Here is a 70,761-nt window from a genome sequence, read left to right on the forward strand (position 1 = left end):
TTTAAATTTCTCCCCAAAACCATTAGCTTCCTTTTTCCATCCACCGATTTCAAAGCTTTCATGATTTTATGACTGTTCATATGATTTGAAAATTGAAAATTTTTAATGTATCTTAGCTAATTAATTTTGGTTAATATGGAGAATAATAGAAAGAAGACAGTCAAGTTAAGTAGACATTTATTGAAAAAATGGAGCAAGAAATTGATGGTTCAAAGAGGTATTTTGTTTGAAGGTTTCATAAATCTTATATACAATGTTGTAAAAATTAATAAGGATTGTTGCATCCTGGAATATTCGCGGCGGCAAAGAGATATAAAATTTAGTGTTTTGGCTTTATACGAAGATCCAGTATATAGACATATAAATGAGTAGGAGTGCAGCATTCATAAGCGACAATAGAGTTTTTATGTAAAAACTCCTAAAGGGGGGACCATGGGGTCTTGCCCATCCCAGTTTAAATGAATCCAGTAGGGTTTGCAGTTGATTACAAATGAGGCATTTCTTTGGGGAAGGCCTTAGCTCGATGTAACAAATATACATCATATAGAATGTATTACATGTTGGGAGTTGGAAGAATCAATGTTGGCCAGTTTGTTTGGTTGGCTGGTTCATAGTCAACGGGCAATGTTGGTCGGAGGGATTGTAATCAGTGGACGATAGAGATCGAAAGGATCACAATCGGTTATGACAGTAGTCAGAGTGAATGTAGTAGGCGGATGACGAAGGTCGGAGAGACTGCAGTCGGTGGGTGACGGAGATTGGAAGGATCGTTATTGGTGGACGACGATGGTCAGAGTTAATGTAGTAGGTGGATAACGGAGGTTGGAGGGACCATAGTCGAGCAACGATGGTCGGAGAGACTGTACTAGGGTGATGGTGGTCGATAGGACTGTAGTTAGCGAGTTATGGAGGTTTAAAGGATCATTGTCGGGCGAGGGTGGTTAGAGAGGCTGTAGTCTGGCAACATTATGGAGAGATAGTAGTCAGGAAGCAACGATGGTAGAAAGAATCGTAGACGGCGGGTGATGGATGTTAGAAAGATCGTAGTCGACAAGCGACTGTATTTGGGAGGAGATCCATAGTTGATATCATCCAGGAAGAGTTTTGACGATAGTCGGAGAACTAACAGAAGTCCGACGACAACTGGTGGTCAGGAAGAGATCTGGAGGTACTCGAGGAATAGGCAGAAGTCCAACGATAATCGGTGGTCGGGGAGAGATCCAACGATGGTCAACGACAAGGGAGCTCCCCAAAATTTCTCCTTTTTTCCTCCCCCCATGTGAAAAATGAGAGGCTATTTATAATTTTTTGGGAGTGGCATGCCCTAGTAAATATGAAGAAGATCAATGACAAGAGTGTTCCATCGGACGACTCATAGTAATTCTCTTGATCATGGAGCGTTTATCAAATATTTAGAGATGTCAGAATTGAGTGATCTTCGGCTCGTTATATTCTTCTCGTCGATATGCTCATTTCGACTGTAAGCATGTCATATTTAAATATCATTTGGCCATCCAACTAATGATTTTTTGTAACATATCAAGAATTAAATTAGGTTGAAGTTAGAGATGCCTAACTTTACCAACAGAAATGACAACAAAATTTGATCTTACTATTTTTTGGAATGAGACATCCATATCTACATAATGTAGATGAAAGCGATGATGTGGATATACATGATATAGATGAAGGTGATGATATGGATATATTGGATATAAATGAAGGTGTTGTTGTGGATATATAGGATGTAGGTGATAATGACTTTATGGATGCTTCAATACTAAACAAAGCAATAAATATTATAAATCCAATTTATGATAAACCTAAAACTAATAAATGTGTGAGGTCTTTTGATTCTTCATATTTCATGAGATTAAATAAAAATTTATAATATGGAGAACATAGATAACTCCCATCCCCTTAGGATCAACTCCTTAAACTCCTACTCAATGATTTTTATATAATGATCTTATGCTAGAGTTTGTCCTCATTGCATTAAAAAGTTGGATAATTTTTATAGTGACTTAAGCAATCTATCACATATGTAAGAGGATCCATTGAAGGTTCCATTCAAAAGTTAAATATAATAGTTGTCATGAGAAATATCACTTAGCTTTTAATGCTTATAGAAGAGTTGAATTCTTATGACACTTTGAAAAACTATGGATGAAGAACGTAGTCATAGTTGCTTGCCTAAATAATAAAGTTGAGTTAAAAAGGTGTGCTTATTTTTTCCTTGAGAACTAATACAACTTGATGACAATCGGTATTTCAAAGAACTCTAAAAATGTTATCAAAGGTGCACATTTTATCTAGTGATCATGATATCTTTGTTTGAGTTCTCAAGGCACACATTATAGAACTGGTTTTCTGATAGATGCACAATTATTCTAATTATTTATTTGATCAGTTACCTGAAATTACATGTTCTTAATGGGGATCTTAACAGTGACGTTAGTTTATATAAGGGGGCATACACTTATAGAAAGTTATATGTTATAGGCCTCCTATATTAATATACAATGACTATAACCTGAGATCGGGGCATTAGTTACTATAGCTTATACACAAAATTTTATGTGCAAGAATTATGATTAAGCGCGTATATAAATTATATATCCAATTAGAAATGAGAACATCCAAGTGATTTCATATCAAAAAGAGTTGTAATGCTATCTCTAATGATGAAATCGACAAATAGGCATTCAAAAAAGAACGAAAGTTCTTCAAAGGGAAGGAATGTTGTGTTGCAAAATAACTGTGAAAGGCTATAACATAATTATTAGTAGAGCTAAGTGTTTGCCACCTTCATAATAGTGTTTACTTTCTTTTCTTTATCATAATTGCAACATCATAATTATTTTTCATGTTAGAAGGATCCAATTGTCTTCTCCTTTTTCATTAAAATCATGCACCATGAAGTTTTCTTGACCAAGTGTTGAACATTAAGGGAGAGAACACCTTAATGCTCGCAAGCTCATCAGATTCACTGAATCCACTCCTCCTTTACATCATGCATTCTACTTCGAATGTTCAGGCACTAAACCTCAAATGTCATTGAGTCTCATTTTCATCCCCTATGAAATGAGCAGGCATGGTGAAATTTACAATTCAGAGGTAGGACAGGAGCTGTCCTTTGCTCCTTGCTCGCGAGCTGACAAAGTCAAACAGACTAAAGCAGTAAGAAAGAGGCTCGGGCGCTAAAGAAGAAGGAACTCTAATAGTGAGAAAGGCTCTTTTCTTTAAATTTTTTTATGATCTACGTAGAATCCTTATATAATATGATTTCTTGAGTGATTTCATTTAATACAATTCATGGAGAAACCTTACTGATTAGCTCTACTTAATATTGTAATACTTATTATTATGATGATATTTACTTAACTAAAACAAAAATAAAAATTCAAATATATTTCTTAAATAAAACAAATAACATGATTATTTCTTCCATTACAATAACCCTTTTAACCTCACCTATAAATTAAGCTAAATAAAGTAAGCCTCAATCTCAATCTTTATATAAATTTATTGATATGTGAAGCTTCCAATTTAATCTATGTCACATTTAAATATTTAATTTTATAACAATATTTCTTAATTAATCCCGAAAAAAAAATTTGTTTGATCTAAGCTTGCGCCGCATGGAATGGAAATTTGTCTTTACATCCGACATAAAAGCGCAACACGTGGCACTCACATGCGCACTAACAAACAATTATTATTTTTTCTGCCATTATTTATTATTTACATTATTATTATTATTTTTTGCAAGTCTGGCAATCTTAATTGTTGATAATGAAGTAAAGCCTAACTATCAAAACTCTAATTTTGTTTTATTTGCAATTAGATTAATTAATTATTATATTGATTTTTAATAGTATCATTTGCTCTTTAAAAAATAATTAACTCACGCTAAAATTAGCAAATAAATATATAAACATCTGATTAAGATAGAAGAAAAACAAAATAGGTAATTTAGAAAATTGGATGCTATAAAACAAAATCCTTTGAAGTATTTGATGGTTTTTAAATATATGCATTTTAAAAATGTTGGAGTTATTTGACTAAATGCAAGAAAAATATATTTTAAAGATATTAAAATCTCACATCTTAGTTTTCATTTGGAACAACTTTTTTATTTCTTTCTGAACTATCTTTTAAGTATAAATTTTTTTACTAAAGAAAATCATCTCAAATAAAACCTAATGTTTTATTCAGCTTTATAGTAATTGATAATTCCATCACATTCTTTATTGTGCAAATGCCTCAGAGTACATTATCTTTGAAATGGTCAGATTAAGGTTTTGTTTGGGACGACTTTCTTACTGTTTCTTAAAGCAGCTTTCTAGTACAATTTTTTGTACTAGAAAGCTGCTTTAAGAAGCATTAATTTTTTGTACTAAAAAGTTAAAGTCGTCCAGACACAAGTTAAGAGAGGTAGCAAACAAACACCAACAATGAAGACTAATCTTCCTTTTTTTTTTCTTTTCTTTTTTTTGAAGTTAAAAGAAACATTAAAAGGAAACAAATCCTTAAGAGCTATAAAAAAGATATTCCTGAGAGGAAATGAATAGTAGAAGATTAGAACTATTTACAAGCATGGAATGGAAACTAAATACTGAGCTAACTTTAGAAGCTCAAAATAACATCAATGCCCAAAGAACAGATTTATGGTATCTCCTACTAAAGATAACTTACTACAAACTTGGAAGAAACTGCTTCTTCAGCTGTCCTTCTAACAAGAGATTTCTCCTATTACTTGCCAATGTTGTTGCACCTCGCATCCATTGATATTGTGAGTCTCCTTGCAACCTTCATGAATTTTCTACGCATGAACAAAAGAAATCAGGATTGGAATGAACTCTGGACTCATTTATTTGCTTGAAATTTTCAAAAACAATTAGTTTACTGAATTCTGTTCTTCATTTGCTTTGATATTTGATGTAGTTAGAAATTACTTTACAAATAGCCTCAACTCTCAAGAACAATACATAAAGAAGTAAAATATTGAGTTTTTAACAATCATTTAAATTCAGTAGAACTTATTCATGGCAGCTTAAGAGCAACTTACGCAAAAGGTTCATCTTCTGGGTGTTTAACTGCGCCGGCTGTATCTCTGTAAATAATACGGCTGGTTAGCTCTGAAATCTCGATTCCAAACATGTTTGTCAATCTCCTGTACATCTCCTCATATGAATCGAAAGCGGAGAGATCGAGGGTGCGGCCGATATTTTCGGACTCCATGAACACCTTGCACTGAACAATCTCTGGACTAATATCATTTGCTTTTAAATCCCAATGCCATGGAAGTCTATCATCAGAAGGTGAACCATCCCCCTTGCCGTTTCGACGAATGCCTGAATCAGATCTATCTGAGTTCATATCCAATGAGCTGTTTAAGCTGAGAGAGAGCTGTGGTTCAGTGAAGATCTGTTTTCCAAAGAGTATGATGTGAGGTTTGTTTGCTTTGGATTCTTTGTTACATTCATTCCCCACACTTTGAGGAGGACAACCAATTTTTAACAAGTTAGAGTCATCTTCATAGATAGGAGATTTAGGAGGAATGAGGCCTGTGGGGATTATGGGAGGCCGTGCGAAGCAATGAATTCCAGAATAGAACAGCCCAGGCTGCAACTTTCTGAAGTGGAGTTCTGGTAGAGATGTGCCATGTTGAATATGCCTGGCTCCCTGTATGCTAGCTGCAGGGGTAGTGCCATCTAGGAGACTGGGAATGAGAGGGCTTCCGACAAACGATTGGCTTGAAATTTGAAGATCGAATGGGGAATCCAGATGCTGGGCGATCCGATGCTTTTTTCGTGGAGGTGAGAATGGTTCTAAATGGATGGCAGACATGGTTGATACAAGTTCCACCAACCAAGGGTTCACACGTTTTACATTCTGCAAAAGATCAGGCTCATCCCATGTCACCTGCAAAGCCATTTTCAAGAAAGAATAACTTATGGCTTAGATGGTTGGTCAACAACAAAAACACTTTGTGCAAGTATAATCTACTAATGATGTAGATGTCACAAAATGTCATTCACATTATGCATTTAGGGAATACTATAGAGGGTTTTATGTTGTGGAACCTAATTTGTTACGCCATGAAGAAAACACGCTAGGCAGATTTAGGCTTCGTTTGGGACAACTTTTTTAGTGCTTCTTAAAGCAGTTTTCATGTATAAAAATTTACATGAAAGTTGCTTTATGAAGCAGTAAGAAAACTGTCTCAAACAAAGCCTTAGTAGTGAGCAAGGAACTGGGGCTGTAAAACTCCTCGATCAAATCATAGTGAAATATGTAGCGGCAGTAATAGGATATAGTCATCAATTGGGTGAATCTATATAAAATTCTTTCCTCTTCAATTTCTAATTTTTGTCACTCTTGATGACTGACTTAGGTTTCATCTATTTCCCAATAGGAGGAATAACATTCATACATTACATCCCATGACTAATGCAATTCAGACATAATTTGTAACTCACCAAAATTAACAAAGCAAAAATGTCACCAGTGAAGCACCAAGAAATGATGAATAAGTTAATTGTTACACTACCAATAGCCTAATTTGTAAATCCTCAGTGTAATTAACAAAGGAAAACCAAGTTAAAAAGAAAAAGAGGGCCGAAGAAGCAACAATACCATACACTAAACTATAAACAGATATTGTGAAAACAAGACAGTAAATAAGTAAATATATACAATCAAATGCACTAGTAGATCCATAATAAGAACAGAAAATTTGTGTATTATAATGCAGGCAACAAACCTCTAGTAATCTCCAAGGAGACCCAGGCCATCTTATAGGATCAGCAACCTGAACTGATGATATTGTCCCCATGAACCAACTTATTCTTGAGGAGTCCTCAGTTTCAAAAGCCATCTTAAACCTCATTCCTGAACACCATTGGACTCTCATGGCAGCTCTCACTACTGATGCTTTTACGACGAACTCCGGTGCAGCAGCCCTCGGATAGTAAACAACCTCGAAAGGAAGCCCACTAGCTGCAAGAGTTGCTGCATCCATAACAGAATCTACCTTCAATTTCCCCTTTCCCTTACTGTTTGGATCAGAATTGATACCACTTATGTTATCATTGTCCCTAAGTAACCTTTTATCTCCATCCATCATGTAAACACCAAATCCCCCAAAGGTACAATTTTTATGATTCCATCCTTCAGATAAATCATGACCAACTTTTGCTCGTCTAATCCCCACACAAAGATCACCATTATCAGTTCTCAAGAACACAACTGAATCACCAGCCACAAGCTTCTTCGCACCCACAAAATTGCTCCAACCAGTTGTGAGCAAATGTCTCCGAGGTGTCCCTCTATAAATATGCCTAAATTTCCAAATCTTTCCATGTAAATCCTTTACTAGAACAATTTGAACAGGTGGAGTGGCCGAGTAATCCAATCTTGGGAATATAGTCTCAGCACAATATCTTGGAACAGAGAAACCACCACCATTATTAGCATCAGATTGGGTTAATGTCTTTACAAAATATAGAGGTTTTTCCTGTATCTCTGACCGGTTGATCCCTAATGAAATTCCTTCATCTTCATCATAATCCAACTCATGAGGCTTTAAAGGAACCAATTTTATCTCAGTGAATACCTCATCAGTGACAGAATCAGCCTTGTATTTTACAGATTTTACACGGCAAAGAATCATAGGGGGAATTTGCATAGAATTATCAAATTCCACAGAGCTTTTTGCATGCTCAGAATGACCTTGAGGTGAGTAATAGACTAAAGAATTTACCAGCGGCATCTGCACCATACCTCCAGCGCAAGCATGCCATAATTGGGAATCCAAGCAATTTTCAATGTTCTTCATTCTTTCTTCTGCAAATCCTGTCAATAATAGAAATAAATACATAAAACTCATGAATTTAATCATTTAGGGGATATTTACTTGCAAGATACAACCAAGATTTAGCCAAGATTTATGATAAACCTTAAATCTTACTGATAGCTAAATCCCATTTCCTCCCGTTTGGTTTTTAAGTCTGCAATTTGATGAATCCTACCAGTCGGATTTTTCCGATTTAAAGACGATCGCTGCCTCTTCTCCTTCTCGCCATGATCTCCTTTTGCGCTTAGTTCAGAACATAGATTGCGTCTTCTGCGCTCACGGCGATTGAATCTCCTTTCGCAGCGGTTTCCGTCCTCCTCCCGGCCTCCTCCGACGAGCTCAACTGTGCGGTGGCTGGAGAAGAAGTGAGGAAGGAGGAGAATGCTGAGAGTGATCAAGAGGACTGAAGAGGAAGCCAGGAGAGAAAGAGAACGCCAAGAAAGAGAGAGAGAGAGAGAAAAGACGGTATTAGTGTTTTTAAAAGTAAGAATTAATATAATTTTTTTGAGAAAGATAATTAATTATTTATATAAATAATTATAATTTAATTTATGTAAAAATGATTTCTAATAATAATTAAAAATTTTAGTTGGCTCATTATTTATTAGTTAATAACTATTAAAATTAAAGTAAGATGCTTACTTGTTGATGGAATTAAGAAAATTATTTCAGCGCAATTATCTGAAACAGCGCAGAAATAAATAAAATAAAAATACAAAATATAGCTCTGACTCTTTGTTTTTCTCTCTCTTCTATGAATTTTTTTTTATATAAAAAAAGATATTGAATAAATGGAAAAAAATCAATAATGTATTTTTATTTGTTTATAAATAATAATAATAATATTTTTAAATGACACAATCATAATAATTATGCAACTTATCTTGATATATTGGTTAAGGAGATTTGGCTACCAATTTAAAGGACTTGAGTTCAAGTCTTGTGTACATAATGTGTGTATGAATTTATTTTAATTGACCTAAATATATATATAAAAAAGAATATAGTTAAAGTTTATGATAATAAATTTTAAGGGGATAAATATATAAAGTTGTGTTCGGAGGGGAATAGAGTAGATCAGCCCTATTAAGCTCAATGATAATAAATTAATAACAATAATATTGAAGGCAATTTTTTTTTCTTCATGTATTTTTATCATCTCATGTTTGCATTTATGTTATTGTTATGTGATAGATAATTCATGACAGTGTAGATTTTTATGTCTTAACTTTGCATGAAAAGACAACATGCATGCACATATAAAGAAAAATACATAAGACTAAGAGTTTTATGTGAAAATTCAGGAAAGAAAAATCATAGGGAATATTCTAGTTGAAATAATCTATTGTGTACTTGAACTTATAGAAGTTCACTCATCTACATGACTTGAGATAATGAGATAATAAAATTGGGAACATTTGATTGATCTTTTGTAGTTATAGTAGTGATTGTTAGAGTAATTGATGGATGATAGTTGAACTATATAGGTTAGATGACATCAATCGAATGACATTGATTAAGTGATGGTGGTTGGACGACAATAGTCAGATCATGATAATTGAATGAGGGTGAATGGACTATGACAATCAGGCATTGGCGGTCAGACAAAGATAATTGGGTGATAGTGGTTTGACAATGATTAACATACCATAATATTGGCTATTAGTGATTGTTGTTGTTAAACATATGATAGAGATTACTAGGGTTCTATAGATATACAAGCTATATCCAATCTCAAGTCTCTCAACTTTGTAACAATATCTTTTATAAAAGTGCAGTTGAGTATACTTTTGTAAGTTCAGGTACATAGTTGATTTTTTTTTCTTGGGTTTCCGAATAAAAACTTTTGTATATTGTACATTCTTCTTTTTTATTTGTGAATGTATTGAATTTTCATGGAGAACTAAGATGCAAGACTCTCTCTCTCTCTCTCTCTCTCTCTCTCTCTCTCTCTCTCTCAATTGTCGTAATTTTTTTGGCGCATAATAGTTTGGAGTTATCTATGAAAAACTTTCTCAACATACTATAAATACTTTTTAATGGCTATAAAAATCAATCCCTCAATTATGAAAATCATAATCAATTTTGTAAAGGCCACTAAGGCCTCAATTTAAATGGTCATATGCATAGCATGGAAGAATTCCAAGTTCAAATCTTTCAACTCATAAAAAGGATATTGGATAAGAAAGAGCATAATTACATCATTATATAGTTCTATCACAAAACTACAATAATTTAATGACACTATTGCAGTGCCTCATCATTATGTGTCAGCTCCTCAGTCTTTCCCTCATTAAGTTTTCTTAGACTATGCTAGTTCAACTCATCATTTCCACGTTGCTTGACCAACATGTAATTTTTTGGTTGTCTTAAAAGACTTAAATCAACCTTATCTTATTGATTTCTTTTTTGATGTTATAAAACATGAACTTTTATGCCTTACTTAGAAGAAATTCCCTTTGAAGGAAAGAAAATTACCATATCTTCAAAAGATCTTGACCTTTAATTGATGCAATTCTCCAACATTTATAAACGCGGGGTTCAAGTTACATGCAATTTTTCCTTGTAATGGGACCTCAAATCCTTATGAGCATATCGACCACCATAAGACCACATGCACATTCAATAAACTTCTGATATAGCCATTTGTCGGGTCTTTCTCAGAACCCTCAAGGGACAAATTCGCTCCTAGTTATTCTCTTTCTTCTAGTAATTTTCATACTCTATCAATCTAGTCAAGCTTTTTTTTTTTTGAATAATTTATTATTAATTAGAAGATCATAAGGAAATCCTTATATCTATTTAAGATTTACTTAAATGATGAAGAGATCTTTAAAGAGCATTTTCAAAGATTTTTTTTTTAAGTACATAAAATTTTAAGAGTGGATTCAGAGTTATTATGAAGTAAATTTATTAGAAGTCTCCACCCTAAACCTTTTTGCTCCTCATTGATGTGAAAAATAATATACTCCTATATTGATCTTATTCATTGAATTGAAGCATACAAAATTATTAATGAGGCCATGAGTATTCTTCAGAAGTAATTTGAATAATATTCATGTAAATATAAAAATTTATAGTGAAATAATATTCCTTGTACCATATTGGGGTTATGCTTGGTTATAGCTGTACATCATGTTTATGTTTATCATATGCATTATATCATTATCATGTAAACTAGTGTTATGTATCTTATGAAATAAACATATATGTGCATCAAGTATATGCAAGAAAGAATGAATGCAAAAATCATGTATGATCATAGAGAGTGTTTTTTATATTATTATATCAATTTAGATCATATCAGAATCATATCAATGCATGTTGTATCAAAAGTTATATCACTATGTATTAATTGTAAGTCATAATTCTAGCTAATTATATTATACCAACCATATGATTTTATAGTATCACATACTATACAATATCATTCTTATTTCACTCAAGACCAATGTGCTCCCAAGGATTTTCTATCTCTATAAATTTTTATAACAACAGACCTTAGTGTCGAAGCACTCCAAAACACATTCATCAAATAGAGAAGACAATGTTTTAGTGCCGCATTGCCACCTAATTAATATCCTTGATTTTCTTATGTTGTACAGAGGGCTTGGTGTCACAATGCTCCTCATGGGCAATTCTATCCTGATCAAAATTTCAAACTAATTTTAATTTATATATCTCTTTTTAAACATTCCAAAAATCAAATAAGCCCATCATATTTAGAATTTTTATGGGGCCCTATTTAGGCCAATAGGTATTCGAATTACTGTACATGTGTGTATTACACTTTACCTCATTGGAATTTTTAAAATAATGTATAGCATATCAAAAATATATTGAATATTTATCTTTCAAGTAAGTTTCTATTTAAATTATGAACAAATTTTTTTATATAAATAATGTTGCATTTAATAAAAATATTTAGAAGCCATGTCCATGAGATAGCCTTAATGGGACATAATTCTCACTAAAAATAGCTCATGGGACATCTGACAGATAGAGTCTCTGCTCACAATTTTTGAAAGGGATATATATGAGGCAATTTTGAAGGGAAGTTAATGGTGGATATGATCATCTCTAAAAAGACTCCATGAGAGTAATCAATTGATATAGATATTATCTCCATCCGGTGTCTTTGTTGATTGTCCAAACCTACTAACCTGCCTGCTTTCTCCGCACTACTCGTTATCATCCACAATTGTTGGATGAGTCTATCCTCATTGCATTTCGATGCAAATGAAATATATCATAACAAACTAAAAAAAAAAAAGATATATTCAATTTTCATCAAAATAAATAACTTCTAGTAAAAAAAATATTTAACCAAATACCTGGTATTTTAAGGCCCAGAGTTTAAAATCTAGTTTTATTTATATTTATTCAAAAAATATAATATAAATATATTAAATATTCCACACGACAATGATCTCATGAGAATTATTATTTTAGAAATGCAATGCGGACCCGACTTAATACAGTGGTTGGATGGCAAAAATAATAATGATAATAAAATCAATATATATATAATAAAAATAATAATTCAACAACTATTTATTATTTTTTATTAAATTTTCTCTCTTTCATTTATCTTTAATTTTTTCAAAAAAGTCCAATAATTTTATTTTATTTTATTTTATTTTTTTGAAGAGAATGCTATGCGTCATGTGTGTGGTGGACCGGTGAGATGAGAGTGCGACGTGCGGTTTGTCGTCTAAAGAATAATAATAATAATAAAATAAATAAATGAATGAAGAGAGAGAAAGCGGGGAGGACAAAGATTCCAGGATCCGGTTCCGAGTCGACCTGAGATGTGGAACCCACAATTTATACCGCTTGCACGTGACCTCCCATCCTGTTTGGGCCCACGTGATAGGCCTGACGTCCTTTCCCTGGCCCATCTCAATACTCAGTCCAATATAGGTGGGCCGTGCCTAGCGTTGTCACGGGCCAACAGGAGAAAGCAAGAGGCCCAACTAGCTACTACAAAAGCGCACCTTAAATCCAATATGTGATTTTTGTTATAAAAGAAACATAATTAATTTCCTCACTAAACAAATTTAATTAGAAGTATTGAGAGTAGAAAATTCAAGAACTTTATGCTTTTATCTTTGATAAGGATCTTTCCTACTCTATTATGAGGTTTAATATATGAAATTAGCTTTATTTTTCTTTAATTAGGAAATAAAAAATCTAGTAATAGTCAAATTTATCATAATAAAAATTAGATGGTTAAGTTAATCACAAAAAATCAAAGAGGTCTAAAGTTGGTAAAAAATAATTTATTCTCAATATTTTAAGATTATTAGTAAAGCCTATGATAATGTATTAAGGCTATTTATCATCCTTATGTGTCTTTTAATAATTTCTTTTTTACATAAACTTTTTTTTTAGTAGATATAAATCATATGGAATATTTTTTTAAGTTTACTCATTAACTCTTATAGCAATAGCTAGGGATTGTGGACCTTAAGTAGACAAAAGTTCGCCTTGAAACACTTGGGATCAAACTCATTTTTCAAACAAAACTTTTGGATGAAGATCATTTAAGTATACTAGGAACTCAACTCTCATTTTTCATTATTTATATGAGATTTTTATATTTATGTGTATCTAATTAAATATGACAATGATGGAAATTATGCAAGAAAGTTTATGTGACTCTACATAACCTTACATGACTAAGATAAGGTTGATGAAGATAGTGATAATGATATACACCTACATCATACATTTAAGTCACACACACACTCTCTCTCTCTCTCACTATATATATATAGTGATTGTTTATTTTATATATATATATATATATATATAGTTCACATTTTTTTTTAATAAGCACATTTTATTCATCCAAAAAAAAAAAAAAGAAGGTTACAACCAAGACCACAAAATAAAAATAAAGATTGCAAAAACTAAAATTGAAGAGAAAGAAAAAAAAGGCAAAGAAGCTAGTCGGGCTCAGTAATTGACACAAGCTTCCAACCACCACCCAGACGCCAGGCCCGAACCATCCGAAGGAAGGAAAACCAACAATCCACATAAAGGACAAGAAGCATCCAGCATCCGAAAAAAGGCCATCAAAATAACAAAAAGATTTACCACCAATAGTTGCAAAAAAGTCACAAAAGTCAAGGTGGTAAGTAAAAAGCCATATCATAGCCCACCAAAAAAAATGTTACAACTGTATCGCTAACCCTGAGTGTTGCGTTAGGTAGTCGATAGAGAGCGTAAAACTTGTCAAATTATTAAGACATGAATGTTAAGTGTTTCGGAGATGAGGATGCTCAGGTGGATGAGTGGTTTTACCCTTAAAGATAGGATATGAAATGAGCATATATGGGAAAAGGTTGGAGTAGCTCTTGTGGAAGATAAGATTAGAGAGAGTCGCCTTAGATGGTTTAGTCACATAAAATGGTGGCCTTCTGATGACCGGTAAGGAAAGTGGAGGTATTAGATTTGACTTATGTTAAGAAATGTAGAGGTAGACCTAAAAAAACTTTGTTAGAAAATATTATGCATGATTTTTCTTTAATAGATTTAAACGAAAATTTGACTTTTAACAAACACAATGGAGAAAAAAGGATTCATGTTGCCGACCCCACGTAGTGGGACAAAAGCTTGATGATGATGTTGTTGTTGTTGTTGATTTAGAGATTATAGCATGTGATATAGTGGACGCTGGTATCAAAAATGATTTTTCATGTGATGATGTGATATGAATAATGAAATTATTTTGCTTTTAATATTGTATGCAAGTTGCGAAAGTAATTAGTGTCTAAAATCGTAAGAAATTCTTAGAAGAAGATTAACTGAAAAACCTCTTCTCATACTCAATATGATACCAATCACTTAGAAGAAGATTACTTACAAGTTATACATCATCTTTAGAAGCAATAAATTTTTATCCTAGTATAAGCTCATTATACAATTATACTTAGCTTTCCTTTATTTCTTTGGTTTATGCTTTCATTTAACTATAAAGACATCAACTTATGCTAATGCTTCTTAAGATTCATTTGGGACGACTTTCTTACTGCTTCTTAAAGCAATTTTTTAGTACAAAAATTAAAATTTTTGTACTATAAAGCTGCTTTAAAAAGCAGTAAGAAAGCTGTCCCAGCGAAGCTTTAATCACCATCAAAATTATATGAAATCTCATCATACGAGAACACAACATAAAAAAGCATACACCCTACAAAAACATGCCCTCCATTTCAACTTTTGTTGCTCAAATGTGTTTGATTTCTATGCATATCCTTGTCATTGAAAAATTAACAGACACAAATACATAATCCATTTTAAGTGTGAGTTAGGTCAATGCATATACAAATTAGGACCTTTTTTCTAATGGCATTATAGCTCACCATCATGCACAATGTCATGCTCAATATTTCAAACTTTTGCTTGATCTCCAACACTACAATTATTTTATCTCAGTTGAATACATATAGATATCTCCAATACTATACAACTCATCTTGATCTGTTGGTTGGGAGCTTTGGCTACCAATCAAGAGGTCTTGTGTTTGAGTCTTGCATACATGATGTATGTGTGAATTTGCTTTAATTGGCCTAGTATCATATTGACTAAGTACTCTACTCTATCTCAAATCCAAATGCCATAATGATTCAAAGAATACCGAGCAAATTCTTTCATTCATATGATCCAATCTGCTAGCTTATCGACATTCCAATAGAGAACTTCATATTCTCCCTATAACTTGAAATAGCTACACATCCCTAACAAAGTTTATCATCCTAAATGTCTCATATATTCTCAATATATCACTTTCATGGATTAGTCAATCTTATCAATTAAATAAATTCAATGACCAACCAAATCAAATTATAAACATTATGCATTACAAAAATTATTAAAAGGAGGCATTTAGTGAGCCTCTATATAAATATAACACACAATTTTAATTGTTAACAAATATGATAACTAATTTGTCATTAATAATTAGCAAAAAGCTATCAGCTATCTAACTCATTTTAGTATCATTTGGGATAATTTTATTACTGTTTTATACAATAATTTTTTAGTGTAATTTCTTTTGAAATTAACAAAAAAAAGTCAAAAGCTATGTCAAATGAGATTAATTATTTTTTGCAGATGCCGAACGTCATCTGGAGACCAATCAGAATGCGCCACGTCGCCCCTGCCTTAAGTACGGTGGCTTGGTACCGCCGACGTGACGCATTCTGATTAGTCTCCAAACGACTACATCTGACCTCCACGTAGAATAATTTCTAATCAAATGAAGTCAATCATTGATAAAAAGCTTTAAGCTTCAAAAGTTTCAAAATTACTAGAAAATTTCATAAGTTTAATTATAAATTTATTTTAGCAAGTTTTCATTAAAAATTATCTATAATTTTATTTTCTTAAAATAACAAATAATAATTTATAATTTCAATCACCAAGACAGTAACATAATATTAAATTTTACTCGAATTTACAAAAAAAAAAAATCTTATGCCATTTTATCTTCACTTCGATCGTGCTTAGCCGACCCCATTCTCTTCCTCTCAAGTCGCTCTTCGCAGCCCTTTTTCCCTCTTCAGATTCCCAGACTTCGATCGTACTTCGCCTTCTTCGATCCTTCCCACTCAATTTGCTCTTAGACTGCGACGCTAATTGAGCACAAAAAGGTAGGGTTTCGAGGTGAAGGCAAAAGCTTCTCACTTTTTTCTTTGGTCCGTATTTCAGTGCGCCCCCCTCGTACTACTCTGCCGTCCTCGATCGACCGAGGGGAGCAATCTCAAGTTTGGTTTTTTTATCCTAGCGGTGGACCCATCATCATCTAGGGTTCCTAGTCATCATCCGGCCATATCTTCCTTCATCGATCAGCTTCAGCGCAGTCTACATCTCTGGCGAAGTTGGTTTTCGTTCTCATTTTCATTTCCTCGAGTTTGGTTTGTTGCTTAATTTTGTATTATATGGTTTACGAACAAACATTTATTTTCTGACATGTTATTTTTTTCGTTGTTAGGTTTCATTGTTAGTTTGTAATTTCTAAGCTACCTTTTTTTTTTCTAAGCTACCATTATGAAGGTATGGTGGGTTGATTGTTAGGGTTTGGGGAGAAGGGGTTAAATAACACTGGGTTTAATCTTGGCCTTTTTGGATTGAAATCATGATCCAGACCAAAGCTTATTACTGCAAATTTTAAACTTAAAAAAAAATGACCAGGTTGAATTCGATCAGATTTTAGAAGAAGGTTTTTTAAGACCTCAATTCTCGGAAAAAGAGGAGCCAAATCTGGTGAGGTTGGATTTAAATGAAGATGACATCAGTGGACCTTTGACATTTAAGGGTTTGACATACTTTTTTATGCTAGATTATTTATGTGATATGAATTCTTTTTCATTTTTTTTATAGCAAGAATCTTTACCCATACAAATGAAATCCACATAGTTCGCTTAAAAACTGGAAATAGACCTAACAGTTAAAAAAGAGTTTTTGTTAGAGCTTAAAATTTTATCTAATAAGAATGTATGTATAGTTTATTCTTTTTTGAGCCTTATAACTTCATATGTTATTTGATGTTGTGAAATGAAATAAGTTAATAACTATTTGCGCTACTATTAGTGTTAAGATTGCACGGTAACATCTCACAATTAAATCCTTGTTCTACTCTTTCTTAGTCTCTCTTCATTCACCAAATGAAGTGTTTGAGATGATTTACGAACTTCCATAATTTTCAGTATTGCAAAGAGGTTCACAATATAATTTAGTTGACTTTTTCTTTGAAATTTTGTTCTTGATAGATTATCAACAATAACAGTAAGGATTGTTAGGTACAAGAGTTGCAGAGTTCTGCACAGATTCATACATTTCTGGACACTTAATCTTTTAAAAATGATCATTTTATTCTTTTCAGTGTAGTTTTGATTTAAATGGAGAAGAATTTATTCTTGCAATTGGTAGTTGTCCATATAAAAGGCTGCATGATCTTTGAAAATACTAAGATGCTATTTGCTTTAGGATGAAGCATAAAATTATATTTCTAATTAAGTTGAATATGCCATAATTATGATAATCATATTATTGTCTGCTATTCAAACTTTTATCATTTAAGTTTAATATTGTAAAGGAAAAAAAGATGCACGGGCTATCCGAGAGCTAATCATAAGTGTAAAGGTTTACTTAGTTTCTTGAGTTTGCATTACATACTAAATCTAAAGTTGGAAAAAATTACATCTCCATGCAAAAATTGTGTTAATTGTTTCATGATGACACATGTAGTTAAAGAGCACTTAATGTGTGATAGCATTGTCAGAGATTACATAATGGATTTTCCTTGGGATGTTTACTTCATCACACATTTAGTAGAGTCTACTGTAGTACATAGATCTTAACCTCTTATGTACAAAGAGGTTATACACGACAAAACTCTAATTAAAATCAAATTACTATAAAAAGGCTGTATGATATAGAAAGTGTGTTTCATGATATGATGGAAATTTTTTACCAAGTTTATGATCACATTAATGAGGTAACTTACATGCTAGATAACATGGATAGTATTAATGAAGAACATGGGGTCGAAGGATTGATTCATCATAACGATCTGTCATTGCTGATAAAATATATGGACCAGGAGTTTTATCCTGGTTGGGGATGCAACCATCTTGTGATGATTGTAAGTATTATAGTTTTGCAAAGCTAGATTGAGAATATTAGATTAAAAAATATATTTTGTACTTGTATTTTAAATTTTTTCTTATGGGATTTAAACTTTTCAAATGACTATGATTACGAATAATATTTTGTGTAGATCTTTTATTTCTTATAACTATGTTGCTTCATAACTATATGTCATGAAGCGAGCCAAAAATATATTGGCTTGATAATAAACATAAAATCGTAGTGGCTTAATAATAACATAAAATCGTAGTTGAGTAAATGAAGGCCACAATAAACATAATCTTGAATAAAAAGATTTTTATGTTGTCAATCAAGTTGGGTCTACTAATATCCGAAGCTAATTTTTTTTCCTAATAAGCATAAACTTAAATGACTAAATTCAATCTAAATAAGTTATCCCTGTCCTCCTTGTATGCATTGTTCTTATTCACATGATTCTTGTCCTACCTCTTTTCTTTTACTTCCTTTTTTTTTCACTAAGATTTTTTCTATAAATGCTAAGACATGGAAAGCCATTCATATGAAATAAAAAAGAGAGGATTTATTCTTCCTACTAACATTGAGCTCATTAGTATACAATGATATTGGAAATGCTAAGAGATCATCATTATTAAGTATGCCACTGGATCATTAATGAATTAGAGAATTTGAATGGGGATAATTAGTTGGGTTTTGGAAAGTGAAGAGCAACGAAATGTTTTGAGCTTTAGTAAGACTATGGTTTGATGTTTGTCAAAGATGGCTAAGTGACTTATAAGCCGTTGAGATAGCCAAACGCTTGCTATAGAAACAAGAAGTTGAATCATTATTGCAAACAAATTTTTTTCCTTCAGAATTTAATCATTTTGAGGGCTATGATTAAAGAGAGAATTGTTGCCTTTCTTTTCTTTTCCCTTGAAATATGAGGAATATTTTTCTTTGTATGGTGATAGACACGTGAGTTAGCTGAACTTGTAGATCCACATAATTTCCATGTCTTCTTTGTAAACTTATTAGCTGCAATATTTTTTGCTCTTGCTATTCCTTTTTTATTATTTTTTTATTTTTATTTTTTTATTTTTATTTTTTATTTGTTCCTTTCAATTGATATGATAGTCAATTATGAGGTTCCATATAAAAAGTTTGAGCCATATTTGTTGATGATAGGAAAATGAAGATAGATTAGTTTTTTGAAAATGATTTTGAATATTGAAATATGTAGATTGAAGATTAAATAGAATATAATAATATTAATTTGCCTCTTTTTTGGGAGAAAAATAATAAGTTGAGTTAGGAAGGTTGGGATCATCTTAACATGTAGGTGTTGAGAGTTACATGCCTATCAATTATCATTATCATCATCTTTAACATTTGTAGAGAAAGATCATAAGTGGAGTGATGGAAATTCTAGTAGATATTTATATAAAATTATTTGTTTTAAACAATGTATACATTTTATTCTCAATGTATATGATAGTGTTAAGTGCCTCTGCAACCAAACTTATAAATTAATTTAATGTGATTATTAGTCATTTGAGTAATGATATTGAATATGATGAAATTTGTACCTTGAGTTTATTGTCGTCACTATCTTTGAGTTGCATTGCCATAATTTCCATAGATGTATAAAATGAAACTCAACTATATTATAACTCTTATTGGCATCAAATATTCTAGATTTTCTGCTTTATACTCTTGAGTATTAGGCATTTGATTGTTGGTTCATCTTTATCTATGGACACCAGTTGATTGACTTTTTAATCTCAGAGGTGTGATATGAAAATCAACTCTATTCTTAATCTACATCAAGAAATCAAACTGTTAAAATTTCAACGATAATGATTTTTTTTAATCTTTTCATGATTTGATGTCCAACTTGTGATTATAGTTGATTTGACTGATCATCTACTAGATCTTATCCTAAACCATTAAAGAGAATTTCACTCTTGGGAAATTATAGCTCTATGTGAGGAAGGTTGCTTTTCTGGCCTCCTTGGTGTGCCAATTTGTTGCACTGCGTTATTGACCCTTCTTGCCAATGTGTAAGTCTACTTTTATCATGGCTTGTAATGGTTGTGCTCTTCTCGAGAGGATGTGCAACTCCAATAGTACGCAGTGCTTCATCATCAAATGTTCCATGGCAGGCAAAACTTATCCAGGCTCAATGTAAATCATAAAAGACTTAATGGCTTGAAGTTATCCACCTTTAGGCAGCTCCAATTGGCAGGCATGCATTGTAATCTTTTAAGTAATTGGGTAGGGCCAATACTAAATTGACTTCAACTTCTTTCCTTCTCTCATGAGTTGATCTTTGCCCAAGTGCAGCTATCAAGGATCACCCATTTGGAAGTTAGCACTCACACAATGCCAATCATGCCTTTCCTTTTACTTGAGTTTTTTTACAATAAATTCTGCAACATCCTTGAATTACTTTTAAGGAACTTTTGTATTTTCTTTGATCGATTTTATTCTCATCTTTAGTAGTGGGGATGATGGAGAACTAGAGGTTAAATGGTATTTGAGGCAAGTAACCCAAACAAATCTTGAAAGGACTCTTCATCAGTGAAGAGCGCACAACTTGATTGAAGATAGAATATAAGTAGGGTTGGATATCACACCAAGTGTTGCCATTCTTATTGTTTTAGCCTTGTAAGAGATACAACTTTGTTATGTTCATCACATATGTTTGGCCATCTATTTGTGGATGGAAGGAAGTGCTCCTCTTCGACTATATGCCATTATGGCCGACCAGGGCTCCTAGAAATGGTTGAGGAATCATTTATTTCCACCACACACAATTGTGCAGGGAAGTACAAAGTGTGTTTACTCATACTGAAAGAATAATTCTAGCACTTCCTCATTGGTGATGGTCTTTTTGTAGAGTATCAAGGTTACCATATTTGAAAAGCGATCCATGACTACAAAGAGGATGTTGTATTTTATTTTTTTTATTATTATTTTTTGTATTGAGCGGTCCTTCTAGGAAGTCTATGGACATGCTTTCCTATTGGGGGCTTGGCTTGGGTACTAATTTATACAATGTAAGCTCTTAGTTTGCAAGCTTGGAGGTACTGCATGGAATGCACCCTTTCACAAACTTACCCCATCTTGTTGCATTTTGGGCCCGTAGATATAGCATTGCGAATATAATATCTAGTTCACTTCGAAGTGTTTAGCCACTTTGAAAGAGTACCTCTCACATCCACCATTAGGTATGCACAATTACCCTCCTTTAAAGGAGGTCATCTGTTAGACCGGTCCATTGGATCGGTCCAGCCAGTCTGCCGGGACCGACTTACGCAAAACAGGCGGAACTCTCCGCCTTTTTGTACGTGCCGAACGCATGTCGCAAGCTTTCAGGGGCTGTTTTGGAAGGATTTTTTAGGGTTTTGGGTAGGAAGTTTGAATGTAGGGACTGTTTAGAGAATTTCTTTTGAATTTTATGTATTAAATAGCTTGTTTTTCTAGGGTTAAGGCATCTTGAATTTGGCTGAAATGTGAGATCTCCTAGATTTAGGTTTTCCTTTGGGCTCTAGCGGCTTCTAGAGATTGGGAGAGATCAATCCTCCTCTCGAATAGAGGATCAATTATATCTCGGTATTTTCTATTTCCTTTTCATCAAATAATACAAATTATCTACTGTTTTCATGATTTTGTGTGGATTTTTGTGGAGAAATCTCGCTGTTTTTCGAAGATTGATAGAAAAAACTTGAGATCTACAAGTGTTTCCTATCATCATCACGCCATGTTAACTCCAAAGGAGGTATTTATCTCTAGCTTTTCAGGTTCCTTTTAGGAAAGAAATCAACTACTACTTATATCTCTTATATGCACGAGCACAACAACAATCCAAGAGTTCTAAAATTTTAAAATGGAAGTTAGAGGTATTTTTATGGATAATAGTATATCATAACATGTATTGCTAATATTAACAAGATTTCTAAAAGTTTAATAGCCAGTTGCTTTATGGTAAAACTTAAGACTCTAAAACGATTACCCGCAAGTTAACATAAAATGAAGTTAATACCTTGATTTACATATACTAAACTTGCTAATAATTTTTTTTGGGATTAAGGTTTGAAGCCGGAGGGATGGACAGGCTGAGAGCGAAGGCTGGGTGAGTAACTTCCTATAGTATCTTACTACTGTTAAAGACATGTTAAGATCGCCTGATGAAAGGGGTTGATCATGTTGTGCAATAAACGCATAGCTGACATATGTGATTAGAATGGTTATCTCAAGCCTTTTTTTAAGGGTTGTCCTGTGTCATGTATGAAATTCATTGTATTCTGCTCCTTTACCTATCAAAGAGTTGGGATTATTATGTTTTATGATTGATTAGCATATCTTCTACTATGTTTTAATCTTATATGAATTTTCATACTATGATTTGCTTTGATAAGCTTGCTATTGACCTATTATCCTATTTTTGTATTTTTAGATTTGAAGTTTACTTCAAAGCTAGGGAAAGAGAGAGCAGGTGAGATGTCATACATGAGGGGAGATCTTTTGACAAGGATGAGGAAGCTTGTGAAGGGTCTTGCGAGGCCAACTCCCGTTTGGCTCAAGGCCATGGAAGAGTAATGCATCTACCCTCATATCTATCACTGGTTAAGTTTACTTAATTATAATCTCTGTCTGTTGCTGTAAACTTTAGAACTAGAGTAGTGGGAAATTTCATTGAAAACCATCAATCATAACTTCTACCCAGGAGTTAAACCTTTCTCCATTCTTTCAACTTAGTAGTTAGGAGTTTATTTGCTGGGCCTTTCTTCAAGTTATCATTTAGTATCATACAAACCAAATTTAGTGGATTCTATGGCTGAAATTGTTGAAAGCTATAGTTAGAAGTGAGGTTTCTTCAAACAATCATTCTTCTGGAGAGTCTTTAATCTGTAATATTAATATCATTTATATTTTCTTAATGAAATGTAAAAGTCTGAAATACTCTTTCTTGATTTGATGCTTATTCTGGACTTTGCTGGTTAGGGCTCCTCCGGTAACCTTACCACGATCCGATGGAAAAATTAAGAATATTGAGATGCCTGAGGATGTTTATGTGAAGAGGTTCTTCAAAAAGTATCCTGATTCTTTATATCACGATGCTGTAAGGTATTATTTTATTTGAAACTTTTCTGATTTACTTGTTCATTTTGCCTCTGCGGCTGACTTGCCCTTCTTTTAGGGGTTTTTACAGATTTGTTTTTCTTTGTGTGATAGAAAAGTCCCCTTCAAACTTAAGAGAAAATTCTATAAGATGGTGGTGAGACCTGCAATGCTTTATGGTGCCAAATGTTGGCCATTAAAAGTGAAGTATAATTCTAAGTTAAGTGTTGCAGAGATGAGAATGCTCAGGTGGATGAGTAGCTTTAACCTTAGAGATAGGATATGAAATGAGCATATACATGAATGGGTTGGAGTAGCTTCAGTGGAAGATAAGATTAGAGAGAGTCGCTTTAGATGGTTTGGTCATATAAAACGGCGGCCTTTCGATGACACGGTTAAGAAAGTAGAGGTATTAGATTTGACTTATGTTAAGAAAGATAGATGTAAACCTAAAAAGACATGATTATTAAATGTTAGAAATGATCTTTCTTTATTAGATTTAAACGAGAATTTGACTTTTGACAGGACACAATGGAGAAAAAGGATTCATGTAGCCAACCCCACATAGTGGGACAAAGGCTTGATGTTGTCGTCATCTGTCTTTTAATTTTAAAAGACTCCAAAAGATGTGGCAAAGAATAACATAAAAGTCTCCTTGAAATTCTAAAAAAATTGAATTGAATTCCTCATATATGACGGTAGGTATCCCTTAAATATCTCACTTATTGGATTTATTTTCTTAGTAAATTTATGAACTTAATAGTTTTACTAGCACATAATGAACAATAGTAGAGATTTCTCGGCAATGGAGCGCCAAATGATCTTAGGACTGATACAATTCTAATTATTATTCTGTTATTAGATTCTGATTTTTTTGGATTATGGCAAAAGTGTGAAAAATATAACATTGTTGAGAATGATCAGGTTTAACGGATTTAGCCCCCCTCCTGCTCGTGTCTTTGCTTGGCGAGTTCTTGAACTGAAAGAGCAGGGAGTTACTGAAGAGGAAGCCATGGCAGTGGCTGATGTATGCCATCCTCTCTCTCTCTCTCTCTCTCTCTCTCTCTCTCTCTCTCTCTCTTCCTTTTTTATTCCTTATAAATCATGTGATTTAGAAAATGAGTTGGTTCTCCCAAGAAATAAATTTTATTTTACATTATCCAAACATTTATCCCAATTTCTACAATAAATTCAACAGGTAAAAAAATTTGGTTTAGCATATGATTTTGATCCAAACATTCTTCCTTTCATTATTTTGAAAAGAAAGATTTTGGGTCAGGCTATCAAAAGTTGTTTGATTTGCTTTAAGATATGTTCCACCTTTTTTTTGGTGGAAATGTTAAAATTTAGAAAGGTAGAGGCAGACCTAAAAAGACTTGGTTAGAAAATATTAGGAACGACCTTTCTTTATTAGATTTAAATGAGAATTTGACTTTTAATAGGACACAATGGAGGAAAAGGATTCATGTAGCCGACCCCACGTACACGTAGTGGGATAAAGGCTTGATGTTGTTGTTGTTGTTGCTTCTATGTAGATGGAATACATGACCGAGAAGAAAGCTAAGAAGAAGGCTTACTCTGAATTGAAGAAGATTTGTCGCCTCCAAGGAAAAAAGCCACCTCCAAACCCCTATCCTAGTCCCATCAAAGAGATACAAGCAGAGGAGAAAAAATACGTTAAGGATCGTTTCTTTAATCCCAAAATTCTTGAAATTGTGAAGAAAATGAAGGCAGAGAAGGCTGCTGAAATGCAAGAACGAATGGCCAATGCTTCTGGTCAGCCTTCTACTGGAAATACACCCTGGTGATTTACATTTTCAAGCAACAATAAATCAAATTTACAGTTTCTGCAAAGAACACATCGCCATCCTACAAATTTCTAGGTTTGCTTTTACTAAAATCTCTCTATTTTCTTACATATTTACATGAAATTTTGGTTGCCTTAATGCTTAATTAACATGTCTGGAGTCACTCCAAATCCCCCCTGCATTGTGTTGGCGTTGCATTCCTGGAATGAGAAATTTTAAGGTCGATTGATTATCCTTTGGATGCATAAAAAATTGCACAACATATGATTCTTATTGTATAATGATATGATTGTGATTTTAAGATATTTAATCAAACATGAGTTGCTGTTCTTTTGTATTTATCCTTTTTAATGATGGGATCTATGTTAAAATTAAAAATTTAGGAGTTTTTATGTTTTGTTTAATTGTCTTCTTTAATTTTTATATATTTGATGAATGATGAAATTATTATAAAAATAATGAAACTTGATCATTATATGAATTCAATGTTGTAGATCATAATAAATAGTATAAACATGAATTTGAAGACTATATTGAGTTATAGATGTAGGAAAAGGGGGCAAATAGGATTTTCTATATATGGGAAACAACACAATATTGTAACAAATAACTTAGTATATTTTAATTATATTAGAGTTGTGTTCTTGAACATTCACAACAGTAGAGATATAAAGAGCTTAATATTTTAGATTTGAACGAAGATTCAACACATATATGAGAGAGAGACGTGCAAAAGTAATAAGAGAAACATTTTTATGTGGAAAGCCCTGAAAAGGGGGAAAAAATCATGGGGTCTGGCCTAGTTAAAAATGATTTCACTAATGTTTGTAGTTGATTACAAATGATGTCCTACTCAGGGGGAGGGCTTTGGCTCAATGTAGTAAGTATCATCATATAGAGCATATTATATGGTGAGAGTTAGGAAAACTTCAATGATATGATAAATATTCTCAAAAGAATGTAGTTCTGTTCATTTGGTCAGTAGGACTATAGTCGACGAGTGACAGCGGTTTGAGAGACTGTAGTCGACAGACCACGGTTGTTGGAGGGACAGTAGTCGGCGGGCGACGAAGGTCGGAGGGACTGTAGTCGACGGGCGATGATGGTCAGAGGGGACGTAATCAATGGGCGACAGAAGTTGGAAGGATCGTAGTAGGTGGGCAATAGTGGTGGGAGGGATCATATTTTGCGTGCAATGAAGGTCAGAGGGACTGTAATCAGGCGATAATGGTTGGAAAAATCATAGTCTGGCGACGGTGGTTTGAGTCACTGTAATTGGGCGACGGTGGCCGGAATGACCTTAGTCGAGCGACAATGGTTAGGATAACAGTAGTCGGGCGACAGTGGTCGGAATGACCATAATCGGTCGACGGCGGTCAGAGGAAAGCTCATTAGTGGATTTCATATGGAGGTTAGACGATCATTGTCGGCCAGAGGTTCATCAGTGGATTTCATAAGGAGAAGATCATTGACATGTTTGGAGTGTTTCAATGGACTGCCGATATTAACTCCCTCGATCATAGAGCATTTGTCAAGCATTTATGTGCCCAAGTGATGTCAAAATTAGGTGATCTTGGGCTCGTTGGATTATTCTTGTCGATCCGCTTAATTCGTCTATAAGCATGTTATATTTGAATATCATTTGATTATCCAATTTATGCTTTGAACCTTCCAAATGCATTTTCACCCTTTGGTTTGAGGCTTTGAGCCCATTTAGGCTCAGATTGGATCAAATTTGGTGTCATTGTGTTCGTCTCCTTGAGATGTTGATTTCAACTATAAACTTGTTGAAATCAGAGTTCGGATGATCCCGAATTTAATTTGGAAAGTTTCTAATTCATGTTTGCATTAAGACTCGTTTTAGGCGATTTTTGATGATGTATCAAGAGTAATGTTAATATATGAAATATTTGACTACATTATAAAATCTTAAATACTTGACTATTTTCAAGCATTTCAACTTTTTTCTTGCATCAACAGGTCTTATTTTACTCTTTGGTGATCCAAAGTTGTTGTGAGTACCATGAGTTTGTAAATGGTTAGTGAAGAAGGTGATTGAATTATATTCTTTGTTTGTTGGATGATGCCAAAACTATATTTTTTAGGATAAAACATGATTAAGTTTGGCATTAATAAGAGTTAATTTAATAGAATGGCAAACTTAATTAAAACATTAAAATATTGAGTGTTATAAAAGAAAATACAAATATTTAGATGGATGCAATTGTGAAATTTTCTAAAGTTATATATTTATCATAATGTTGATTGTATGAGAGAAATTATTGATTTGAAATAGGTAATATGATCAATTGGATATTTTTTTTAAGGAATCTAGAGAGGAGTCCATGGCCAGGACAACAAGTTGAACAACTTTAATTAATAAAGTACATCAACTCAAGGGAGCTTTTATCTACCTAAAGTTTTAGTGTAGTTGGTGAGATTGCTAACCACATTTAGCTAAAACTTCAGTTAACTTTGATCCTTTCACAATGTCATTTATTACTCCTTTCATCATTTCATTTATTGCTTCACTGCTTTCTCCACCTTAGCTTCATTTAATACTACTACTCAAAACACTTCTTCTCTTTGAAGTTCAACACTGTAATTAGTTTCTCATTATTCTGCACAATGATGTTTTGAAAGTCAATAAAGAACTGATCTTTTTCACTCAAATATGACAGTAAAAGTCATCCAGTTAAGCTTACAGCACCATACAGAAATTTACTTCCAGAATGCTAAAAACTTTATATAATGTGATTTATCTTTTGGTAGAAAGAATGCTGCAATAAATAAATTTTGTCCATGCATACACATACTATAATATTATGTGGTCATGCCAGAAATAGTATGGCTTGAGAAAACAAATGGAGAAAGAAGTTGTTGGACAAATATTAAATAATATAAATTCAGCATGTAATGTAGCAACCTATGAAAAAAATTATACAACTTTGGTTCTCACTTTCCATATTCAGATATAATTAAACCTGTAAAGAAAAAGTTGCATAAATTTAGTGTAAATAATGCTATGCTTATATTCTATAAAAAATCTTGCATAATTAAAATATAGAGACGAACAAGGAGCAATAGAAAGATACTTCTTACTGTCAACATAAGCGTACGTGGATAGCTTTGGTGGCATCAAGATAGTTCAGTCGACAGGTTCCCAGGAGGAATTCTGGAAGTTCCTCTTGGCTATTTCCCTACAATTTTGCAAGAACTGACACATACTTGAACCCAAAATAGTAAAGATAACAGTTTCGTTAAGCTTTCGATTGGTATCTAAAAGCATTTCTACTGGTATTTGATTCTTTTCAACACTTCAGTTAATGAAATCTTAGGCTTCGTTTGGGGCGGCTTTCTTCTTACTTCTTAAAGCAGCTTTCAAATACAAAATTAGAACTTTTGTACCATAAAGTTGTTTTAAGAAGCAGTAAGAAAGCTGTCCCAAACGAAATCTTAGTCAGCGGAAATCATTCGCTGTCTCACCTGTATTAAAAAAGCCATTTCTATCACCAGTTTGCTTAGGTAGCTGAGCACAAGGCTTGCAACACCCCTGGCAACAGTAGATGAGCCGACATCCACGCAAAGCTGAAAATAAATTATGATTCAAAAAGAGAAAAAATATAAAGATGACTAGGTTATCTCTAATATAAAGAGCTATTTCATGAAAGTAACGTCAATAGAAGCTGTTAGACCGGTCCTCCTTGGACCGGTCCAGCCGGCCCAATCCAATGGGCCGGTTCAGTTTTATCGAAGGAGAAGGGCGGGCGGACATGAGGCGGAAGCCGCATGAGGCTAGAGGCGGGGTCCACGTGAATTTCAAATTGCTTCTTGGAGCCAAAATTGAGGAAGTGAGGGCAATGTAGGTCCTTATATGTATCTATTCTTTGAATTGTAATGTCATTAAGTAGGGAGTAAATGGGAGTTTAGTGTTTTGTCGCATTTAGTTTGAAGTCTTACTACTTGTATACTTTCTGTGATTTGTTGTGCTCTAGATGCGTATATCGTAAGAAGATTTTGGGAGCCCAGTGTCGATCCTCCTCTCGTTATATAGTTAGTTGGATCCTTGTGCATAGTCTGTTGCGATATTTTTCCTTGCATCTATTAGTAAAAATAACAAGTATTCTTCGGTCAAGTTATTTTCCTACCAGAATTTCTCGTGTTTCGCATGTATATTTCATGACTGTGAGCAGCAGTATTTCTAGTCTTGGAATATTGTAAGCATAGAGTTGGAAAATAGGGAATGCCAAGTATTTTTCCCTAAATCAAATGTAATGATGTAGCAAAGTCTTGTTGACAAATTGGTCGTAGAGGTGCTGTTTTGATTAAATTTTAGCGTGCTGAAATTGCTACGGAAAAGGAGAAAATCGCTGAAATTTTTCGCAATTCTGGAATCTTCTCCTAAATTGCAAAGCCATAGGAGATGGCGAACTAAGAAGGTGGATTGCTGTTGGAGGAGAGGATTGAAGGAGAGGATAAATCAAAATCAAGGAAACCGTAGAAAAAGAATGTCCTCCATGGAAGGACAAGTGGTCTCTTATCTATCTATTATTGATGAAAAGATGTTGGAGGTTTCATAATCTCCAATCGCTATGCCTATGCAAATGGGCCGCTATCAAGAACGCCAACTCTGAAATCCATCGGGAGGATAGAGGAAGTGGAAGATCGTGGGAATGGAGTAGGGTATATATCCTCTATTATGTATCTCTCCATATATGAGGAGAGAGTATATGTATTATGTATATAGATCACTATAGGGATACTCTCAGAGGCGGATCATTCGGGTATTCAGGTCTCTAGAAGCAATTTTGAAGATCGGAAGATTTTTGAAGAGGGATTGGGGACAGGAGAGCAAGGGAAACTATTTTTCTTTGTGAGCTGTGTGTGTGTGTGTGTGGGTTGTGCGAACCGGCGATCGGGATACGAGGGGTCAGGCACATGGAGAGGGGAAACTATGGAGATTAAGGGGAATGCGGGGATCGGAAGGTGAGAAAATTGAAAACTGCCGATTTTTGAAGGTGAGTGATGGATGCCTATGGGTGATTCACAAAGTGGAGAGGTACTTTGCTGTTAACGATTGAAGCAGGAGGCAGGAAGTTGTCGGCAGCGGGTTTGTGTCGGAAGAAGGCCACTCTCTTGTACCAGTGGAGAGAATTCAGAGGAGACCTATCAGGATGCTGGGGAGAATTCAAGCGACAGTTTCTTAGCAGCGTTTCCAAACCGATCGGGGAGAAACTTCTACGCAGCAGTTTCTTTGCCCTAGTTCAGGAGGGTCGGTTGTTGTGGCAGAATATCTGGGAAGAGTTGGAGCACTGGCCAGCAGAGGACGCTTGTCCGAAACGCGTGCTGGTAATCCTTCGAGGGGAATTTTATGAAAGGTTAAAGGCCGAGGTGCGAGCATTGGTGAAGGTCCTGATGCCCAGGGAACCTAGGGGAGGCCATGAAGCTTGCAGCAGTTGGTTGAAAATCAAAAGAATCCTGGAAAGGGGAGCGAGAGTAGTAGTAGGCTCAGGAGGCACTTATAGGGTGCGACAAAACTACCCACTTAATCCACAAGGGAGCTTTCCACAGGAGGATGGAAAGAAGTTCAAAGAAAAAGCAACAGGAGGAGGAAATGGGGGACAATTTAAGAGGCTCACTGACAAAGAAATGCAAGAGAAAAGAACAAAAAGGGCTGTAGTTTCCGATGTTGATGAGAAGATACATGCCAGGCACAATGCAAGGGCTGTGTGTTCCGATGTGGGGGAAACGATTTCAGAGATGGAGGAGGAAAAGATGCATCTGGAATGTGGCAGAAGTCTCTCTTCAATCGGTAGTGGGATTCACTCCGAGTCACACTATGAAGGTGAAGGGAGAGATAGCTGACCATGGGGTTGACAAGGAATATTCATATGAATATTAAAGTGTGAGTAATATCAAGCATTTGACAATTTTTGCATTCAAACATATCATTTTGTCGAGATGTATATGAGTAAGAACTTAATGAATAATTTGAAATTGAGACTGAATAAATTCTAGAGTGTTGTCCATGCTTAAGGTTTTGATCAATACAAATAACTTTCTTTTATTTGTTCATATAAGGGTTAAAATACATGTAGGACTATTAACTAACATGAGTTAATAGAACCAAATAAACCCTGTTAATGAAAGTGGCAAAATACAAGAATTCTAATTGAGTGAGAACTAAACTGGGACCCCAAATGTTTGAGTGGACAAGATCCAAAAGATATGTCGACGACCCGCATAAAAAGAAAGGAAGGACGTAGAATGATCTTTACCCAATTAACTGTCATGATTTTCGAACTGGTAGAGAAAAGAAGAAACATAATTCTAGAGTCTAAGGGAGGAGGAGCCAACTGATAGCGCCAATGATATAGAGTAGCAGTGGATGAGAGATTGGAAGGAGCATTAATAGTTAAGTACTATATCTCGTCAGCTTCAACACCTTCAATGAGAAGAATAAAAGGTTATTAAATAATTATGAGCTTTAATAAGGCAGTGAACAAAAAGTGAATTGATAGAAAAGTGGGGGATAGATATAACCTTTAAAAGGGTATTTAGAGAGATGTATAATGCTCTTTCCAGAAATGATAGAGGGGTGACCATCAACAACAATGATAAGTGGTAGAAATGACGTGAAGAGATAAAAGTAGTTGGCGATTTCTTGGTATATAAGTAGAAGTATCTGAATCTAAAACCCAAGACATACATAAATAATAATTATAATAGATCAAGAAAAAAAGAAGAGAGAGAGAGAGAGAGAGAGAGAGAGAGAGAGAGAGAGAGAGAGAGAGATGCTAAAAGATTGTTGAGGTTATAATGTTCCTACTTCCTATCAAATAATAATTGATTTGGAAGATAGTACTGGATTGAATGTAAGAAGGGGAGGGATAACAAGAATCCTCTTAACAATGTTGATGAGATGATTGGTGCTCTTGCAATGTGGGCAAGAGGGAAAAGTATTTCACCTACAACTATGGCCACCATTAGTTGTGCCACCTCAAAAACAACTTCCCCTAATTTGATTGTTTGATAGAGTCTATCATTGAATGGTGGAGAGTTCAGTGACATAAAGAACTCAGGAGAGAGCCATAAAAATATTAGCTATAATGGAGTTCCCTTTATTAGCTAAGACTGTACACCATGCAATTAAGGGTGTTGACCAAAAATAAATTTGGCATCCAGAAATTATTTGTTTTGTTTCTACCAAGCAGCCGTGTCAGTCATGAAGGACTAGAATTGGATTAACTCTTTCCATTTTTCATGTACTGTTATATTATTTCTGGATCTGCATGCAATCTTGTTGGGGAAAGATCTCATAGCAAAGACTAAGCATGAGAAATATTATTCTCCTAAAGGTGGAATGAAGAAAGTCTCACATTGTCTTATTAGCATAACTTCAAACATGACTAAAGATAATAAATGGTTTCAAGAATGTTGAGTAATCAAATATGGATGGTGTAATCATATGCTTTTCATCATAGTTATTAATGAAGCAAAATGATGCATGCTATGGCACATGATGTACTGAGGTGCACTCCTTTTACTATAACCATGTTGTGGCACATAACTTCAAAATGGGGCGTCCCATTTCATTATGATGCATACCATGGCACTAGACGTGCAAAGCATCTCATTTGTGCCATCTTAAAGGTTGTTGTTGTTGTCTAGAGAAGTTGCATCAAGATGGTGAGTTTGTCAATGAGTACAGACAAGGAAGAAAAGGGATCTTGAACACATAAGATACTAGGCACTATTAAATTTAATAGTGAAAATGATGATTGAGGAGGATTTCATCTTAGTAAGAGGAGAGAAATAAGCCATGACATCGTGAGGAGAGACAGAAAAGCGAAGAGAAATTGCAATCATGAAAATTGAAAGTTCCGGCCTTAATAACTCGTGTATGAAGTACAATGTATGTGATTGGGAATAGGCAACAGCTAGGATATGAGGCAGAAAAAAAAGCACACATACATTTGATGAGTGGGACAATATGTAACCATGAAGGACGGGCGTGCGAGCTACATGTAGGATTGTGTAGAAGTAGAACAAGTGATTAAGATAGCTAATGGTTGCATGTGGCTATGGGATCATAGCAAGAGAGCATCATGACACCATGAAGAGAGAACATAATGGAAGAGAGAGAGAGAGGGCCAGGAGGGAGGAGGCAAAGAATGGATTAGGCTTAACTATAATAGTATGATACATGTTGAGATGAAGATTTTAAGTATATTCTATTGACTAGATATAGGTGCTTTATAAATAGGCAAACAAAATGAATGCAATGATAAATAATTAATTAGGAGAATATTTATATTTATGAGGATATAAAAATATTACCATAATAAGATATTCTTCAAATATGATAATTCCCAATATTACTTTCTTAATATGCTAACAAAGTACAAATCATCTTTGACAAAGGGATAGCTCAGGATCGAAGCTTCAAGTAAATCCCTTTACCAAACAGTGGAAAGATAGCAATGATAAAATTAACTCAACAATTAGGCCTTGTGGTCTTGGTTTACTATTGGAAATGTGAATATGCTTGTCATGGGATTGGAAAGGCAACAATGATAACATTATCATTAAGCCTGGTATTCTTGTTGGATTGCTAGTTATTTTGGCTTGAAGTGTTTTGCTTGTGCAAAGATCAAGATTTCCATGTACTAGAACAAACTGGCATGCTTACCACTATCCATCCAAAAAAAAAAAAACTAGCAGCTTACTAAGTGCAAATAATTTTGCCAAAAACTATGCTTGTACAATAAAACAAAGTTACTTTTCCTGGCTTCGTCAGTACCAATAAACATGTGATTGTATACTGTAAAAGGCCTTTACATACTTTATTAATCACAAAATTATAACATTAAATCTCTTAGCCCAAAAACTCAAATCAGAAAGATCCTAAGGATACATAGTTTTTTTCAATTCGAGGCCTATCTGCATGTATCTTATTAATATGAGTCTTGCCTGGTTCTCTTGAAGGAAAAAAATATAACATTTTCAACACCTATATTGAGTTGATAAATATAATGAGTTCAAGTTAGAGCGTGAGCCTGAAGCAATGATTAAGTTTCCTCCATTGGTTTGAAATGCAAGGTGTAAGGCCGAGTAAATAAACTGCAAGAACTAGTAGCCACGCATACCTGATGATGAGGACATCCATAGGAGATTTTGACACACCTACCATTAGAGGGGTCATTGAGCGACGGCCATGATTCATAGTCTTTATTTTTGATGTTTTATTTTATTCATGTCATTTATATTTTATGTTTTCCATTTGTACCCCTATGAGGGAGTTAGTGCTTTTTGTAGCTTAAGGGCAATGTCGTCTTTATGTTTTTTTTTTTTAATTTCCGGATGGCCTATATATAGGCTTAGTCATTGTATTTGAGGTAGTTTTTGATGAATGAAAAATTTGCTTATTTGTTCTCTTTGTGAGTTCATTCCTCCTAGATCTCTTAGTGAGTTCGTCGGAGAAAATAGATCTCTTTGTGACTTGTGAGTTCTAGATATTCGTCCAAACTATCTTTGTGGAAATTCGGATTGAAGATAATTGAGGTGAGTGAATCCGTGGCCAATCGAATCCCTAAAAATTTCCCTTTCTTCCTTCCCCTTGCTCCTTGCCGCCGCCCATCCTTGGACCGTCCAGGCCGCCGGCTCACTCCCTAGCAGCCACCACCCGCCGGCCTCCCCACCACCCCTCAGCCCCCCTCTTCCCCTTTTAGCTGCCGGCCTCCCCTTGGTGAATTTCAAATTTGAAATTCAAATTTGTTCTGAGAGCCATTAAAGACCTTCCTAAAATATCTCTATGATTTAAGGCCTATCAAATTAATTGGATTTCAATTTGAATTTGAAATTCAAATTAATCCTAGTTAATAGCCTTTTATTTGGAAACTTCCCTTCCTCATAAAATCTGAAATTTAAAATCAGATTTTATTAAAACCATGATTAGTGATGTGGACCCCACTCACTAATTACAATTACTCTCTCTCCCCTCTATGGTGGCCGGTCCCCCTCTCTTGGGGATTCTCTCTCTCCTAAATTAACTCCCTAATCCCACTAAATCCGCCACCATCCACTCCATTGCCGCCCTCTTCTTATGGGATTAATTTGAAAACTCTCAATTAATCCCTTCCCTCTCACCCAAAACCTGAAATAATTTCAGGGTTCCTGAAATTTTCTTGTGGTTTCTCAACCTAGCCGCCCCCTTCAAACCCTCACGCCGGCCCAACCCCTTCTCCTCTCTTGCCACCACCGCCTATCTTCTTTTCCCTCGTAGTGCTCATTGTTTTCCGGCAAGGATGCATGGAGGATCCCGAGATTGATAGCAGATTGGTTTTCGACATCTACGGAGACATTCACATCACCCGTTCACCGTTCTTTGACGTCGGATTTGGCTCCGACGACACTGTTGAAGATTATTTGAATTGCATCCTTCCCACTCTCGTGGACGTCATAGACGATCAATTCCAAGACTACGATTGGATCATCAACGGACATCCACCCGCTTCCCCACCTTCACCGCCGCCGCTTCCCTCGCCATCACTATGGATCGTCTGCGACGTCTACCTTGGAGTGATTTCGTTTCTTGTATGGTTTTTCTTCCTCCAACAACCCTAGACGTAGAAGAGTGACTTTGAGCCTCAAGTTGAGACGATCGCTTTGTTAACCGCCGGATTCTAGTTGACTAATCATTTCATTACTTTTGTTTAAATTGTTATTTTAAAGAACTTACAAATTTAGTTGTAACGGATTGCCTAAGCATTGTTGACTTCTAAGATCTCTCTTGAGTTTTCAATTTTGAGAAGCTTTAAAATTATTTTTATCATTGCTCCAACAAACTTTATTAATCTCTAAGAAAACAATTCCTGATTTCACATCACCTGATATCAAGAAATAGAATTTTAACAACATTTGTAATCATGCACGTCACCTCCAACAACAACAACATCATCATCATCATCAAGCCTTTGTCCCACTACGTGGGGTCGGCTACATGAATCCGTTTTTCTCTATTGTGTCATGTTAAAAGTCAAATTCTCGTTTAAATCTAATAAAGAAAGATCATTTCAAATATTTTCTAACCATGTCTTTTTAGATCTACCTCTACCTTTCTTAATAAAAGTCAAATCTAATACCTCTACTTTCCTAACCGGGTCATCGAAAGGCTGTCGTTTTATGTGACCAAACCATCTACGACAACTCTCTCTAATCTTATCTTCCATTGGAGCTACTCCAACCTTTTCACGTATATGCTCATTTCTTATTCTGTCTTTAAGGGTAAAGCCACTCATCCATCTGAGCATCCTCATCTCTGCAACACTTAACTTAGTATTATGCTTCTCTTTTAATGGCCAACAATCTGCACCATATAACATTGCAGGTCTCACCGCCATCTTATAGAATTTTCCCTCAAGTTTGAGAGGGACTTTTCTATCACACAACTAGCCCGATGCATTCCTCCACTTCAACCATCCAACTTGAATTCTACTGAGGAAATGCATGCGTGCCATAGTTGTTAGGATATGAAATATGAAAGAAAGATGCACAGAAAAGCAGAGAAAAGCATATGGATTTTACATGATTCAATGAATTTTAAATACAAAAAGGGTAGGGCAACAAACAGAAAATCTACAAAAATAAGGCAACACTCTTAGTAGAGATCATGCACCACAAACCATCGACAATTTATGCATGGATAACAATTTGATATTCAATGGTTGAATTTTAAATAGAATATGCATCTACTATACCTCAAGGTAGTTTCGCCCACTAAAATAATTGATTTCCAGAGCTTGACCCAACAAACATGCTTTCTTTCCCACACTTTGCTTCACTATCCAGGATCCCTAGATGGCAAACAAAAGACATCCAGCATAAAAATCATTCACCTCGCTACAGAAAAACATTTGAGAAACAGAACATTGTAGCAAGCACTCTTACTTTAGATATATATGGTATGAGCTTAAACCTTGAATTCTTGTATGCATCATCGCCCTTGACATAGTTTGCTAGTATAGGAACATTCTCCAATGGTGTATCCAGCATGTAATAGAGAGCAAGACTATAAGCAGTCAAACCTGGAACCTGATTTGAGAAGCAATATTAGATCTCTCGATCTCGATGGTTTGTGTTGTAGGAAATATTTGCTACTTTTACTGCATGTTTGCATTAAAATATTGGCTCACCTGTATGTTTATGATAAAGAAAAAATTACTGCTTCCTTGATCTGCGTATCTCTGCTAGAACAAAATTTTGTTCCATCAGAAAAGATATTCAAAATATGAGCTTTCATGTCCATTTTGTGGATACAGATAAAAGATAACAGCACCTGAACTATGCCCCCAGCTCGACTAGCTAGATCATCCTCACGCTTATCAGATTTCAGCCAATCAGCAGCCACCATTTTCATCAAAGTAGTGCTTCCTTTAATCTATTAAAAAAATATCAGTTTGTAAACAAAAAATATGTTTTTCATATTAGTTCAATAGGCATATAAAACTGCGTAATTCTTATCCACCATCTATTTCTGTTTTGCTTGTTGAGCCACACGTCATATAAGATTGATCAGTTCGAATAGTGACTTGCCATGACTCTCTTAACATCTTACATATATAAGCTTTTACGGGACAGCCCGAACCGGCTCAGGAGGGGCCGGTTCAGACATATAGGAGGCAGGTTAAGCTTCCTTCTTTAGGGGCCACCGCCTAAGCAAAGTGCCCCCCCCCCCCCCCCCCCGGGGGCGAGGGACCTCGGGCAGCAAGTAGAGAGAGAGGGCGGTTTGCATGAGGAGGCTATTTTGAATTTATTTTATATTAGGAATCTTTTATTAGGTGGGGTATTTAAAAGCATGAGAAGGTAGGGTTAGAGTTTATGTTTTGATTATTGTTTCTCTTGGAGTTCTCTTAGAGGCTTTGGGCTCTAGATTCATCATCTAGAGATTGAGAGAAAACGATCCTCCTCTCAAATTGAGGATCAATTTTATCTTTGCTTGTTTTTGCCTTTGGTTTTATTCCTATAATACAATCTACTGTTTTTTATTGTTTTCGATCTTGAAGTTTTCTTACTGTTTTCACGAATTATTGTTAGGGTTGCTTGCAAACTCAAGTATTTTCCATTAGGGTTACTTGCGAACTCAAGTATTTTCTATCATAAGCCTCTAAAAGGAACATACAAATAGTAAAAGTACTTAACAAATCTTGTTAAAGTTTAAAATATAGTCAGACATGGGTCAGAAAATGGTACCTTCTTATGATCTTTCAAGTAGGATTCACTACGAACTAGAAATGTTGAAGGATCTGCAGTGGTCCAACTACAATTAGTGGTACAGGTTGAGTCGCTTGGAAGAGTAGTCCCATAGCTATAAAGTTCTGTACCATTAATCGAAGCTTCTTTCAGATCAAAATAACCCTTCCTTTGACCTACAAAGCAATAGATGAATTTGGCTTATATTTACAAATGAGAAAGGTAAAGCACATCATGTTTGTGAAATTTATGATAGGTAAAGACAGACCTGAAAGATCTTGTAACTTTTTCACTAGAACTGCTGCTGTTGATAACATGGTATGGCGTTGGTCCTTTGTCAATTGACATGTTAAAGAAACATGTCAATGCTTTATTTTGTTGTTCATAAATGAAATATGTAGATGTAACTGACTAAGATTTCGTTTGAGATAATTTTCTTATTGATTTTTAAAATAGTTTTTTAGTAAAGAAATTTATAGTTAAAAATTTTTTTGAACTAAAAAACTACTCTAGAAAGCAGTAAGAAAGATATCACAATCAAAGCACAAGTTAACAGGTTGTCTAATGTGTTCCTAGGGAACTTGAGAGACTAGAATCAATGACAACTAATGAAATATGAAAGATTATGAATAACTGAAAAAATCTTATGAGCAAGAAATTTTTCTTGCTTTCTTAAGAAATACTATTCGAGTGATTCAAATGTCAACTTTAGGCTAATTATATATATATATATATATATATATATATAATACTCATCTAATATGGTTGTTTATTTACGTTCTAATAATTTCTAGCTTGCCTTATTAAGGTCCAAAAGATATGGTTAACAAGAATCATCACAAAGTGATAACTATAATTATGAATGAATGCCAATGAAGGTATGAAAAGACATTACCAATGTGAGCTCTGGAATTTTGTACTCAGACTCTTTTGAGAAAATTTTGGTGTTTCGAGTCAAATTTTAAGAAGTCATATTGAATTGTAAATAAGACGCTATTTAAAGATTTGCCCTCATTATTTGAGGACTTTATGATCTAGTTTTAAATTTTTTATAGGCGCAACCCACTATGGTTAATTACCTTTACCGATTATGAGAGTGAATTTTCGTTAATATTAGTTGTTAGAAGCTAAAAGCTTAGCATATAGTAGTAGTGAATTTGGTTTTAGATTGAAAAATTTTTCCACCATAAACCTAAACCAGATGGTGGGGCAATGAAGGTGAACTCAATCAAAATCTCATTGTTTCAACATCCCAGGTTTTTATGGACCACAATCTACTTAGTCAAAAAAATTAGTTGACCCAACATCGCCAAATAATCATTATCAGCAACCATGAGTCACTTTATCCAAAGGAATCTTATAAACCTGGTGTGGTTGTTTATCTAAGGGCATATATTTATATTGACCTTAGCTAACAACTAACTTTATGCTTTATTAAGTGAACAATATAATTTATTACTCAAGGGGTTTTTATTCATCGGAGAAATCTAGCCTTGACCATAATTTAATAGTGTCATTTTACAGCAAAATCACCCAGTCATAGGGGTTTGGCTATAACCCTTTATCTATGGTGTCATTTAATGACAAAACAATCGATTAGAGAACATGTGTCATATCTTTAGTGGCTTGAGATATTTGAGAGTGAACATATCAATATAGTTGTTCTTTGTTGGCTAAGGTTGTTGTCAAATTTGTCACCATTGACAAACACTTGCAGAGGAAGAATGCATTTTTGCTTTAAATTTTAAAGAAATAAATTTTATTTATGGATTTCAACATTTTGTAATCTTTTTTGAGATTTTTATATTTTTGTATGAATGTGGCCCTAAAATGATATCTATTAACATTTAGGAGCATTTTGAAAGGCGTAATACCCCTAGGATAATATTTTTTGCCAATGCGGCTATCATTGGTGTAGTTGAATGATTTTATTTTGAACTTTAGCAACTTTGTCCGCTTACTTACAAGGGAGCGTTCAAAATTGGTTGTAAAAGGATTTACTCAAATATACGAGATTGATTTTCGAGCATGAATTGCTGAGATTAACATTGCCCGAGTTATTCTCTCTTATTGCTAAGGTTGGTTGGCCACTTTATTAATTATATGTCAACAATACTATTAAATCCTAGCATCCCTTGGCATTTTGATCTCATGACTAGGATAGGAATCTGTGGGAGGCTCACCTATTAAATCCTACCCGTCCCCTAGCATTTTGATCGCACGGCTAGGATGGGAATCCATGGGAGGCTCACGTATTAAATTCTAGCCATGCCTTGGCATTTTAATTCCATGGCTAGGATGGGAATCCGTAGGAGGCTTACTTGGATCACGCTGATCTCCTTCTTATTGGTTATAGTTATTTTCTTTCAGATATGAAGTATAATAAAGCTCAATGACAGTTAAAAAAGTATGAACAAAAAGTTAAGTCATTGAAAAGCATTCAAAACCTATTGACCCTTTCTTTATGACTTAAAATCTTCCGCCTTCACCATTATATATGTCCATTTGAAATCAGAATAAGCCATGAAATTTATTCAAGTAAATACCTGGGATTCGGCATCCTCTTTGGGAGGCCACACAATCTCTGATTCATCACAATCAGATTCATCAGGTAAGTCAAAAAATTCATCAGCAGCATCATTAAGTTGAACAATTGATCCACCCATGTTGGCATGTTTGGGAGCAAGGACTTCCAAATCGTCCTCAGAATCATCACCCTTAATACTATCAGCACCCATCTTGACTTCCTCCTTGATGTATTCCTTTTCTTGAGCAGATAAACGTTTCTCTCTTGTTCTTTCTCTTGATGAGAAATTGGAGAACAAGTAATTTCCATGTTTTGCTTGGAAAAATTCTCTCAAAGCTGCCCAAAAAATAAATAAATTATGTATTGAATTCACAGTTGCAATTTCAAGATAAAGGTTGTGATACAAATATAATTAGATAATATCCTATCTGCACCTGCAACTCTTGCAAGCATCTTGATTGTTATATATTTTGATGAAGAGGTCAATGAGTAAGGCTTCCAGATTCTCCAATCAATAGCAAGAATGTGCTTGACAACAGCTTGTTTTCCTGGATTTGATGGAGATATTACATATCCTCCACCTATGTAAAAATACAGAAACTTATTAATTATGAAGAACTTTGCAGGTTTTGGATAACTCTACAGTCAGTTTCAATAAAAAGTTTTAATTGCTAAATTTAAGCACAAATTACTTTTAAGGGAGACACGAATATAGCCTCTCTTCGGTTGACAGTCTGGATGGTAAACAGAGTGGTATACTATAACTGCAACAACATCCAAAATTTTTTAATGCGCAAGAAAGCTTGAATATTTAAAAAATCCATCATTTTTTCTAGAGGCAGTACCATATGTTCCATCATCTTCTCTCCTCCAGTAACGTCTTAGCAGTAGATCCCTTCTTTTCATTCCCCTGAAAACCTCTTGGTGTTTATGGTGAAGGTCCACAATGTGAGAGAAAATAAATTGGGGAAAAGTTTACAATCTAACCAGGGCAACCAATCTCCACTTAATTTCTTGTGGATAATATCAGTGTGACCATCAAGATGTTCAACCACGCTGCCATAGGCTAGACAGAAATCCCATCTGCAAATACTTCCTTAGACTTGTGTGGGAAACAGGAAAAACTTAATTCAAATAGAGCGAAATAGAAAAAGAAGATAGACGCATAAAAACATACAAAAGATTTATACATGTTTATTCAATTGATGCTATGTTATGTTGTAATCATTGTAGATTTCACTATGATTTGAATGTAGAGAATTACAATCCTAATTTTTTGACAGGATACAAAGATAGCATCCCTCGCTTTAGAAAGAAGGCCAATTCACAATTAACGAATGGTTTATGGTGCCGAATGTATATACAATGCTTTATGGTGCCGAATGTATATACAATGCTTTATGGTGCCGAATGATGGCCATTAAAAGAGAAACATAATGCTAATTTAAGTGTTGCAGAGATGAGGATGCTCAGGTGGATGAGTGGCTTTACCCTTAGAGATAAGATACGAAATGAGCATATACGCGAAAAGGTTGGAGTAGCTCTAGTGGAGGATAAGATTAGAGAGAGTTGCCTTAGATAGTTTGGTCACATAAAACGACGGCCTTCTGATGACTCGGTTAGGAAAGTAGAGGTATTATATTTGATTTATATTAATAAAGCTAGAGGTAGACCTAAAAAGACTTGTTTAGAAAATATTAGAAATGATCTTTTTTTATTAGATTTAAACAAGAATTTGAAAAAATATTCATGTAGCCGACACCACGTAATGCGACAAAGGCTTGATGTTGTTGTTGTATCAAAATGCTAGCATAATTTTCAAATATCATTTCTTATTATTTCTATACAAAAAAAATCAAGGAAAGTTTAGTAAACTGATATTTTCAAACGTTTGTCTTACTCAGATCTTGACGGACCAAAAGACATCAATGTCTGAAAAATGGCTTCTGACGGTCCATCGACCACACCTACAGCCATTATAGCTGGATGATCATCCCAATGCTGAGGAATGAGAATTCATTAGTGCTACAGAAATATGAAAAAATAGTGGCCCTGTTACTTGAGTCCAATAGTTACCATCCTAAGAAACTGTGCATTTTTTGCCTCTTTAAAGAGCCTCAAGCCTGCAAAGGAAGCAATAATTTTGAATCCTACTTGGGTCATGTCTAGATAGAAAATAAGGACCAAGGTTATCACTCTTACCATTTTTACAGTCAAAAATTTTCCATGGTGATGGTGCAATAACATCAGAGGCCATCCTCTTAGTGTGCCCAGTTGAGAAAACTGTCCAATCTATGATGATAATGAATTCAATTTTAGAACCAAAATAGGCACCTTAAACTTTGAATGATAGCTTGGACTTCACTCAAAACATAATTGAACCTCTGAATTCTCCCCACTTAATGAGCTAAGAGAGGGAGATAGCTCACAGAACAAAGAGTTGTGTAGATGTAAGAGTAGTGTACCTATGGAATGCAGACGAGTTCTACCTCTAGCTTGGACTAACCTGCATTAATCACAAGCCAGAAAACAGTAAGAACATTGAATAGCAGACTTCTCGTTAATGCCCAGAAAAAAAAAAAAAAGAATTAGTATCATTAGTAAAGGGTAATTAGATAAAGATTTGCTTCAGTGAATAGAAAAGTAATATGTTAAGTTGGTTCAAGTGGAACCGGCTCAACCGGCCCAGCAAGGACCGGTCCAAGTCTACAGGAGGCGGATTCATGTCGCCTCCCACTTAGCCGCCTAAAGCATTGGGGCCCACAGCCCTTCCTGGAGAGGTGAGGGTTAGGGTATGATTGATTATTGTTCTCTTGAAGTTTTCCTTGGGATCTTGGGCTCTAGATTCATCTAGAGATTGGGAGAGAACAATCCTCCTCTCGAATTGATGATCACTTATATCTTTTCTTGTGCTTGTTTTGATTTGATTTCTATAAAAATATCTACTATTTTTGGGATTACTTTCATCAAAGCTCTTGAATATTTCTCCTTGTTTTACTGATTATTGTTAGGATTGCTTGCGAACTCAAGTACTTCCCTTTAGGGTTACTTGTGAACTAAAGTATTTCTTATCATAATATCAAGTGGAACTATTGTTCTCAGCAACCTAAATTGAAAATAAGGTTTTAAATCATTTAAAAAATGGCAATACACAACCTGAATGATTGGCGTCTACTCTTCGAGCAATGAACATGTTTGGTTCCATTGCTTGGGCTTTCCTGCAGCTAGAAAAAATAAATGTTTAGCACTAGAGACCAGATACGATGATTTGGAACAAATTTAGCAAAGCATGGGAGACAAAACCTTCATTGCTGCTTCTTTTAACGATTGAATCCACTTAGCTGCTTCTTCTGAGCTTCGAGCACCCAGCTGCAGAGTTTGAAGCAAATCTCAAGCAATAAGTTGAGGATTAGATTTTTTTTTTACGCCCTCATTTGTGGAGATATCAGGTTAGTAACAGTAAGGAATTATTATCACATAGAAAATCACCTTAAGTTGATCATTGTGATTAGAAGAATTGTAAACTGTAAAAATGTAGAAAACCTGAAATTGCGAGCCAAATGTAAGTTGAATAGCATAAGATCATTAAATAAATTAATATGAAGCTCCTAAAAACGGAAAATTATTAGGTGCGGAGGCCGCACATATCTCTACGTCCGAACATCCACTTAAAATTTGACACGTGGAGTGCACTTTGGTTGCACTTTTTTATGCGCTTTACCTGCACTTTGGTTGCGCTTTGACTGCTTTGTTGCGCTTTTTTATTGTGCTTTATATGTGCTTTAGTTGCACTTTAGTTGTGCTTTAACTGCTCTTTTGTTGCGCTTTTTTATTGTGTTTCACTGCGCTTTAGCTGTGCTTTTGATGCGTTTGGCTTAAAGTTCCGCGGACACATTAAATATATAAAGTAAAAAATAAATCCAACGTGTTCACTCCACGTGTCAACATTTTATTGGAGTCCGGGCGTACCTCTACATCCGGTCTCGGCCTCTAATAATTTTCCCCTAAAAACAGACAAAACATAAGACGACAAATATCTGGATGAGGAAATTACAATAGGGTGTACTCTTACATTTCTATGGAAGCTCTCTCTTCCATTATCAGCGACCCGTATATAGGAATCAATCAATGCGGTTTTTAGAGGTTCCTGAGAAAGAGAAAAATTGCAAATGAAGCACAAAATGAACTGAGAGTCGAAGCAAAGAGGATAATAGAAATAATGATTTTATATAAGGTAAATAATAATTACAAGACAGGCAGACCAAAAGAAAAAAAAAGTTAAGGAAACTCCATTTCTTGCGCTTTCACAGATTATGTCCATTTGTATTCTCCATCAAATACTCCAAAAAAGAAAACCGAGCTCTCGTAATCAAAGCAAAACCAACCGACCAAGTAAAACGAGCAGATAGAAAAATCTACCTCCCTATTTGATTTGGGTATGTTCTTATAGCAATTGAGAAGGTTCTCCTTCAGAGCAAAGTATCTTTTCCTGGAAGACTGCAGACCGAATCGATTGGACCTGATTAGATACAACCAGCCCTCCATTCTCGATCTTCCTGCAAGCCGCTCAGATAAAGCCTTTCCTTCCTCTCACCGCAGCTCCGAATCCATTAACCAAGCTTTCTGATTTCCTGGGTTCTTCTTCTGTTGAGAATCTCTCTCAGCAGAAGAAGAAGAAGAAGACAGCGACAATGAATTGATCGGAATCGAAACAATGTCGACCTAAAAAATGCAATATTTGAAAAGGATTCAACACGGATTCTCGGAAAGAAAGGGAACGGGCGACCACCTGATCCCAATGGTTGGAATCAGAGGTATCCGAGCTATCCCCCTTCTCCCTTGTCCTTGCAGGTCGCCCTGATGAAAAAGGAAAATAAGAAAAAAATAGAACCCCAAAATCTCTCTCCCCGATCTTTCCTCTCCATCGAATTCGTTTCGTTCTCTCTCTCTCTCTCTCTCTCTCTCTTAGCTGTTCGATCGAAGGAGGGTTTTGAGAGAGCCAGCGAGAGCAGAGCTCGGAGAAGAGGTTGTTGATAGCTCTAACAGTAAATAAATATTTTTTAAGCAAATATTTTTATGAAAAAAAAGGATAAAAGATTAAAAGTACTACATTTTTTATCAAATAAATCTTAAAGTCCTTATAAAATATATATTATATCAAATATAATTTTGATGTACAAAAGTATGAGATAAAATTAATGAAAGATTATATAAAATTTCTAAAAACTTAGTTAATTTATAGGATTGTATGAGATTTGGGGAAAATATTTCCATAATCTCTATCAGATTGAAAATAAATATAACTAAATCATTAGACAATAAATTAAATAAAAAAGGAATAGAGAATATAACACAAATCAAAATAAAAACCTTTATAAAAAATCCTAAAAGCACCTAAAAGTTAGGAGGAAAAATATTATAGAAAATAAGGCATAATTATTCATAAAAACTAATATTAAATACAAATTCTTTACAAAAAGTACTTATAATAATAAAAAAACATCAAAACATCTTATATTGTATTTTTTTTTTCTATTTCAAATATGTTCACCGCATTTATTTTTATGTTCTTAGATAAAATCGTCTTCTACCATCCCAATTGGAGCCAAGTTTTGTCGTGTACAAATGATTGGACCTAAAATTTTTAAGATTGAAGATTTAATTCTTGTATTTTATGTTCTTAGATAAAATCAAACTTATGTTTGGAGATTTTAATAATTCTTCTTATTGATTTATGGATTAGATAATTGCACAAATTTTGAACTTCAAAGTAATATAGGCTTCGTTTGGGACGACTTTCTTTTTTGCTTCTTAAAGCTGCTTTCTAGTTAAAAAAAATTAACTTTTGTACTAGAAAGCTGCTTTAAGAAGCGGTTAAAAAGCTGTCCCAAACGAACTCATTAACACAAAAAAACTAATGATCAAGAAAGTTATATCATGAGACTTAGGCTTCGTTTGGGACGACTTTTTTACTGCTTTCTAAAACGAAGTTTTAGTACAAAATTTTTTATTTTTGTACTAAAACTTCATTTTAGAAAGCAATAAAAAAGCCGTTTGGTGGCTTCGTTTGGGGCGATTTTTTTCATGCTTTCTAAAACACCTGTCTAGCATAATAATTTTTTGAATTTGAAATTTGTGCTAAAAAATTATTTTAAAAAGTAGTATGAAAGCTGTCTCAAACAAAACCTTAAAAGATGCTCAAAGACATATTTATAGTCATTAGTTGCTTAAGAAGCTAAATGTAAGTAGGCTGACTATAACTCAAGATTTAATTAACAAAATTTATAAAGGTAAAAAAAATTAAAAAAAGAGTTAAATCAAATCCATAATTTTTGTATATAATTTTTTATCATGAATTTCTAAAACTTTAGGTTGAAGTATCAATAAATGACCCAACCCTCTAATCTAACCTGGACTCGACCAAAAAAATTCAGATTTGGGTTAACCCTTCAATAACTGGGTCAAATTTGGGTTCGAAATTCCAACCCACTTATTAAATGCGTCCAATTTTAGGTTCACTCACAAACACGATTAACCTGAAAGGGACCCATTTAATTAATATTTATTTACTTAAATTACTTATTAGCATGATCTTCTCATTTTCGATCACAAAATATGACCTAGAAGCTCATTTTGACATCCTAATTTTATTGGAGGGCAGTAAATTGAAGAATGTCATGGCTAATTTAAATAAAACAGTTCGATTATTAAAAAAAAATAAAAAAATCGAATAGGACATCAATGCTAGCACATAATCCAAGCAGAAATGGCTGCATTGAAGCAGCTAAAATTAATATATTTTTTTTTTCAAAGTAACATTTCAGTAGCTAATTATTCAAAGAATCAAAACCATATACATTGGATCAAACAATAAAAAATAACATGAATTTATGTAAAATTGAAGCTTCAAAGCTTCCAGGCTCAACTAATTAGACAAGTTCAGGCAAGAGAGTTCTTGTTGGCTGAGAGAACCCCATTAGCTTTCTTGGCCTCATTGTTCTCTTTGTCATTAGATCCCAAAAGTGGAAACTCTTCATCCTTCATCTGTGACTATAAAAGGAAGCTATTGTCATTATGTGATACATTTGAGAAATTATGATTGTAAATTATAAGAAACTCTACCATTATAGTAAAACATGCAGTGGTAGCAATAAGATGTAGCCATCAATTGGGCCAACTCAAAAAATTTTTTATGTGCTTTGTGTGTTTATCTTTTTTTTTTTTGCTTTATTTGCTCCCAATGATTTGAATTAAATCTCACTTAATTCTCTAAATTAACGTATTCTAGCTTGCAACTTAGGAGAAATTATTCTGTGCAGAGACCGAACGCAGAACACCATCCGGATACCAACCAGAATGCGCTTCATCAGCGATACCGAGCACATGGGTGATGTGGCACATTCTGGTTAGTCTCCGAACAACGTTCGGCATCCACACATAATAATTAAGCGCAACTTAGGATTCATTTGGGACAACTTTCTTATTGCTTCTTGAAGCAACTTTTTAGTATGAAAATTAAATTTTTTGTACTAAAAAACTACTTTAAAAATTAATAAAAAAGCAGTCCCAAATGAAGCTTTAGCATTGCCTTTACAAGTAATGCTAAATAATCAACATTGAGCTAGACGGAATTGGTGAATCCATTACTGATTCAAAGTAAGGATGTTGTATTTAGATGGAAGCAAAAAGTATATTGAATATGTCTACCTGTGACACAGGCAGTGCGTTGGCTAGCAGCTTCTTCTTGCTCTCGTGGACACAAAAGTAAGAGTAGAGAGCCATGCCAAAGATGGCTACAAGAATTCCAATGATGTTCCTTGTCGTGAAAGGATCATGGAGGAGGGTGTAGCCAAAGGAGAGAACAAGGCATGTTTTCAGATGGCCAAGCACCTGATAAGTTACAGGAGAAGTAGTCCCAATAACAAGGAATGTGCTGAAGTTCACTGACACAGCAATCAAACAAGACATTATGATGAATCCCTGCACATCAAACACATTATACTTAGTAGTCGTGGAATAGCACAACTAAGTTTTATTATTATTACTATTTTAAATATGCTAGTGTTAGACCGGTCCATTGGACCAGTCCAACTTATGATTTTGAAGTCTCTGCCTCCTGTACACAGGATCTGACTGCCCGGTCTTAACAGAACTGTTTAGGAAGGATTTTGAAGGGAGTTGGAAGAAAATTAGAATGTAGGGACTGTTTAGAGATTTCCTTTTTGATTGTATGCATGCAATAATTTGTTTTCCTAGGATTAAGGCATCTTGAATTTGGTTGAAATTTGAGAATTCTTAGGTTTAGGTTTCCTTTGGGCTCTAGCGACATCTAGAGAATCGGGAGAGATCGATCCTCCTCTCGAATTGAGGATCACTTGTATCTTGTTTGTTTTTCTTCTTCTATTAGTAAATTTCAAGTGTTTTCTCTCAGATTTCCTACAGTTCTGTGGGAAAAACTGCTGTTCACGGCAGATTTTTGCTCTGTTTTCCATTATTTTGGGTTGTTTCCTATAGTTAGATTTGTGTTTTTAAATTATTTTTTTTAAAAATAAATCAAATTATTTTTTAAAAAAAATAAATCAAATTACTTTTTTAAAAACTTAAAATAATTTTTAGGCCTTTTTTATTATTTCCAAAAGAAAACAAAAATAAACAGTTATCCCAAACAACTCCTAAATTATTTTTTTTCAAATGCTACAAAGTCATATGTAAGTATGTGCAGTAGGATATGAAAATTGAAAGGCTGAGGTTAGCAAAACTTGTACCACGACTACTGAAGAGTAACTGTGGGAAAAAACATTCTTGTTGGTGAGGCACTTGTCTACAAAAGGGCCGGTAGCAAATAGGATAGCTGCTTGGTAAGGTGAGGACTGGTACAGCAGCTGGGTGGATGAGACCTTCAGTTTCTTTTGTATTGTGTTTGTCATCTTTGTATAAAGTTAAAGATAAAAGCAAGCTACAGTACCCTTTAAACAAAATAATCATTATAGCCTTCATATTGTAAAAAATGAAATAAGGACAACAAAGGATACAATTTGCCCAACGCATGTTGTTGCTATTGCAAGGAGAGACAGAATGGATCCCAGGAGATTCAGCTTAAGATCAGTGATGGATGCAATACCAACACCAAGGAGTAGGATGAGAAGGGATATCTTTATGCTCCGGCTACAAACAAAATCATAATGTGAGATTTTTGTACTAAAAAACTGCTTTAAGAAACAGTAAGAAAGCCGTACCAAACGAAACCTTAGTATTTAGATTTGAGCACAAAACACTCACACTCTTTGTTTTATCATAGCATACTTAAAGTCCATTTTATCAAATTCATGTTAGCACAATGTTGATTCTTCAGCATTAAAAGCTTATAAATGCAATACCCATCCTATATAGCATATAAAATGCAAATGCATTTCTACGACAGATATCTTGTAAAAGAGGACGTTTGCCATTTAATAAGTCTCACTGTGCGCTCTGATACAATTCAAATTCACTGCATATCCTTAAACTAAGGCTTCGTTTGGGACGGCTACTGCCTCTTAAAGCAGTTTTTCAGTACAAAAATTTTAATTTTTAAAATTTTTGTACTGAAAGGCTGCTATAAGAAGCAGGAAGAAAGCCGTTCCAAACAAAGCCTAAATTTCATGCAACAATTCTCATGCCACTTAAGAACCGAGCAAGCATTAAATGTTGTGTTAATGAACACGAAGCTTTATCACGATCACCTGAACTTCTTGTTGAGGAAAACTGTTTCCAGCATGACAGTGAAAGGAATGATGGCCAGTTTTGTCATCTGCAGGAAAATGGTACTGAAGATCATATAGATAAAAACTCAGAAAGGAGGGCTATTTGATCAGGATTTGGCTGTTGATCAAACCTGGTAGAAACCAATAGAATTGAAGCCAAGACTGAGGTTGAGGAGGCCAATGGAGGTGCCATTGAGGAAGCCAAAGAGGACAATCGTGCGACCGTCAATGGCTTTCGGCTCAAAAAAATGCAGCCTCTGTGCTACATGAAGAGTGCAGAATGTCACCATCAAGTGCCAACTTGTCAAGGTCGTCGCTGTTCCATCCACACACCAGATAGTTTCTTAGATGAAAAAACAAAATCTCAATTTGAATCAGACAAGTTTGATTGAAGGGAAATATGATAAAAAAGGAATTTCACTTTTTCCTACCCCATCAGGGCTCCAACCTGAGTCCTACAGTCTAACGCAAAATGCACAAGTTAATTATTATTTAAATGTGTTTCATGTGACAACTAGTTAGCTACAATAAACCCATAAGATATATGTTGATGGTTCAAATTTATTTGCCACATTAAGGATTTGATTATTCTGAACTCTTTGAAGTAACCATGACCGTCTAAAAAGAGAATATTCCAGGGTTGCTCCGATCATTTTTGAATAGTTTTGATCAGGCCTTACATTCATTGTAACTCAACCCAATTCAAATAAAATTTAGAGGTTAGGCGCCTAACAATCTAAAACAAATATAGTTAACTAAGCCTTCGTTTGCGATGACTTTCTTACTGCTTCTTAAAGCAGCTTTTTAGTACAAAATTAAAAATTTTGTACTAAAAAGCTGCTTTAAGAAGCAGTAAGAAAGCCGTCCCAAATGAAGCCTAAGTGGTTTGATTCATTGTTGATCCAAACCATAGCTGTCCTAAAGTGAAATGTAGCAAACCTAAATACAAAACTCTCCTAAAGCTCCATGCACCTTAAAAGATTGAAATATATAAAAGCTTAACACAAACATATGCTTCTATCATGCATATGAGAACAATAACTATTTGATGAATGATATAATGAGAAAAGAAACATTACATTTTAATTCACCAATGAACTACTAATCTAGTAGGAGAGACAAACCAAAAGGAAAGCCGAGGGAGCTCATAAGCGCCTTGTTGCAGATAACAATAGCAACTGATGATGCTACTGAGAGAGCCAGCGACCCAACCACGCCCAGCTGAAACCCAGATCCCTCCACCATCTTTACCTCGCTATTTTTTGTTCTTAATTTTCCAATATAAAAACAAAACCCTGAAGTAACCAAACATCTAAAAGTCAAAATTAAATATCATTTACTCTACTTAACATATACCATAAAGCAATTAGGTGGTATTACCTACCACTTTCCAGGATCAAAAATAAGGTAGTTGGTTCAAACCCCTCTACAAATATAACTATTCAACCACGGTTGGTGCAATGCTGTTCTAAGAAAACTTACAAGGCAATGAACTCCTTAATTAATTCATAAATCGTTTGAAAAGTACACAGCTATATTTCAGTTTTAGGCATGATAAAGCAGATCCAAGTAAATGGATATGCAAGACAATGCAACAAGCTATCGTCTTTGAATGGAATTATTGCAATCAAGAGTTGTCATATTAGGGATTTAAACTGAAAACACAAAATCAAGATTGTTTAGACGAAGAAAGAAATATAAATACAATCAATCAAAGGTTAAATAGAGCAAGGGCCTGATTAATTATAGGAAAATTTTAGCTTAGAAATACAAAGATTTGATTGCTGTTCAGTATATAATTTCCTAAATCAGAACTATGTAATGGATCTTTTACTGAGCTATAAAGCCACGATTCAGTGTCCATCTAGCTATAAAAGAAACAGTCAAAAGTACTGTTTAAGCAGCGAAAATCATGAAAACGACTTTCCGGAATTCATAAAATCTGCAAAAAAAATTAAAAAAAGTTGCGGAATTCTTCAATCAAAGCTTACCTCGATACTCCCTCCGAGCTCTCCCTCACTCTTTATCGACTGCAAAGGTAGAGAGAGAGAGGGGGGGAGAGAGAGAGAGAGGAGCTCTTGCCGGAGAAGAGATTGCGCCCATTTATGTTCGATTGGGGAGGCGCGTAGCAATTAACGGCGTTAGTGAGAGTACAGAGACCGTCCATTGTTGGGGTCAATTTAACGGTGACGGAATCTTATGAATATTGTCAAAGAAGTCCATTATATCTTGTAAATTACACTCTTTTTAATCATTACCTGCCAATTATTAGAAGTTTTTTTTTTATGAGCCCTTTTTTTTTTCTATTGAAAGGAAAAGATCAGGAGTCAAATTTAGTTAATTGGATGATTTGACTCCTCTTAATCATTTCTCTTATTTTTATTATTGTGTAATTTTACATTATTAATATAATTGTGATTGATAGGAAGCTTAATTTTACATTTAAAACCTCCATTTTTAGTTAAAATTTGCAAAATATTTATGGTTTGATAAAGGAACGATGACATCTTCATCATCTTAAGTGATTCCTCTCAGCTCCATAAAATGTTCACTCTTCTAGCTGTCGTACTACCGAGTAACTCTTTCCTCTCCTTTATGCCAAAATGTTCTTTATGATTGTTCATTACTTAGGAGCTCACCTTTGCCATGAGCCCATGAGTATTTCTCTAACTTATTACCCTTCGTTCTTCATGTCCTTGTATTCTACCTTCCTAAAAAAATCGTCTTTAGGGGCTATTTGGTCGCAGGATTTAGGCTGGATTTGAGGCAGATTTGAGTGAAATCCAGCTAAATGGCCTAAAATGCAAAACCAAATCTCACTGCATATGAAAGCCGTCGTAGATGGAAAATTCCACCTTTTCGCACTAAATCCCGGATTTCCTAAATCCTGTTTTTTTTTTGTAAGATTTACGAAATCCGTTGGCTCGATCCACTCGTTAAATCCGTCCTATAGCCAAACAATCACACGGGATTTAATAAGATTTTTCATGAATGTTACCAAACAGTTTTAATCATTTAGGCCCCTCAGGATTTCTGAAATCCGGATTTAGTGGATTTACGAAAATCCTACTTAAATCAAATCCTGGGTGCTACCAAACAACCCCTTAAAATTTCATTTGTGTCATCGAGGTGGTAGGGATAACTTGATCAATTAGATTTTGATCAATGCTTAATGAATATGGATGTGGTATTATTTAGATTCAAACCAATTAGCAATTCCTTCATCCCTTGTAGTACAATTCATCTTAAACATTTAAGCTAATTATCATTCTACCTTGCTCTATCCTTCAATGAAAAGGCTTCTACATTAAGCTCTTCTTGACTTCTGAGTACTTCTTCAGTCAATCAAATTATCTTCTTTAGCCACTCTCTGAACTAGCAGGATAAAGTTTCAGGCAATTTGTAAGGTTCACTCCAAACTCCACAGTTCACCAATACTTTAAGGTGGAAGATAACTACATTCCACCATGCATATAATGAAAGAACAGTAACAGTAACAGTTCAGTTCATTTGGGAAGGAAAGGATAGCTCAGATCTGTTGTTTTTATGGCTTTTAAGGATATTTTCTTTTAGTTTAAGTTAGGAAGGAGGTTGGAATGGTTGTTTATGTTTGAAATAACTGGGAATGCAAGCAAAGTAATGTGCCACCAGCTTCAGCAGCCCATGCTGTTTGCTACAGACATGAGACCTACTCAGAAAAAGGGAAAACACTGAGTGCAGTAATTGCTCTATTATCAAATAATTAAGACTTCGTTTGGGACGGTTTTATTAATGCTTCTTAAAACAAATTTTTTTTTTGTACTAGAAAATTGCTTTAAATAACAGTAAGAAAATTATCTCAAACGAAGCCTAAGATTTCATTGGAACAGCTTTCTTACTGCTTCTTAAAACTTAGAAAGTTGCTTTAAGAAGCAATAAGAAAGCTGTTTGGTCTCAAATGAAACCTAAGGCTTCATTTGGGATGTCTTTCTTACTACTTCGTAAAGCGGCTTTCTAGTACAAATTTTTTATTTTTTATAAAGCTGCTTTAAGAAGAAATAAGAAAGCTGTTTGGTCCCAAACGAAGCCTAAATCTTCATATATTTCATTATTGCTTATAAATCACAGCTTCTTTTTCAAGATACTAAAGGTTTGTTTAGGATTACTTTAATATATATTTTAATTTTTTAAAACATTTGCAAATCAAATTAATTTTAAAAATGTTAAGAGTAATTTTGAGGTGTTTTGAATGCTTTTAAGAATAACTATTATCTTCTGGTACAAAGTATGTATTTATCGTTGCCGGCGATCATCATCGCTTTGTTGGTCACAACTATTGCACCGTCGACGATCACCGTCATTATTATATAGATCAACATCTTGATATCAAAAATATTTTAGCTTATATTAAAATATAAACACAATAAAAAAAAAATAAAATGAATGTGATACCAACTAGGCTCCAAAATTAATATTTTTTTTCTCTCAGATGAAGATCTTTTCTCCTCTTATTTGGTGGTGTTCTCTCTAGCTTTCTTTAATAAGCACTACATATATTTGAGTAGGCATTATTTACTTAACTGAGCTCTTGATGTGTGATATTTAATGATGCTAACAAGCATTGTTAGAGGAGTTATACAGGATGTGAGGGCATATCCAACAGAACTGGATATGGTCATTTGCAGTTCTATGAGTTGTCCATCTGAAACACATTCGTACTTGTATTTTTGCATCTGTGAACAGTGCGACGTCAATATTGATATTGAACTGTTCATACACCCATTTTTTTAATTATAAAATTATCCTAAAATTATTAAATTTTAAGATTTTGATCCTAAATATAGTAGTTTAATTTATGTTATTAATTTTTCAATTTTAATATGTTTATACGTAATTAATTTATTTAAATATGATGAGAAAGAATATACAAAGAATAGTTATTTTGGTGTTAGAAAAGGAGTTTGATTGTAGATGAATTAGTGTTTGATATGATTATTTCTTGGTTTTTTTTTTTGTTTTTTTTTTTCAAAAGATAAAATTTCTTTAATAAAAGAAGGAAACAAATTTGACCAACAAAAGACAAAGTAAAAAAGTATGGTGCTACAACATAAAGAAGAGAACAAAAAATGTAGGAGAAAAGCCAGTCGAGCTCAGTCATTGGCAACAAGCTTTCTGCAATCACCCGAAAGCTAGGCAAGGACCATCGAGAGGAGGAAGCAAGCAACAACCCACACCGATGAATACACAAAAGGACAAGCATAATCACACATCCCACATAAATGCCACCAAATAAAGAAGAGGAAGCACAACCAATGGTTGCCAACAAGCCAGAATTGTCCAGGCGGTGAGCAAAAAGCCACCACATCATTGCTCAGACCATCAAAAATCGCAAAGGCAAGCCACCAACCAAAGCTACCAAACATATCCACCAAAACGGCCAGAAAACTCCAACAAATCAATCTAGCCCCAACAAAAGGAGTAATTATTGTGTCCGGACACCGAACGTGTCTAGAGACCAATAACAAAGCGCCACGTCACCTGGAGCTCGATACCGAGCACTCGGTATTACTCGGTATACGTCCGGATTTCCAGTTTTTTGTTCGGACGTAATAACTTTTCCCAACAAAGAGACCACAACGAAAAAAGACACCCAAATCCAAAAAGAAAACTCATTTATGTTTGGATTTACGACGTCTACGCCTACCAATCTCTTAAAAAAACCATCGTCAACAACTTGAATAATATTTAAATCAAAGTTATCCCGAGAATACAAAACATTCTCATTAGCTCCCTCCCCACCAGCTAAAGAAATATCATCATCAAACCAGTCACCATGATCTCTCAAATTACAAGCAAGGTGAGCTAACAAAGCATTATTGTAAATAACGGATATAGGCACATCAATAAGAGGCACATCCTCATCACCATCAGGAAAATAATCAAGAGAACAAACGGGAGAGTCCAAATGAACGTCATCATTCGCAGTAGTAGGGCAATCAATCTCACGGTCCCCAGGATGAAAAACTGCAACTTCACCATCACCGACAACATTCAAATCAGGAGAGGCATTAGGACTAGCTACCAAATTGACTAAGCAAGGGTTCGGCTCATGAACCATAACAACATTAGAGATAGGAGAGGCATTAGGACTAGCTACTAAATTGACTAAGCAAGGATTCGACTCAGAAACCACAATAACACCCTCATTAATTCCAGAAAAATGAGCCACATGCAAGACATCAGACGACATATAACTTGTCTCCGCAACAAGAACAACATCCTCAGAGTTACCATTGTCATTATCCACAAATCTCCTCATCAACCACAACCTCAATAGGACTAAGCAGAGTTTCAACCACAACATTAACCTTTACACCATAATTATTATGATTAATCGAATCAAACACCAGAATAGAAGAACGACACTCACCAGGCAAATGACCTATTGGTTTACATTGCACACAAAAATGGGGAAACTCTTCCATCACAACATTGATGAACGTAACCAAGCTTTTTAGGACCAATCCAAACTTTATTAGAATATTTTTTAGTAATGTCAAACTTGACTAACACTTGCGCAACAGAGATCGCATGATCCACCTTCAGTGGATGGTTAAATAAAGAACAAAAAGCATAAAGAATACGGGGTGAAAAAATGTAGCCACAAGTTGGGAAAAGAAGTCCAGATAGGTATGACAGGAGACTCCACACCAATATCAAGAAGAGGAGATGATTTGGTTAACTTCATGTAAAATTGTTAACAAAATAGGACATATGAAAGAAAACTCAGCTATAGTCTAAGTCATTCACCAACTTAATCAGCACATGGGACTGATCCATTAGAGATTTAGAGTTACAGAAAAAATTGCCATTAAGCTTAAGAGCAAAGAAAAACTTCCGAATAGCATCGAGACTCTCATGTTGAGAGGAAAAAAAAACCAACCAATGGGAACTGCATAGGAGCCGCAAGCGCGAGAATCTCTACATCCGAAATTCAAAGAGATGGCAAACCACGAAACAAAGAGGGTTTGATATTAGGAAAGCGAGTATCCGAGGAAAAAAAACTAGACAAATCATCAACAAAAGATCGGGATTTAGTCGACCCGTCCAGAAAATCAAGATCAACCCAAGGTTTCACTGCCATTCCGGCCACAAGGGCCGGAGGAGGAAAAACGAGAAAGCGTAAAGAGAAAATCAACTAAACAGAGGAGGCGGAGGCTTCCCTGAGAGCGTTGGCACCAGGTGGATGCGGAACCCGAGCGATGCGGCGAGAGAAACATATGGAGCGGCGGTAGAAACATATGGTGGTGTATTGATTAATTGATTTTGTTTGATATGATTGTTACTGCATTTTGAAGTGAAAAATACGTTGTTCAGTTGAAGATATCACGAGGGGCTCTCATGCATAAAAAAAAGTTGTTAAGATCTATATAAAGATAGAAATTAGTCTTATATTAATATTTAATCTTTATAGACACCCATAAATAATATATTATCTATATAAGCAATTTGTTCATAATCATAGATATTATCCAAAGGGATGATAATTTTGTCATACCTCTAAAGCATCTGATATAATCATCTAATCACCCAATAGAGTATTAAATCATTTATTTGATAGGGTATTTATTCAGATTTGATATTTTAAGTACTGTCAATTATGATTTTATATTGCTTATGCATTTTATATGTAAATCTTTTAGAATATCGAATAAAAAAAAACTAAATGAGATGATTTTGTGAGCAAAATATTTAAATTATAAATTAGTAGCGGTTGTTAAATTAAATTCAAAATTATATGAACTTATTTCAACAAATTTATAGTTAAATTGAATATCTCAATGAAAATAATACATTGATACTAAACGTAATTTGATCAAGATCCAAATGATAATCTGTATCAGACACTTGAAACATAATTAGAAACATAAAGATATTAATCAATGAAAATAATACATTTGCAAAAGTCATATAATTTAATTTATTTATTTTGTATAACAAAATAAAAATATTGCACCAAAAGGGTTTAGAGGAATTTGTTAAGTTTAAAAATAATACTAATGTATAAATACATCCAATTAATTTAATAAATTTATAGGAGAGTGTAGATGTTGGAAAGTTCATGAATGTACCCAAATAAGTCATATATTACAACAATACCCCTTCTTAAAGGGAAAGAATGTATTACATCAATAACCACAAGAAATACAATTTAATGAATAAATAATAAAGCCCATAGTTCACAAAAAACACCTCACCATTCCACATTTTCACAATTTTGCCCAAACTCAACTGATTTTATTCTTTCGAAGTAGTATATCTAGTTGAAATTAGAGCAGTTGGGGCTGCCTTTCATCCTCTTAAAATTAAGGAAATCCTTCGTAACTATGTAAAATTTTATATTTAAAATTTCTTGTAATTATTTATGTTATAAAAGCTTCATCTCTATCAAATTTTGAGAGATTTTTTTCATCCTATCATTTGAAATCATAATTCCGCGAGGCACTCTTAGGCTTTGTTTGAGACGATTTTTTTGTTGCTTCTTAAAACAGTTTTATAGTTTAAAATTTTTAATTTTTATAACTAAAAAACTGCTTTAAGATCAGTAAAAAAGCCGTCCCAAACGAAACCTCAGTATACCCCCATGAAGTGAAGCCATTTACTTCTTTTAGCTCCAAGCTTTCGTTCTCCTATACCCACAACAGTAGAACAAAATAGAAGCAGAAATGCAGAAATTACCTTGAATTTGGCCTGGAAGAAAAGGAGTAAGTAGGCCGGATGACTGGCCGTGGATGCCTAGGTGATAGCAGTAATGTCTGTGAACGCTGAAGCATGTCAGCCATCAATGGCGTCTGGTAGGAATGAGTAAGACCAGAACTATCGGTGGAGGTTCCTCTGGTAGTAGCTCTCTGCCATGAATGAGAGCTCAGCCCTGAAAGCATATAAGCCCTTCCTGATTCTTCATACCTCTGCCTGCTTTCCATCCTCTCCTGCATTTCCCTCAGCTCAGCATCAAGAGAAAGACAAAGCCGATCGCCTGATCGTCTGGCGGCCGACATCGAAAGTACGGAACGCTGAGCTTCAAGAATCGACACAGCTTCAGAAAGGGCGCCCCGCTCGGCCGCCATCCTTGCCTCTGCCATTGCCTTGGCTGCCCAAACCCGAATCCTTTCGCGGTCTACTTCAATAGATGTCACTCTTTCTGCTAAATATTCTGGCCTTTGGATTCTAACATCTTTGTCTTTTACATTCACTTTCTCATTAGACAATGGATCTCTGTAGGAGCAACAAACCTTTAACAGCACAATTTCTTCATCATTCACAGGTGGAACACTAACAGAAACCAGAAAATCCCTCTCTTCATCTGCATACAGATCTCCAACACTGATTGAACCTTTCATTCCATCAATGACTCTGTTGGCATAGCTGCCTGATTGTATCGAAGAAAGGTGCATAGCAGGGTGTACACACTCGATCTCAACAATCAATTCTTGCACCAAGACACTAAGAAGCCCACCAATGCACTGTGCGAAAGCATCCTGGATTGCAAGCTCAGACTCAATAAATGAGAAGGTGCCACCTGAAGTCTCTGAAATTGAATGCATGGAAACAGAATCATGGTCTGCACCAAAGCCAAAAACGTGAACAGGAATTTGATGCCCGGTACCGCAACGAATGGAGGAAGGCAGGAGAGATTGGTAGTCTGAGAATGTAAGATTTGCGCGGCTACCAGCTGGGGAGACAGTGTATGTGTCTTGACCATCTGAAAGGAGTATGATACTGCTTACAGGATTTTTCTCCCTCCTCTCTTCAATCACCTTGGCACCTTTCCTCAGTCCCTCAGCAATATTGGTTCCACCACTTGAAACCAAAGAATTGATAGCCTGCAATGCATAGAGCCGGCCAGGCTCGGTCATACGGCGAAGAGGGAAAAGGCGGTGTGCAGTGGAAGAGAAGGCGATGACCGAAAGTCGATCAGAAGGGCTAAGATTCTGGATGACAAAGCCCATGGCACGTTTCAGTAGAGCAAGCTTTGTGCCAGCCATGCTGCCACTGATATCAAGCACGGTTACTAGATCAATGGGGACACGAGAAGGCTGTAATGCTGTCAGGCTTGCATTCTGGTTTCCATAAGACTGGGGAGGTCTTGCAACAGCACAAGGGGCCTTTAAGTGGATTAGTACAGAGAAGGATTCTTCAGAAGCCATTTTTGGTATGGCACTGAACTCGGGGTATGCCCTGACATCAATTGTCCTGGTTGATCTATGTTGAGAGTCCTTGACTGTTTCTAACAGAAACTCTACAGGTTCATCATCGTCATAATCATTTGGCTCAGAGATGTTAGAAAGAGAGGCCAGATGATGTTGCCTGTTGAATGAACCTGAATGAATAGATCTACGCAAAAGCATTACTGTCCCAACTTCTTGTGGCCAATTAACTGGGTTTACTCTGGCTCTCCCAAGAGGAAGGTCAGAAGATGGACTTAGGAAAGGAACCTCCTTCCATTTAGCTCTGCAAATTGGACAAACACGATTTCCATGCTTAACGTTTGAAGCGATACAGGTGAAATGGAATACGTGCGAACATTCAGCAGTGAAGAGGGCACCATGGCCTGTTTTCATATTGCCCAAACATATAGCACATGTTTTCTGGAAGAAGAGAAGTTGGGAGAATAACAAAGTTATGAAAGTATATTTCCCATAATTTTAAGTTCGAAAGGGAGCAGTTCGTAAGTGCGCAGAACAAAAGAAATAAAGTCACAGAAAACCTATTCAGGCCTTCTCCAGCATGAAGAAAGATTATTCTTTGCAAAAAATGCTATGTTGCACCGACACGGATACGACACGATACGGATACATGACACATCAATTTTTAAAAATACATGATACAGGTATGACGCGGACACGGTATTATAATTTATAAATCATACCTAAAAATTAAGAAAGCAATTAAAATATAATATTTTAAATGACAAAAAAAATGAAAACAACATCATTTATAGCATTGTAGCTTATAATATCAAAATAAAAGTAAGCATTAAATGTCTAGTAACTCCTTTTTCCTTCCATACTACTTTGGTTGGCTCAAGCAACTTCTCAATATTAGCCCTCTCTCTTTGCGTCATTTTTTTTAAAAAAAATCGTTTTTAAATGGGACAGGCATATCCGATACATGTGTCCTTCGAAATTAAATCTTATTTTAATTGGATATGGTTTTGCAGTATCCTACATGTAACGGTGACGTATCAGACGTGTATACATGTCCGACACATATCCGATATAGCATGCCTTCATAAATCGATGCATCGGTGCATCATATAAAAAAAAAAGAGGAAAATCTTCATTCTGGCATTTATCATTCCTGAAGTTGGAACTAGGACATCTCTTGTTGTAGCAATGAACTCAATCTCAATACTGTTGAATATCCAAACACCTTATTTGCAAGAAGTATGGAATCAAAAAACAGGCCGCAAAACTTCATAGCACTGTTCAGCAAATATTGCGATGCAACCACTAAATTCTAGACTGGCCCTCAAAGGTCCATCTTATTTATTTTGAAAAGGTGAAAAAATTAAAGAGGTGGCTAATAAAAATTCCCAACATTAGAACCGTTCATATTGACACATTTGCAGCTTCAAACTTTATAAGCTAGCCACAAAGATCAGAGCTTTGATCTCTATAAGCAAGCCTATAAGAGAACGATTTGGATCAAGTATGATGGCTATGATGCAAGTCTTGTGAGAGATGGTCATGGCGTAGGTCATGATGGAGATGGGCTATGAAGGTCATGCTAAAGGCAATTATGGCATGCCATGTTGGAGAAAGCTGCAACGTAAGTCTTGTTGGAGATGGCTATAGTGCACGTCTTACGAGGGACAATTATAATGATGTTAGTGATATAGGCAACTTATGTCATTTAGGATGATGACATGATGTTTATGAGGGTACTTGATGTCAAGTTGTGAACAATAGATGAGTTGTATGATGTTTTGCCCTTTAAAGGCTATGGTGGAGGAATGAGTGCGAATCATTATTGAAAATAAAGGATGTCTAATAAGATTATAGACCATCATTATGACCTTGGAGTTGCAACTGATAGTAGTTGGAGTTGCACGAACATCATATTTGGATTTAGTGGAGAGGATTATGCTGTTTGATATTATGCAAATGACCTGGTTTCTCATGAAATAAAGGGAGTCTACTAAAAAATGAAGGGGTTGAGGAATACATGAAAATAGAGGTGTAAGTGAGTCAAGTTGACTTGTGAGCTAGCTCGGGCTCAGCTCAATAAATGGCTCGTGAGGTGAATTCGATGAGAAAACGAGCCAAGCTTGAGCCATCCCTAATTCGACTTGTTAGCCCGTAAGCCGGCTCATTTAAAAAATATTAGTATAAAATGCATTTAAAATATATTAGCATTCATGATTTTAAATATAAAATTGTTTAAAATGCTTTAAAATTATAGCTCACTTTATTATATTAAGTTATTATTTATGACTTTTCTTCTTATTTTGCATTCTTTTAATTATTTTATTATAATAATTGTTTAAATCATAATTATTTCTTCTCTTTCAAAGTAAATGAGAGCCGGCTTGAACTTGTAGAATAAAGCATGAGCTCGAACTCGATTAATTAATCAAGCTCAAGCTCAAGCCAGGGTTGGCTCGAGCTCGGGCTCGACTCGACTCAATTACATCCCTACATAAAAATATTGACTGCACCATGTTATTTGGAGAACACATTTGCATTTGATGGCCAAAACCTAATACTTAAGTGCTTTCAACTTATTGCTTCTTCTATATTATGGATTTTAATATATAGGACAATTCACTTTGAATCTAATAAAAAAACTTTATAAAAGCATCTTCTACCTCTCAAAATTCTTCTGTGAAATAATTCAAAAATAGTTCACATAACATGACACGCAAAATGCTTGGGGATTGCCATAAGCAACACAAATCTACATTAGCAACTTGGAAAGATTCTTCCATTTGAGGCCTTGCTGGATGGATTTTTTGTAGTTCATTGCACCTTCGAAAGTAGACTCGAAACACCATAAAACATGTAAAGTATGCCTTTTTTTCTTTCCTCTTTGCCTGAGTTTTAAAGGCTTTCCAGAGATCGATTACAGGTGTTCTTAGCAAACTTATGTTCAATCATTAGGATGTTAGGAAAGAAAGCGTTCTTTGGTCAAATGACATCCATTATGAGTTTCTTTCTTTTATAGAAAGCAACCTTCTTCTATAAATAGATGAAATTTACTTGATTTGATTTTAAGTTGAACTTTTTGGCAAGCATGGTTAAATTTTAAATTATCAAAGTATTATCTTAATAGTTAATTATCAGTAATAAGAAGCAAGTTAGAAGGACTTCTTGGCACTATCAATCCTATTTTTTTGATGGAATGAACAAATTTGTAAACGAGATGGTCGGTCCTTACATGACAATGTGTGTTGATGTACAACATAATTTTGATGAATATACCCACTACAACAATACGGTACCATTTGAAGATAATCATATCATAATGCCGACAAGAACATTCTTTTGAGGTTAGAGCCAGAATTTCCCCCATTTTTAATTTGCTTCTTACTGAGGCATCGTCGTTTATTTTTATGATGTGCTTGAAAGAGTGTATCGTTGTTCATTGATGGTTGAGTGGGACTTCCCCAAGTAGTGTTTTTGACATAATTATTGCTTACAATGAATAAGGTATATGGATGAAAGATGTTAAAGTTCTTGCACTTGAATAGTTGATCAACGAGAGCGAGATGATTTTCCACACATCACATCAAATTATTGTATAAAATAAATTGAACTAGTAAAGTGAGGGTCGATCTCAATTGACTAGGCATTTTTAGATCATATACACACAAACAATTAAGAGAATTGGAATGTAGGAATTGTGAATTTTTGTGTAAAATCAAAGAAAAGAAAAAACCTGTGATGTCTTACTTTGCTAAACAATTTTTACTAGTCTAAAAAATATAAAATGAATCAGTTTTTCTCCATATGCTGCAAAAGAGTCAATACAATGCAAAAGAATTGCCGTCTAAGTTGATATGAGAACAATACATCAATCATTACAGCATCAAGTGTTTATGGCTGCAGCACAGGTTCTGTTGGAGACTACAGGTCATAGATCTTACCAGAGATAATTATGGCAAAGGTTTTGAAAGATACAATTATGGTACTAGCAGTAACAAAGATGGTTGGGGTTCATATTTGATGAGAAGAGGTTGTAATGCAAGTCTTAGGAGATACCATTGAAGCGAAAGTCTTGAAAAAGATAATTGTGGCAAAAGTTTAATAAGACAGTGATGAAAGTCATAAAAGATTATAGCGTAGGTCGTGCTACATAAAACTACACTGCAAGTCTGGCTAGAGACAATTGCAGTGTAACCTAACTTGAGACAATAGCAATGAAGGTTTAGCAAGAGATGGCTATGGGGTAGCAGCAACTATGAGGAAGACAGCTACAACACAATACAGGCTTTGAGAAAGATGGCTGCAGTGGAGGTCTTATAAGAGATGGTGGCCAAAGAGCTTAGAGAGACATCAATGGCGCATGTCTTGAAGAAGGCTGTCGTGGTGCAGCTCTTATAAGAGACAGTGACATAAGGCTTGAGAGAGGCATCACTGGCGCAAGTCTTAAAGGAAACGGCTGCAATAGAGATGAGATGATCGCAATGCAAATATGGAGACAAACGGATAAAGTGCATGCCTTGAAAGAGATGACTACAATGCAAATCTTATGGGAAACCATCACGGTGAAGATCATGGTAAAAAAAACTTTGGCACAAGTTTTGTTAGAGATAATCGAGGTACAGGATTTTTGAGAGAGAATCATAGTGTGATATGGCACATGCCTTATGGGAGGCATCTTTGATGTAAGACTTGTGAGGGATGAACGTAACATTGGCCAATAGGCATAGGCAAAACCCAAGATGGTTGAGGGTGAGCAATTTCCCACCTCAAAATTAACTTCAACTAATAAGGGGTTACGTTTGAGCCTCATATTGCCTGCACCAGGCCACCACTTCACCTATTACTCGCTCGCTACGTCGACGCCGCCTATAAAGTTTGCCTGCACATGATAGCATTGCTACACCTGGTGTTTGTATGTAGTTGCAGCTATGTTTATCCACCCTCAAAAGAAAAGCTAGTTCCACTATTGATTGGCCCACAAGGAAAATATTACTTATAAAATCAACAACGAAAATCAAAGGATTGTGCATCTAGACTAACATGATTGGCCTATTGAGATAAAACTCACTCGGGAGGCAGACAAAGGCGGTTCAGTAGTGATCTCACAACATTCATCACTAAAGATATATTATCCACTATCTGAATACACCACATCGTAAGCCTCAACATCAGCAACACATCATGGTGAAAAGATTGAAATTTTGCCAATCAGCTTGACAAGAATAATTTTGAGAATATTCATAATCTCAAAATTGAGATTATAAAAAAACGATAACAATGTATTGTCATTTTTACATGGTTAAGATCCTCTCCTTGAGAAGCCATGTTGTTATAAGAAATTTATTAAACAATGGTTTGTGGAGATCACAGTGACTTTGAGAAATCCAAATCTCTGCAGGATGAATCACATGATCAATGAGTTGATCAATTTGAATAAAATGGTAATCAATTCCATTTTTCATGTTGTTTTGAGATATATGCTCCACATCAAGATTAGTGATTAATCATATAGGAATTTTAATGATCCCAATAATAATAATAAATCCATAGCTAGATACCTCAAACTGTTTGATAAGTAAAATCTTAAATGAATCCTCCTCGTTTTCTTAATTAATAGAGGCTTGATAGTTTCCATCATCAATCTTAATACACAAAACTCATCTTGGCCTGATGGTTAGGTAATTCGGTTCCAACCATAAAGTCTTGGGTATATGGTTGTCTGTCAGTTTGTGATTAAAGCTTCGTTTGAGACGACTTTCTTATTGCTTCTTAAAGCAGTTTTCTAGTAAAAAAAGCTGTTTAAAGAATCAATAAGAAAGCCGTCCCCAATGAATTCTAAACTAGCTCAAAGTCCCCAAAAAAATCTTAATAGGCATCATCCAACAATAAGAAAATAGGTGGCAGGCAAATGAGGAAAAGAATAACAAAAGGAAAGGACAAAACACGCTAAAAACACATTAATAGTTGAATAGCATTGCTGCCAACCAAAGAAGGAACTACCATTTTTGTCCAAGCGTTAGAGTAACGTATTCTCAACCTTTCTTAGGTAAGACAAATCGCAACCACTCGCAAACAACCAACTGGTCGACCACACCCTATTGAAAGGAAAAATTAAAAGAAAGAAGGAAAACCAATGTGGTTAGAAAAATCAATTTTTGCAGTGATAATCCTTCAAGCCAAATCAGGTCTCTAATGACAAAAACTAGCGTGCAAAGTTGCAGCAAAATATTTGTTCCTTATTTAGGCAGGATTTATGCACCATTTAGTTCAAACAAAATTTTGGTACAACCTTAATATTTTTATAATCTCATTTTAGCGTCATTATTGATTAAATCCAAATTTTATTAAATATTATTATTCATAAAATTTAACAGATTAAAGTAATCACTCTCGTAAATTTTAAAGCTTGAAAGAAAAAAGTCCAACAATCTATTAGGATTTAGCAAAAAAATTTCATATTTTAATCCTTCCAAGATTTACTTAAAGGTTTGTTTGGTATCCTATTTTAAGCAGAATTTAAGCAAAGTTTCCTCTCAATCAGAAATTTTAGGACTTTAAATCCTCCAATTTTAGCCTAGTTCATAATTAAATCCCACTATTCATAAAATTGAACAGATCTAAAAATTTCTCTCTCGCATAAAATTTTAGATCCAGAATGAATAGTCAAACTAATTACTAAAAGTAAGCAAACATTGTTTAAAACAGTTTTCAATTTAATCCTAAATTTACAAAATTTGAAACAGTATTTTCTATCCTAATATACTTGATATATCATCAAAAAAATTATCTTGATTGGGCGCGAATCTTGAGGCAAAATCAAGTTGAAAACTTCCGAAATTAAATTCGAAACCATATGAACTCTAATCTCAATAAACTTACAGTCGAACTAAACATCTTGAAAAAACGAACCTAACGACACCAAATTTGACTCAATCCGAGCCCAAATGGGTCCAAATCGAAGACCCGAAACGCCTTTATCTAGTTCAAACCATAAATTGGATGACCAAACGATCTCAAAACATGACATGCTTATAGTAGAATTGAGCGGGTTGACGAGACGAATCCAAGGAGCCCAAGATCATCAAATTCTGATATCATTAAGATATTCAAATGTCCAGTAAACAGACCACAATCAAGGGGAACCCAAGCAAAGAAGAGAAAGGAGAGAGAAAAACTAGAGTTCTCTTGCCACCAGACTCCTACTTGAACACCGTCAGACCACCGACCATCGTCGGGCTTTTGCCCGATCACCAACGGATGCCGGATTTTTGTCGAGCCACCAACTGACACCGGACTTCCACCCGGCCATTGACTGTCCCCGGACTTCTTCTCGGCCACAAACTGACGTCAGACTTCCACCTCGCCGCCAACTGACGATGAATTTTTGCCCGACCATCGTATGTCACCGGATTTCCATCCAATCTCCGTTCGTCAATAGATTTTAACCCGTAATGTTGACTATTTAATCTGATCATCCTCAATTTCAAGGACAAACCAATCATTTGTAATATATTCAAACACTAGTGGAATCATTTGTCCATTTTATAGGATTTTTCAAGTTAAAAATCTTGTGTTTTTGAATTTACTGTTTGTGTGTTGGATATCAGTAGCTTTGTAGCGTTGTAGGGAGAAAAGATGAAAAAATCTAACTCTATAGCAAATGTCATTGAGAATAAATTGCTCGCCGGTGGCGGTACCCAAAAACAAAAGCCCAAAAATATCTCCAAAAACATCAGACCCCCAAAAGCAAAACAGAAGATCATAACCAACCGCGAATCATGAAAAAGTATAAAGATTTTACCTTGCAAGATCTGCTACCAGATTCCGACATCAGACGTCTGGAAGAGTTTGGGGTCGGCTTAATCGGCCTCAACAAGCCGTGATCCAAGCGAGAATTACGACCAGAAGAAGCCAGCGAGGCAGCAGCATCTCCGGTAGAAGTTTGCGATTTCTTGCCCGTTTCCGGCTGAAGGATTTCCTCCTCGTCCTGAACCGTCGGCACAAAAACGCAAGTGCTCAACCCCAGCGCCACCTTCGCCTTCTTCCACAAGCTCCCCATTTCAACCCCAGCGCCACCTCGGCGTTAGGGTTTCGGAGATCAAGGCGGCTGTATTACCCTTCAAATCTACTCTCTCTTCACCGAGATCGTAGTTTTAAGGGCTTTAAGGTAGAGAGAGAGCCGGGTCAGAACTGAATGGCATTGATTTTCTCTTTGTGAGCCGACATTGGAGAGAGCGAGAGAGACTAATAACTTCTTTGGGTAGAGTAGACCTTATTGCACCTTCTCCATTCCCTCTCTCTCTCTCTCTTTCTGGTTTTATGTTTTGACCAAGTGGTGTGCAGCCTTTGTAGAAATTGGATTTTCAAAATTTAAAGCTTTTTGTATTCCAGAAATATCACTAGAGTTGTGGCTTGAAGAATCAGAAAGAAGATGGTTCTTTGGTAATTTATCTAATGTAAAGGGGTAGAGTAGGAATCTGATATGAACTGGTTGGTCGCTATGGCGAGGGAGTTAGAGATAAAGAGTGGACTTTTACGTGAAAACGAAATGGGGGAGATAAAGATTTTATTTTTTATTATTGTTATTTATTTTAGTTTGTAACATCTTTGCTTATTTATTTATTTATTTATTAGGATTTAAAGGGCAAAATTATGATTCAACTAACCAAAGGAATTCTTCAAGTCAAATAATATTTAGAATTATCATTTCTGGTTAGAAAATTTATATCGATAAAAACGAGGATTTTCTGTCTTAAGAAGGATCCGATATATAAAAAATATATACAAATTGTAATGTGAAATTATAATCTTTACCTGAAAATTATGAGAAGGAGAAAAATCTCGAGCCTTTGCCTAACTTAAACAATTCTATAATATTAGCGTTAATTATAAAGATATGGCCATCCAACAAGATTATAAGAGTTTGAAAATTTGACAAAAATATTACACAGTCGATGAGAGGGTAAAAGGTGTTCGAATGATTGTGGTCGATTGAGAACGATATGATAGTCTTGATAGTTTGGCAAAAGTGTAATGGCAATGATTGAGCGGCAATGGCTTAGTGATTGAGGTGGTCAGACATTGATTGTACAATGCAATCATGGAGTTTGAGTGACAATGGGCTAACAATGGCGGTCGAGCGGCGAAATGTCAACATTAGTGGTCTTTATGATGGCAGTGGTCCGATGATTGTGTTTATGCAGTGGAAGTCCAATGATAGTGGTTGGGCGGCAAAGGTTTGACAATCGCTTTCGGGTGGTGACAATCTAATGTTAGTGGTTTGAAGATTGTATTGGTTCTGCAATTGTGGTCAGGTGGTGAAGGTCCGATGGCAGCGATCAAATGTTGGTTTGATGATTGCAGTCAATCGATGAATGTTTGATGGCAACGGTGCTCCGGTGGAGCTCTAAGATTTTTTAAGCATTTGACATCTCTTAAATCTCAAGCAAAGAGTCTCCTTTATATAAATATAGCGATCTATTTATAGATTTTCTTAGAATGACATGTCCAATAAATTTAAAGAAAATCCATTATACTCCGTTAAACTACTCGTATTGATTTCAATGTCCATAGAGCTTTTGTTCAACATTTGAGTGCCTTAATGCTGTTGAAATTTAGCGATCTTAAGCTCTTTGGATTTATT

The 70,761-nt window shown here is 35.0% G+C and overlaps 5 protein-coding genes across 15 annotated transcripts; 1 reads left to right on the top strand and 4 right to left on the bottom strand.

Annotated features, from left to right (window-relative positions):
- Nucleotides 1-4,458: 4,458 nt before the first annotated feature.
- Nucleotides 4,459-8,318, bottom strand: LOC110109117 (auxin response factor 18). Of its 4 annotated transcripts, none has more exons than XM_020840041.2 (4): nt 8,037-8,318; nt 6,770-7,860; nt 5,072-5,928; nt 4,459-4,812 (listed from the first exon to the last, which is right to left on the bottom strand). In XM_020840041.2, exons 2-4 carry the CDS (start codon nt 7,841-7,843, stop codon nt 4,698-4,700), a joined length of 2,046 nt encoding a protein of 681 aa, XP_020695700.1. In that variant the 5' UTR covers nt 7,844-7,860; nt 8,037-8,318; the 3' UTR covers nt 4,459-4,697. The 4 variants fall into 4 exon arrangements, with proteins under 4 accessions (XP_020695700.1, XP_020695701.1, XP_020695696.1 ...); XM_020840042.2 differs by having other exon boundaries at nt 4,459-4,825; XM_020840037.2 differs by having other exon boundaries at nt 7,976-8,179.
- Nucleotides 8,319-16,348: 8,030 nt separating this feature from the next.
- On the top strand, nt 16,349-43,225 carry LOC110109114. 4 transcript variants are annotated; one of them, XM_020840034.2, is made up of 6 exons: nt 16,349-16,745; nt 22,572-22,613; nt 22,938-23,076; nt 23,486-23,608; nt 24,527-24,629; nt 25,138-25,739. In XM_020840034.2, exons 3-6 carry the CDS (start codon nt 22,982-22,984, stop codon nt 25,408-25,410), a joined length of 594 nt encoding a protein of 197 aa, XP_020695693.1. In that variant the 5' UTR covers nt 16,349-16,745; nt 22,572-22,613; nt 22,938-22,981; the 3' UTR covers nt 25,411-25,739. The 4 variants fall into 4 exon arrangements, 2 of the variants coding, with proteins under 2 accessions (XP_020695693.1, XP_020695692.1); XR_002304537.2 differs by lacking the exon at nt 22,572-22,613 and adding an exon at nt 43,093-43,225 and having other exon boundaries at nt 16,350-16,745; nt 25,138-25,485; XR_002304538.2 differs by lacking the exon at nt 22,572-22,613 and adding an exon at nt 37,731-37,935 and having other exon boundaries at nt 16,350-16,745; nt 25,138-25,485.
- On the bottom strand, nt 25,597-46,221 carry LOC110109112 (protein ENHANCED DISEASE RESISTANCE 2). Of its 3 annotated transcripts, none has more exons than XM_028692014.1 (23): nt 45,608-46,221; nt 45,261-45,335; nt 44,678-44,731; nt 44,492-44,557; nt 44,345-44,406; nt 43,654-43,694; nt 43,391-43,480; nt 43,265-43,311; nt 43,089-43,189; nt 42,176-42,271; nt 42,034-42,098; nt 41,881-41,952; nt 41,623-41,769; nt 41,208-41,524; nt 38,930-38,993; nt 38,662-38,837; nt 37,748-37,849; nt 37,605-37,655; nt 37,360-37,503; nt 37,170-37,265; nt 28,897-28,998; nt 28,513-28,610; nt 25,597-28,394 (listed from the first exon to the last, which is right to left on the bottom strand). In XM_028692014.1, the coding sequence occupies exons 1-22, from the start codon at nt 45,731-45,733 to the stop codon at nt 28,515-28,517; spliced, it is 2,190 nt and encodes a 729-aa protein (XP_028547847.1). In that variant the 5' UTR covers nt 45,734-46,221; the 3' UTR covers nt 25,597-28,394; nt 28,513-28,514. The 3 variants fall into 3 exon arrangements, with proteins under 3 accessions (XP_028547847.1, XP_020695687.1, XP_028547846.1); XM_020840028.2 differs by having other exon boundaries at nt 28,506-28,610; XM_028692013.1 differs by having other exon boundaries at nt 25,597-28,610.
- A 1,719-nt stretch (nt 46,222-47,940) lies between these two features.
- LOC110109113 (UDP-xylose transporter 1) lies at nt 47,941-52,989 on the bottom strand. 3 transcript variants are annotated; one of them, XM_020840031.2, is made up of 8 exons: nt 52,923-52,989; nt 52,056-52,226; nt 51,063-51,247; nt 50,911-50,978; nt 50,221-50,353; nt 49,954-50,115; nt 48,896-49,168; nt 47,941-48,232 (listed from the first exon to the last, which is right to left on the bottom strand). In XM_020840031.2, the coding sequence occupies exons 2-8, from the start codon at nt 52,174-52,176 to the stop codon at nt 48,128-48,130; spliced, it is 1,047 nt and encodes a 348-aa protein (XP_020695690.1). In that variant the 5' UTR covers nt 52,177-52,226; nt 52,923-52,989; the 3' UTR covers nt 47,941-48,127. The 3 variants fall into 3 exon arrangements, with proteins under 3 accessions (XP_020695690.1, XP_020695689.1, XP_020695691.1); XM_020840030.2 differs by having other exon boundaries at nt 47,941-48,238; XM_020840032.2 differs by lacking the exon at nt 52,056-52,226 and having other exon boundaries at nt 47,941-48,238; nt 52,923-52,970.
- Nucleotides 52,990-59,421: 6,432 nt separating this feature from the next.
- LOC110109118 (E3 ubiquitin-protein ligase WAV3-like) lies at nt 59,422-69,434 on the bottom strand. Its single transcript, XM_020840043.2, has 2 exons — nt 68,920-69,434; nt 59,422-61,559 (listed from the first exon to the last, which is right to left on the bottom strand). Exons 1-2 carry the CDS (start codon nt 69,175-69,177, stop codon nt 59,646-59,648), a joined length of 2,172 nt encoding a protein of 723 aa, XP_020695702.1. The 5' UTR covers nt 69,178-69,434; the 3' UTR covers nt 59,422-59,645.
- Between the last annotated feature and the right edge of the window lie 1,327 nt (nt 69,435-70,761).

Source organism: Dendrobium catenatum, unplaced genomic scaffold (assembly GCF_001605985.2).
Source record: "Dendrobium catenatum unplaced genomic scaffold, ASM160598v2 original_scaffold_103796, whole genome shotgun sequence".
Lineage (NCBI taxonomy): Eukaryota > Viridiplantae > Streptophyta > Magnoliopsida > Asparagales > Orchidaceae > Dendrobium > Dendrobium catenatum.

What these genes read in the sequence shown, in the direction of transcription:
- LOC110109117 (XM_020840041.2), bottom strand. Translation starts at nt 7,843, where the DNA reads ATGAAGAACATTGAAAATTGCTTGGATTCCCAATTATGGCATGCTTGC. An exon ending in CTCCTTGGAGATTACTAGAG is followed by an intron (nt 5,929 to 6,769) that starts GTTTGTTGCCTG and finishes ATGGCTTTGCAG; the next exon opens with GTGACATGGGATGAGCCTGA. An exon ending in CCAGAAGATGAACCTTTTGC is followed by an intron (nt 4,813 to 5,071) that starts GTAAGTTGCTCT and finishes AAATTCATGAAG; the next exon opens with GTTGCAAGGAGACTCACAAT.
- LOC110109114 (XM_020840034.2), top strand. Translation starts at nt 22,982, where the DNA reads ATGTCATACATGAGGGGAGATCTTTTGACAAGGATGAGGAAGCTTGTG. An exon ending in TTATATCACGATGCTGTAAG is followed by an intron (nt 23,609 to 24,526) that starts GTATTATTTTAT and finishes GAGAATGATCAG; the next exon opens with GTTTAACGGATTTAGCCCCC. An exon ending in AAGCCATGGCAGTGGCTGAT is followed by an intron (nt 24,630 to 25,137) that starts GTATGCCATCCT and finishes GCTTCTATGTAG; the next exon opens with ATGGAATACATGACCGAGAA.
- LOC110109112 (XM_028692014.1), bottom strand. Translation starts at nt 45,733, where the DNA reads ATGGAGGGCTGGTTGTATCTAATCAGGTCCAATCGATTCGGTCTGCAG. An exon ending in AAGAGGATGCCGAATCCCAG is followed by an intron (nt 38,994 to 41,207) that starts GTATTTACTTGA and finishes CAATTGACAAAG; the next exon opens with GACCAACGCCATACCATGTT. An exon ending in GAGCTGGGGGCATAGTTCAG is followed by an intron (nt 37,656 to 37,747) that starts GTGCTGTTATCT and finishes TTGTTCTAGCAG; the next exon opens with AGATACGCAGATCAAGGAAG.
- LOC110109113 (XM_020840030.2), bottom strand. Translation starts at nt 52,176, where the DNA reads ATGGTGGAGGGATCTGGGTTTCAGCTGGGCGTGGTTGGGTCGCTGGCT. An exon ending in CTCCCTCGGCTTTCCTTTTG is followed by an intron (nt 51,248 to 52,055) that starts GTTTGTCTCTCC and finishes TGGATGGAACAG; the next exon opens with CGACGACCTTGACAAGTTGG. An exon ending in GTTACTCTTCAGTAGTCGTG is followed by an intron (nt 49,169 to 49,953) that starts GTACAAGTTTTG and finishes TTTGATGTGCAG; the next exon opens with GGATTCATCATAATGTCTTG.
- LOC110109118 (XM_020840043.2), bottom strand. Translation starts at nt 69,177, where the DNA reads ATGGGGAGCTTGTGGAAGAAGGCGAAGGTGGCGCTGGGGTTGAGCACT. An exon ending in CTGGTAGCAGATCTTGCAAG is followed by an intron (nt 61,560 to 68,919) that starts GTAAAATCTTTA and finishes CTCTTCTTCCAG; the next exon opens with AAAACATGTGCTATATGTTT.